The 65,288-nt window shown below is 37.4% G+C and overlaps 2 protein-coding genes across 2 annotated transcripts; one reads left to right on the forward strand and one right to left on the reverse strand.

The window, feature by feature from the left end:
- Positions 1 to 6,451: 6,451 nt before the first annotated feature.
- TMEM207 (transmembrane protein 207) lies at positions 6,452 to 25,375 on the forward strand. Its single transcript, XM_049629981.1, has 5 exons — positions 6,452 to 6,526; positions 8,419 to 8,456; positions 14,810 to 14,854; positions 15,660 to 15,802; positions 25,101 to 25,375. The coding sequence occupies exons 1-5, from the start codon at positions 6,452 to 6,454 to the stop codon at positions 25,235 to 25,237; spliced, it is 438 nt and encodes a 145-aa protein (XP_049485938.1). The 3' UTR covers positions 25,238 to 25,375.
- A 13,326-nt stretch (positions 25,376 to 38,701) lies between these two features.
- On the reverse strand, positions 38,702 to 60,748 carry CLDN16 (claudin 16). Its single transcript, XM_049628413.1, is given in 7 exon segments — positions 38,702 to 38,850; positions 39,600 to 39,791; positions 43,194 to 43,358; positions 46,852 to 46,954; positions 60,419 to 60,553; positions 60,555 to 60,602; positions 60,605 to 60,748. Coding segments are annotated over 7 exon segments (921 nt in total). The 3' UTR covers positions 38,702 to 38,716.
- Positions 60,749 to 65,288: the final 4,540 nt, after the last annotated feature.

Genomic DNA, 65,288 nt, shown 5'->3' on the forward strand with positions numbered 1-65,288 from the left:
CTTTACAAGTGAAGACAGAGCTCCTCTGTCTGAATATTTATCCTAGCCTTAAATAAATGGAACCTATTCACCCCTGCTCAGAAAGTCATGGTTCTGGAAGTATTCCTTGTGATCTCCTTTTTTGCTGCAAATAAAGTTTCCTTTGTGTGACAATTTCACCTGGTGTAGTCTCTACCTGTAACTCATCAAGAAGCCACCTCATGTTAGTTGGGTTACATTTGCTTATGACTTTTTCACTCCAGAGGGAGAGAAACAATAACCTGACAAGTAGGCATTTAGAAAAATTCTTTGGAAAACATAAATTACAGAAAGAGTAGACAGGGAGAGTTGGCTAGGGAGGAGTTTATTGTAATAGCAAATAGAGTGGTCGGGGAAGGCCTTAGTGAAAATGTGGCATTTTAGCCAAGAGATTAAAGAGGTGAAGAAGTAAGCCAAATTGGGAAATGAGGGCGCTGCCTTGAAGACTAAGCGAAGAACAAATGCAAAGGCCCTGAGGCAGAGGAATACCTGGAAAGTTCAAGGAAACGCAAGAAGTTCAATGTGCTGGGAACAGAGTGAGTCAAGAGAAGATCAGTAGAATATAAGGTCAAAAAGAGCAGACCTTATAAGGTTTTGTAAACTATTGCAAGTATTTCTGTTTCACTTTGAGGGAAATAAGAAGCCACTCAAGAATTTTGTGCAGAGGAGTGACAGGATCTAACTTATAGTTAAGATCATGACTATGGTTGTTGTATCCAGGTAGACAGTACGCAGGCAAGTGTAAAAACAGAAGGACATGATAGGAAGCCACTGAGATCATTTAGGTGCCAAGTGATAGTGATTGGGGTGAAAAATTGCTAATGAAAAGTGATACAGGGGCTCCTGGGTGGCTCAGTCAGTTAGGCATTCGACTTCGCCTTGGGTCATGATCTCGTGGTCCGGGAGTTCAAGTCCTGCGTCAGGCTCTTTGCAGAGCCTGGAGCCTGCTTCTGATTTTGTGTCTCCCTCTCTTTCTGCCCCCCTCCCACACTCTGTCTCTCTCTCTCTTCCTCAAAAATAAATAAACATTAAAAAAAAAGAACAGTGGTAGAGTTCTGTACATACGTAAAACCTTGGTTTGCCAGCATAATTCACTCTGGAAGCATGTTTGTAATCCAAAGCACATGTATATCAAAGCAAATTTCAAGAACCATTGGCTCAGTTGTGATAATGTGACATTCAGCATCATGTACTACTCATGTTGCAAGACATTGCTCGTTTATCAAGTTAAAATTTATTAGAAACGTTTGCTCATCTTGCAGAACACTCACAGAACAAGTTACTCATCATCCAAAGTTTTACTGTATCTTGAAATCAGAGACCACAGGATTTGCTGATTGATTGGAGATGGAATATGAAAGAGAGACCTAAAAAACGTTTTCAAGTCTTTTTTGCCTGAACAACCAAAAAGAAACAGTTGTAATGTACTGAGATAGGAAAAATCAGTGGGAATAAGAGGAGAGGAGAGGTGGGGGAAATCAGAAGCTAGATTTAGGGCAAGTTTATTTGCAGAAGGTCTGGTGGACATCTAAATGGTAACATGGAGTTAGCAGGTGGTTATGCAAGTTCAGGGAACAGATTTGGACCAGAGAAATGAATCTTGGAGTCCTTAGTTTGTGGAGGAAAATCTATGAAGTTGAATGAGATTCCTGAAAGTGTGCTTGTATACAGAGAAGAAAGCTCTTCTCATGGCATCTCAAACATGTCAAGTCTGGGTACAAGAGGGAAAATCCACAAAGGAGATGGAGAGAAGCAGTCAGTAAAATGGAAGCAAATCAGGAAATGTATTGTTCTGGAAGTCAGGTGAAGAAAGTGTTTAAAGGAAGAAGTGATTATCTATGTCAAATGCTGCCAATTAGGTCAAGTAAGATGAAGACTGAAAATTGACCATTGGTTTAGCAATGTGATCAATGTTTTCTCTCACTGGGATGGAGCAGCAAATGATGAAATCGAACAACCAGACGTGCTGCCTCATTTGAAGTCCGCCTCACCTACCCCCTGGATCCCACAGTTTTCATGAACTGAACTGATTTTGGAATTTCTTTCTTTTATTATGCTCCAGAAATCACTGCCTTGTGTCTTTGCCTTGTCTGATTTCATGTTGGTATCTTAAGTAGATTTTTAAAAAGATCATGTGAAGGAGGTAAATTATTATTATTATCATTATTTTGTAAGAAATACAGTTTTGAGAGAAGATAAATGTTTTATTGTTATACTTCTGGTTAGTGGCAAAGTGGTGACTTCAGCACAGGAGCACAGACTCCTAGAACTTTCTCCTGCTACTTTAGTTTCCATAAAGGGAATGGTTGATGCCTCCTTCCTTTTTCTTTGGACCTTCCTTTATGAATTGCCCACTTCTTTTCATAACTTCTGTTTATTCTTATTTAATCCCTTGAATTTGCGCCCTTAGATTTTTTTTAACACCTGCATACCATGACCTTTAAGGAAAAATATCGATAGAACTTTAGAGATTCAGGGAATCTGGCCTTCTGCAAGGCTCCAAATCCAGATAATAGCTTCATATCCTCTCCTGTCCATCCTCTGCTGTAGGATTTACTCTCTTCTACTATCCAGCACAAGAGAAAGGCTAGGGTAAATGGCCAGCACTGTACCATTGAACATACAGCTGTCCATTCTCTCGTTACAAAAATACTGATGTAGAGTTCAACCTCCAACTACTCAGTAAATATTGTGAGTATAATCTCATCTATCATCACAGTTACATGTCCTCTTTCTCCTTCTTCCTGATTCTTTCCAAGAGTTTTGTTGTCTTCCACCCTTATATTCAAACATAAGAAGTCCATAGAATCTTTTTTTTAATTTTTTTTTAATGTTTACTTATTTATTTTGAGAGAGAGAGAGAGAGGCAGGGGCAGAGAGAGAGAGAGAGAGAGAGAGCTCTCAGCATGGAGCCCAACGTGGGGCTCAATCTCACAACCGTGAGATAATGACTTGAGTTGAAATCAAGAGTCAGATACCTAACCGACTGAGCTACCCAGGTGCCTTAGAAGTCCATAGAATCTTAATGACGTAAGAGATCATATTGTTAAGAGTAGCAGTCATCCATCTTCAACTTGACTTCCTAGGGATGGTAACTCATGACCATTCATGCATGTGAGCATGTATTTGGGAAAAAATACTGGATTAATCACAACTTTTAGATGTTAAAACATAAGTCACACAAACCTTACAGACAGTGGATTATATCAGTGTCAATTTCCTGGTTATGATATTGTACAAGGCAAGATGTTACCATTGGAAAAAAGGATATATGAGACCTCTGTGTTTCTTCTTAAAACTGAATGTGAATCTACGATTATCTCAAAATAAAAAGCTTAAAATTTATAGAGGTAAAAGGACATTCATGAGCAGTCTTCTTTTTCCAAGACCTTCAAACTGTCATAACGCTGGGAAGGGAATATCCAAGGGAAACTTCTGTCTTATGCAGAATCTACCATGCTGACCTTTGGAAGTGGTATAAAAAAGTCACAGAAGCCAACAGATAAATAGCAATCTGGAAATAGAGAGGTGGCGATGAATATGAATTTTTATTTTAGCACCAGATATAGTCATCATGTTTGCAGTATTATTGTTAGTATAGATTCCACCTCCTATCAGCTGCCATACTCCCAGACAGCCACCTGCTGCAAAATTGTGGTTTTTTGTTTTTTGTTTTTTTCACAAGAATTATTTAATCTATGTATCTGGCTGGTCATAGTTCCAGTTTCCAAAGCTAAACCAAATGTGCTGCCTTTGTTTCCACTCCATCTCTTTTCTAGTTTTCTGGCTTCCCTTTCCTTTCCCAGGATTTAAGACCATTGACTCCGCTGACGGAAGTCAGGCTTCTGACCGCCTAATAAATAAGTTCACCAGTGAAGAGCCTATTTTTCCTTCTGTTTAATTACAGGCTTCAGAGACACTCAAAATGGAGGGTGTCCTAGGGAAAAATAATACTGTAGGCTTGGTTTACTTATCTCCCGTTGGTACTGGCACCAAGCCCTTCCTCTGCTTTGAAATTCATGGTCGTGTCTGTGGCTGCATACTAAACAGACTGAGGCCACCATGCAGCCTGCTTAGCCTGTCCAGATGCAGCTCAACTAATGTATATACCTTAATGGCCCATTCATAACAGCAGGTTAGATAACTAACACTGCTGGTTTGTTTCTTGTGCAATCGAGGTATGTGATCATAAATGAATTCATGTATTACCATTTGAATTGGATGTCGTGAACTATCCTGTTCAACTACAACATGCTTGTTCTGAATCCTATGATTGGCTTCAAAATTGATCCTTAGAAATGTATGTATGTCTAAAATGATTAGATGACAATTAAAAAATAAAATCAAACGTACAAAAAGCTTTAAATGTGAAAATTAAATTTCCCTCCTACTCTTGTTTCCTCACCCTCATTTCCCTTATACAGAGAAACTCGCTGTTAAGTTTTAAGCAGAGATATTCATTCAATGCGTATAGGAGTCTATGAGTGTACGTTTTATATAGAGAGAAAACACTATAGCTATGTTTCCCTAATTATTGCATAAAAACTAGCATGATGTACACGGTGTTTCACAATTTGTTCCTTTTGCTTAATTATAACTCTTAGAGGCCTTTTCCATGTCAGCATCTGCAATCTGCCCTACCTTTCTATTATTTATTTATTTATTTATTTATTTATTTAAAGTAAGCTCTACACTCAGCATGGGTTGTCAACTCACAACCCTTAGACCAAGAGTTGCATGCTGTCCTGATGTCCATATCATACCTTTAAAAAAATTTTTTTTAATGTTTTTATTTATTTTTGAGAGAGAGAGAAAGAGAGAGAGAGAGATGGAACATGATTGGGGGAGGGGGAGAGAGAGAGAGGCAGACACAGAATCCAGATCAGGCTCCAGGCTCTAAGCTGTCAGCAGAGAGCCCGATGCAGGGCTCTAACTCATGGACCACAAGATCATGACCTGAGCCAAAGTCAGATGCCCAACCGACTGAGCCACCCGGATGTCCCATCTATCATACCTTTTTAAATATCTGCTTAGTACTTTGTTGAGTGGATATAATCCTTTCGTATTTAAATAGCCACGTTTTGATGGATATTTGCTATTTCTAATATTTTGTGACCAACAATGCTTTGGTGAACACTATTGCATGTAATTATTTATGCCACGTGTAGCAGTATGTCTAGGATTTATTCTTGGCAGAATTCTTGACCAACAGATGTATTCAGGTTTTAGGTAAATAGGTATTGCCTCTCCCAAAGACGCTGTACAGTTTTCCCAACCATGTAAGAGAGGACTTGTCTCCCCACAGCTACCTCTCTTTATTCTAGTATCAATTTTTTCAACGTGCCATTCTGATTATAATTGTAAGCTATATTTATCTAATTATGAATGTGGTTAAGCATCTTAAAAATAATTGGCTATATTCTTTCCACTAACCACTCAGTTCTTTATCATTTCCTGAATAATGCCTATTCCTCACTGGTTCGAAATAGCAGCTGACATCGTTGTTTATTTTAATAGTTTCTGAAATATATTCTATTTTTTAATGTTTATTTATTTATTTATTTATTTATTGAGAAAGAGAGAGAGAGAGCAGAGGAGGGGCAGAGAGGGAGAGAATCTTAAGCAGGTTCTATGCTGTCAGTACAGAGCCAGATGTGGGGCTCGATCTCACGAACCATGAGATCATGACTTTAGCCAAAATCAAGAGTCAGACATTTAATGGACTGAACCACCCATGTGCTCCTGTTAAATTTATCTTATTGTTTACAAACATCAGTACCAATTTTTGTAAATTTCTGTATTTTTCTAATAAATCTTAATATAAAGTAACTTTGTGCCTCTTTATTCTTTTTCAGTACTTCCTTAGATATTTTTGCAAAGTTTTATTTTATTTTTTTGTGATTGTGTCATTTCATTAAAATAAACTTTGAAATATACACTGTTTAAAAGTAGTGTGTGGTCATGATGAGAAAAGGAAGGCTTTATGCCCAAGATTGGGTTAGACCTGGGACTGAAAATGATATGCAGAAAAAGAGGAGCAAAAAGGATCAACAAAGGGAAGAAAACTAAATAAACATTCCAGGTACCAGATTCTGTATAAAACCCAGAAATGCCCTGGAATAAAACATGCTCTTGAATGACCTAAGTAATTTAAGCAGCCAGCTGGTTTTGCAGGTCAGCATGTACAACCCTGGCTTCTAAGGACTTGACAAACTACCAGGGTTCTGACCTTACATTGAAATTCCTTGAACTCTGTGTACCTGTGCGCACGCACCCAACATGCCTGCCCCAGCGTGCATGTTACCAGTCACAAGGAGCACCATTAGTGAGTGCTCTGGTAGGAAGCATAACTTAGAGGCTAACAAGTTCTAGGAAAAGAGGGAGATCAACACAGACGGCCAGACACCAGTTTTGAGCAGCTTGTTCTTCAAGTATGGTGAGATCCAGACCTTTTCGTTTTACATCAGTCATCTCAAAAATGGGAACCTCATGTTTGCCACTATTCCAGGTAACCATCTCTCTTTTCGGGAAAAGATTTTTGGAGGTACTCTAAGAATCTGATTGTGATAGTTTGTTCTTTGGGTACCTTAACTACTCTTACATTTAGAAGATTCCGTTTAAGAAAGTGTTACCAGCATCTTATGACTTATTATATTTACTGGTCAGAGACACAGAAAACAAAATGGTCCATGATAGTAGTCTTTTTTCTTCTGTATCTGTATCAGTTCTGTTGCTGTTGAAGTAATATGATGCAATTTAGTCTTTGCTTAACTTTACTAGGCTGTGAATTTTTTTAAATGAAAAATGTTATTGATATATCAAACTGCTGCGGCAGCATTCATTTTAAGACATGTTTACTGTTGCCTGCAACTGTACTTAAGGGTTGACCATTTTTTCAGTGCTGAGCAACGTAGACAGAACCATCTTAGAGTTTATTTTGGCTCCTCTGCTCTAGCATCTCATTCAGACTAATACCCGCATCTCTGTATCTGTGTTACTTGAACGCAATGTATCTGAAAGATTTAGTTCTGAAATACATTAAGACTTTGCTCACCATTTCATGAAAAGCCTGAAGCCTGACAGCTAATGCATTGGCAGCGAGGTGGTAATAATATAAGACTGTGGAGTCCTTGCTAGTTAGGGTGCAGCACCCAAGAAGTCTAGGAAGTGACTTGAAATTGAAATGCGGGCTTTATTTGTTTATCTGTTAAGCTGGATCCCAAATGATTTCATCTACTCATAAATAAACTTTCCTTATGAACAAAATTTGAATGTTCATTTTCCTCTCAGTTAGTATGCAAATCTATTTGCAGCATTTCTAGCAAAAGAGAGTGCAACTCATTTTCTGTGCTTATAAATTGTTCATTACCATGCTCTCTGATGGCCAATTCATGGCTCCATCTGCGACTCCACAGATCTCTTTGCCCAGATAAACGTGGTGGTGTAAATATAAGGTGCTGAAGAGGATGCATTCGGGATTAAAGGGAAAAAAGACGTGTCTCACAAAAATTCCCAAGCCTATCATTTTAAATTTTGCAACTTCGTATCTGTTCTGTTATTTGTGTGGCATAGTCCAGAAAAATAAATACTACACTGATCTCCTTAACCCAAGTTTTAGGACTACATATAAATGACTTGTAAAGATTTTCTTGAAAGAGTCTCAGTTCAAGGGAAAAACAAACCTACAAACAAAACCTCTAGGAAGGAGTACTTTCTTTCCTCTGTGATGTGAGTTATTGTAACCTGCAAGGTTCAACACAGAGAACTAAGATAATTATATTGAAATTCCTATGGTTTGGGTTGTTTAAAACAAAGCAATCAAGGTTATTACTTTTTCTCTCTTCTTTGATAAAGAGAGAAAAGTAAATCTCAACTGGAATGTCATGTAATTTTAAATCGGCCTTCCCCTTCGAGCTAGTTAAAGTCACTTCTTCATGCATATATTTAACACCCATTAATGCTAATGGAATGGACTTCTGTTTTCAGGTAGGGAACTTGATTTCTTTGTGTGAAAATACTACTCGCAAATAATGAACTTCCTTCCTCTGGCTAAAATGTGAAAAAAAGAAAAAATGCAAGGTGCAAAAAAGGTCTTTAGAGCAAGCCAAATCTGCCTGCAGAACGAACAAAAGGCATTTTCACATCCATCTGTACGGGTGTGTAGGATAGGAATCTGGCTCACAATGTATATCCCCTGTCACTGCTCAGCTAGAGGATCTATCCAGAGATTTTTATTTTTCAATTAAAATTCTGTGCACCAATAATAGACTCTGCAACAGAGCTTTTAATTAAAAAAACAAACGAAATGATATAAACCCACATTGTCTCTAAGCGCCGTTTGTATTAAAGGATTAGACTAATGAGAAGTTCGGGTTTCATTGTTCTAAACATGTGTTTCAGTTGGTGCTCTCGGACCCACCATGTGAAGAAAAGGAAATGTAAGTAAATAGCAAGAGGCTCCATGTTTTTATTTAGCATTTTCAAAATTCAAAGAATAAATAAGGCTCAAGTCATTTGAGAAGCCCCAAATGAGTTTCACATGATTATAATCATGCAAGCAAAGTAAGAGTAAATTGTTTTTAAATGCAAATGGCTCAATTTTTCTAAACGCAGAAAAAAGATGCACTTTCATTATGATTGGCTTTGTTAAATATATGGGGCCTCATTGATTTCTAGGTATTTTTGCTTACTCCATTCTCCACCACGGAGGTATTGAGGGTTCTTTAGATTCATGAAAGAATCACAACGTCATCTATGGTTGCATCCACACTTCTAAGTCACAGTGATAGTGGGCTGCAGTTTTCTGCATATTCATTTTCAAATAGAAGCAAACTCACAAAAATTCTAACCTGTATTATATGTATATTTCAAAGTGCTTTTGATGTATACTACGTGAATAATTGCCTCAATTTTCTCACTCTTTGTGCTATAGACTTAATGGTTCCCAGAATTCTATTCGGGAAATGAGGAGAAGGTGCCATTAATAACGCTGCTGCTGATTAATGACAACTGTAATGCACTGTGACTTCGTGCAAGTGTCAGAAAAGCATGTCTGCCAAGCACTGTCTTCTCCTGGGTGTAGCCCTCACTGCCAACTAACTGTTTTCAATTATCGTTGCCAGTTACCCTCAAGGCCACAGTCTCAAGGCCTGGGCATTGCCTCCAAATTAAGAGGCCATGTTATGTGAATGCCTTCCTCGGCCCTGGAACCATTCACTTGGTTTTGGTGGTTCATCTCATTATTGATAAGCTGCATGTTAAGTCTGTGCTGTTCTTCCAGCTTTTCCATTGCTCTCCTTTGTTCTTTCTTTGCACTGATTTTAGACTTGTTTTTTTCTGTCTTCTGGTGTTTGTGGCATAATGGAGGTTTTGATGACTGATGTATTTACTTAATTCTGGACCTCCTGGCTGCCTCATCTTGCCCAATCTCTTCTGTCTTTGACCCAGAATAAGAGAAAAAGAAATTCATAATTGGAAAGGCTCATAAATGTTGAACGTAATTCTCCAATCAACATGATAGGAAACTATACTGTTGAGGAAATTGATAAGCTGCCTTTAGAGTCACTGAGGCCACTGGTCTCCTTTTCACATAAAGAAATGGAGACTCAAAGGGAGACAGCAGCGAATTAACGCAGGGTTTCAATTAGTACTTAAGTACAATTTTTTGGCTACCCCACTTTGCATGTAAATGTCTGTTGTATTTGTCACTATTTAATACCATTTCTTTTGAATGGAAATAAGAAACTACTTCAAATAAAATGCAAGTTAGCAGAAGATAAAAAGAGAAGGCAAGAAAGTACCTGGTATCGCAGGTGGGATTAAGTAACTGTATACATTGAAGATGCTTTCCCAAATCTTTTGTCACCACAGGAAGGTGTTTGAGAGATGATTAGTTCTATTTAAATCTGTTTTCAAACGTATTTTCTCTGATCTAACCTCCTCAATTTATTTTTATAACAGCATTTCTTTAGTATGAACAACGCATTGCTAGGCTGTCTTTGTATAAAATTTAAATACTGTAAGTAAGTTAGTATATGAAAAAAACTTGATAGATCCTCCCCATTACATGCCTAATCCTTTACCCTCCCAGAAATAAGCAAGTACAGTGATGTGTGTGTATGTCCAGAAAAAAGGTAACTTATAAAAGATAAATATGATCATACATATATAGGATTCTGTAAATGAATTGCATTAACAGATTGCATTAATTGATTAATATGTCGCCATCTAACCTGGTTTGAGGAAGTGAAGTGTTTTTCTCAAGAGTAAGCAAGTAAAATGCAGAGCTTGGATTTGGACCCAGGACTGACTCCTGAGTCCAGAATTTTATATTACAACTATACACATGTATCATACACATACGTATACTGTATGTACTATTATACTACTGTATATGTGTTATAATTTTGCACTACAAAACTATATTGTATGTCTAATATTAAATGAAATGATACACTGGCAGAAATACCTGAGGGATATATGATTCGCTTATTCTTCTAGATACTACACAACCTCCCCTGGATTAATTAAGTCAAGTCACCCGTCTCTGGGTGATATGATATGGCACCTATCTCTTTCCCGGACTATTGTAGCTAAATCTCACTTTTGCATATGTTAAAGAATGGTTTAAAAAAGAAAGGATCCATGAAATTTGTTACTGCTTTTACTCTAAGGGCATATGAAAAACACTGCTCCTATTGCCCACAGTACCCTCTTCATAAAGCCCCATAGTTTGAATTCTCCCCTGGTGTCTACTCCAGGAATAGTTGTGCATCTGGTGAGTAATGCTGCATGATTTTGTTAATTTTAGAGGATACCATATAGCCAGTTCTCCCTCTCATCCTCTTCACTGCTAGAAAGGTTAAGCCAGATCTCGAGTTGGGTTCTAATTTTACATACTACATTCAGTTTAAAAAATGATCTCACTCTTGGCTTAGTCTTTCTGTGTGAGACCCTCCACACTCTCATTTCTATTTTTTTCTTTTTTGGGGGGGAATTTTTAATATTTTTGAAACATTTTGGAGCACAGGATACTGAATGCATTCAGGCAGGACTCCACATAGTAATGTGAGCCCAGAGCCGGCTTTTACTGTTCCCGGGGCGGTTGGGGGGGGTTGCTGCATGGTGGTAGGAGACACCGACTCCACTGCCAGACAGTCTGGATGTGAAGCCTGACTCTCCCACTTGTAGCTTTGTTATCTTGGGCAAGCCAGTTAATGTCTCCCCGACTGAATTTTCTGAATTGTAAAATGAGGATTACAATATTGTGACCTTACCTAATAACGTTGTAAATTGGAAAGCGAGTTAATTCCCCTGAAGTTATATAACTGGTTTAGAAGAATGCCTGGCACAGGAAGTTCTGGGCGATTCTAGCAAAGGAGCCAACAGAGTGACTCTGCAGTTTTCTTCCTGAATTTATCAAATTAATGAAATGGTAGTTAATCTTAGGTCCACAGAATCTCAGCACTGAGAAGAATAATAAAGATCAATAAGTCTAATCATCTCTGTAGAGGAAGAATCATCTTCACAACACCCAAGCAGAGAAGGACAATAGCCTTCCAGTAGGGTCAGAAATGATGTCCATCAGCAACCACTTCCAGAGAACTCTGATTATTGGGAACGTCTTTCTTAAGCATCAGAGTTGGTTCTCATTTCTCCTGATCGTTTTTTCATTTTTGGCATCTTCCCAATTTGACCAATCATATATAAATCTCCAAATAGTAACTTCATTTTTTAAAATTGCAACTTTTCCTACAATGACTATCTTGCATCTAAAATTCGAGCAATTAGAACATTATTACAGTTTAGATACTGTTTTTTTTTAAGAATTAAGAAAAATCTGTTTAAGGGGCACCTGGCTGGCTCAGTCAATAGAGTATAAGACCCTTGATCCCAGGGTCATGAGTTTAAGCCCCACGTTGGGCTTGGAACCTACTTAAAATGAAAAAAAAAAAAAAATGAAAAAAAATGAAAAATCTTTAAAAATTGACCTTGAGAAAAACATGGAAATAATGGGGGGGGGGGTAGGAGGGAAGCACACAGAGTCAGAAGACCTGTAATCTGGTTTGAATTCTTCAGCCTTGGGGCACCTGGGTGGCTCAGTTGGTTAAGGGTCTGACTTCCCTTCAGGTCATGATGTCACAGTTCATGGGTTTGAGCCCCATGTTAGGCTCTGTGCTGACAGCTCAGAGCCTGGAGCCTGCTTCAGATTCTGTGTCTCCCTCTCTCTTTGCTCTTACCGTGTTCATGCTCTATGTCTCTCTGTCAAAAATAAATATTTTTTAAAAATTAAAAATAAATAAATAAATAAATAAATCCATTCTTTGGCCAGCTAGTGACTTCCTCACTGACTTTCCTACTCTGGGTTTTCGTTGTAAAGTATGTAAAATTCTGAGAGTGAAAGAAATGATCCCAAAGGTGCCTGCAATTCTGAAATTATATAATCACTTAGCATTTGTCCAGCTAATTGCTTCTTGGCCATTGTATTTAGGGCATATCAGAAACTGCACCTGTGGGTGCACAGGATCAGAAAGAGAAAGTGAAATAAGTCAATTTGGATAATTGCTATCACTGGAAACAAATATTGAGTGGCTCAAAAATTACATCTGAGAAACAAATTGAGGTAGTTAATCTTTAGAATCGACATTCTGATAAGGATATGGTCTATTTTTACATGTACGGAGGGTAAGCACAGATTTATAATGGAGGAAGATGAAGAAATCTACACTTCTGATCATGCCCTCAGATTTTAAGATTCCAGATAGGAACCTTCTTCTCTTTTATTGGGCTAGGACACAAGAGAATTCCCCCACATCCATCTAAGGCAGGGTACTACATATTTAAGATTTATATATTTTTAAGATAATATTTAAAATTGTATGGCTATAAATATAATACATTGTATATTCAAACAGTATGGAAATATGGAAAAGATAAAGAGCCTCATGATACCATCTGCCAGAGAAGGAAGCATGATTAGTAATTTGGTGTATATGAGTGTACTACTATATAATAACTATTTAGTGAAATCATTGTAATTGCATAAAAGAAAATATACAAAGTAGAATTGAGCCTTCTATATCATTTTACTTCACAAAGCTTTTAATTATAAATATGAATCTACATTCTTTTTGATGACTGGATAACATTCTTTTATAAGGATGTGGCATTAATATTTTTAAATGCTTTGTTGATGATTGCTTGTCTTAGGATGCTTTATTAAAGTTATACTTCAGCTGCCATTTTTTCCCAGCCTTTTGAACCTGTGACTTTAGGTGAACACACACACACACACACACACACACACACACACAATCTAAAACACAAAAAATGAAAGAAAAAAAAACCAAACCTGTTCTCTGGGTGATTAAGTTTCCTATTAAATATTTGGGGTAAAATTTTTATGTTGACACTTCACAACTGTTAAAAAGTCACTTCTGACTAGTGTGATGATAAACATGACACACTGCCTCCTTGGAGATGTTGGGAGCAATAAATTAGCTGACAGTTATGAGTGCTTTCAAGCTGAAAAGTACTGGGTGTTATTTTAACAAAGACTGAAGTAGCCATGATTAAGTACAGCTCCAACTCACAAGCTTATCGAGCTGTGATGAACAGGTTTCCACTGTTTAATCCCAGAATACTTTGATAACGGTCCATGTACTGAAGTATGAGAAAATGCTGTCAGCAAACCTACATTCAGCGCACCATGCCTGGCATAGTGGAATATCACAGAGGTATCTACACCTGGGGAGTGAAACCCCCTAAAAATCACACTGCAGATTTTGTTTTCTTTTTTGTTTTTTTTCTTTTTTTTTAATGTGTATGTTCATTTGTTTTTGTTTTCTTTTGTTTTTTTTTTGTTTTTGTTTTGTTTTTGTTTTTTGAATTTTGTTTTCGTGTGATCTTTTAAAACTTATCCAAGAAGGGCCCCTGGGTGGCTCAATGGGTTGAGCATCTGACTCTTGATTTCAGCTCAGGTCATGATCCCAAGGTCGTGGGACCGAGCCCTGTGATGAACCCTACGTCAGGTTTTAATGCTGAGAGTAGTCTCTCTCTCTCTCTCTCTCTCTCCCCCTCTTCCCCTCTTGCACTCTCTCTACTCTCTCTCTCTTTGAAAACTAAAAATAAGTAAATAAACTTGTCCCAGAATGATTTAATCGTGCCTAGACACACAAATGATTTGTCCATCCTGACTGAAGAAATCAGCTTCTCATTCCTTGATAAACGGCACATGTACCCACATTCATTCATTTTCCCTTTTTCCCAATTTCTTCCTCCAAGCTGGTTTCCAGCCTGCTTCTTTTTACCAAAATATTAAAGGTTAACAGATTTTAAACCTTCCAGGTGACTGCATTTTAAAAAACTCTAGGTCTCTGGATAAACAGAATGGTGGGAAGATTATCTGCCTAATACCTAATACCTATGACATGTTAGCCCTGGGAAGTTAGTCACTACTTTCTCAATATGCAACCATATATGTAACTCGAGAATCAAACCTATTAAAGTGCAATTATCTATGTATGTTTCGGATAGTTTCACATTTACCTGTATTCTTAGTGTCCTGAATGAAGCGGGCACACTGTATACATTTGCTTAATTGTGCTGGGGTGGGGTGTGATGTGCCGTGAGTATGTGAGTGAGTGATACTCACATGTGCTGGGGCGGGGTGTGATGTGCAGTGAGTATTGTTCCAGGGAAACTGGTAGGGTCAGAACGGATAACATGGTCTGAAAGAATAGGCTTTGACCATCTAGAGGTCCAGCACTAACTATTGTCCTTCTATCACCAGGTGCATAAACTATAAAGATCAATACACAAATGGCTGGTATATCTGGTAAGGACATCCCAATTTGTGATACATTTTTGGTGTTATGTATACACTCTGTGTCCTAAATAATTGAGATGGCACATGAAGTCATACAGTTAAGGAAATGTTAGGGGTCATGTAATACATGTGGAAACATCATTTTCAGTTTATTGTCCCCTGTTTACTAATGTACTTCCTGTGGCAGGGAACTTAACTATTTTTAGGAATAATATCTTGTTCCCAAATTAGAGACACGTAACAGTAAAATAATTGTTCTTTCTCTTGAAATCTCCACCACATGACTCCTCTACTGATTCCAAAAGTCTTGAAAACCCTCAAAATAAAAGTGCTGCCTTTTATAAGCTAGTCCTTCAGAAATTATAAGACAGTTGTTATCAATCTCCTCATATATGACTTCCATATTTTCTAAGCAAGTTTATCAGTTCTCTCAATTAGAAGGTTAGCTCCTGTCTTGTCCACCTTTAAATCCCCAACCCCAACATTTAGAACTTGTTCAGTTGCTTAAATACTAGTTGAATGTATGGCTGGCTGGCTGAAAGAAAGGAATAATGAATGAATGAATGAAGGAACAAAGACCTGGTTCCTTAGAACACCCCTCCAATTTCCAGAGGAAGTGATCATTACCCCCTGGCAAGATCCACCACTCTGCGGCAGGGAATATTCCTGGTTCAGTGAGGATGGATGAGGTGTGGCAGGGGATTGCTCAAGGAATCCGGCCTCACAGAACCTTGCATCCTAGCTCCTGAAGCTCTTGCTCCTTCTCCAGGAAGTAGCAGCAGTCTTACATACTCCTCTGCTCTTCTGGCATCAGGTTCTTGTTGCTGATTTTCCTGGTGGCTCTTCTCTGTGGAGTAGTGTTCTCCTGCCTCCATTGCTGGCTGCGGAGACCTCGAATTGATTCCCCAAGACGCACTATGGCTGTTTTTGCTGTTGGAGACTTGGACCCCGTTTATGGTGAGCTGTCTGCACACTTCTAGACTTCCTGTTAGAAATCTAATGGTTTGTAGTGAATTGAAAAACTAACCTCTGGAAAGCAGATTGGTGAACTGAGAACAAAACATAGTTTATTAGAGACTCAAAGGAATTCAGTGGGGAGAAAGTCTACATGAGATAACTTCAGAAGAAAGGAGGACCCCCCCGCCAAATGTGACTTAGGGAAATGACTCGTAGTTTAGTACAAGGATAGACCTAAACATTTTCTCAGTCAATACACAAAAGTGAAGAGAGATACAGGGCTTGTCACTCCGAGTGGTAGGGTTTAAGGTACAGAATAGTCTCTCTGAGCCTTTGATATAAGTCTAGCCTGCCTTGTGTTCATAGTCTCATTTACTAAGTTCTCTATGCCTCACTTATCTGCAATGACATTGAACCACACTTTCCAGATTGTCTGCTACCAATGGACAGCCTGAAATACTTGGAATCGGGCAGGCGGATGTCAATATCCATGTCCTTTCTCTCCAGACACACAAGTAGCACCCTGATCCTGCCTGCTTCCAACCCCCACCCCCAAAACCATGCCCTTTCTGCTATTTTCTAGTTTACGTAAGAGTAAGGAATGGAGGGAATCCAAGTTTTCAGAGTTATTTGTAGCAGCAGCCTTAGCTATAAGTAATAGAACTATCACTTAACTGATCTGGGAGGTCACAGATCATAGTTTATTTATTTGTGTTAAGCATTGTTCTCAACCAGACCATCTGTTGTGAAACTTTCCCTTTAAGATGCTATTTTGTACACCATCCATAGTTGCCTTGGGAGGGTGTGGTGGAGATTAACAGCCACCCTCCAGGAACTTGGACCAGCATAAGATTTTTAATAGATGGAACAGGGCATGCCCTGAGAAAACTAACAGCTAAATAAAAAGTGGGGTAAAAAATTAGCTTAAATGTTTTAATATCAAAACTTGGTACTCTAAGATTTAGGGATTATATTTATTATTGACTTTTTAAAAAGTTATATTTAATGGAAGAAACACATGTCAATTTGAGAAATGGTTACTTGGGGAAGGATAATTAAAGTCTCCAATGAAAAAATAATCTTTCTCTTAAAATTGAACACATTCTATTAAGCATAGGAGGAAATCGGGTCACTGACATTCTAATAAATTTTATTAGTCAAAGTGGTCAACATGGCCACATTGGTCTATTTTTCTTTATTTAATTTGAGATATTTAACAAATAAATGCAATTATGATTCTTCCAACCTGACTCGAGTTTCTAAAGAGGAAAATCTTCTCTGGTCTTCTTAGCCTTTACTTACTCAGAAGAAGACTCTTTTCTAGACTGTCTTGAATCTTTAAAAATGTCTCCTCTTAATAAGTAAGCTACCCAGTTATACTGTTTTCACTTTTAACGCAGTTTATTTGCCACAGTTATATCCCCATTTATCTGATGTTTTATATTTCCTGTGTGGTGGTTTACACATATGCTTTTGAATTTGCCTGAACTTGCCTCAACAGACAGGTATGACTGGGAGCGAAGGTGTCAAGCGTGATCGATTACTGCAATAATCTGAATATAATCACATCAAATGCAGGGCATTAGAATCACATTCTCTGTATTACTATATGACCCTGAAGTCATTAAGGACAGGAAAAGAATATACTTGGGAAGAAATGGTTCTTTAAAAAAATACAGTCACAGTTTATTTCACATCTACCAAGTGCTAGGCACAAGATTGGGGCTTCTTGGATGTTATTTCTAACTGCTAAAAACCAACCTGGAAAAGTGGCTATTATTTCTCCCAAAGGATGTTATATACTTTTCTCACTGTGCTGGATAAATATACCACATAGGCCTTTGCTGCAAGTCAACTAATAGACTTCAAGTTGTCCATAATTGAGGGCAGGGAGCCAGCAGAAATCTGGGCAGGACACTCATGGCTTAGTCACCTCATCCCTTGTGCTAAGTACAGCCTGGTATCTCAAACCTCCAGACATTTCCACTGGGTGATTCCTCAACGGTAGGGACTACTCTCCAGAATCCACATCCCCTTTCCCATTCTCTTGGGTCCTCCTTAATCCCACTGGTAGCTCACTGAATCTTACTTTGCTCAAGAAACACATAAACTCTCCCTCAGCTGAAGTTATTACAAAACTCATTTTTGTCGCTTTCCATCTTAGGACCAGAGGCTCAGTTTCCCATTTCTATTTATTTATTTATTTTCCCCTTGCCTATTTGGGTGTTAGGTTATCCCACCTCCTACCCATCTATCCTATCTCAGGGATGCTCAGAGTAGCTGTACGGACAGTGAACAGCTATTCACACAGTCTTGGATGTGAATGTGGCTCCCAGAGTTGTGCTTCCTTGCATTCCTGTGTTTCCTCTCTAAAAAAAAAAAAAAAAAAAAAAAAAAAATAGAACAGGGGCACTTGAGTGGCTCAGTTGGTTAAGCATCTGATTTTCGATTTCAGCTCAGGTCATGATCCCTGACCTGCATGGGGTTCTCTCTCCCTCTGCCACATCTCTGCTTGTGCTCTCTTTCACTTTCTCTCTCTCTCTCTCTCTCTCTGAAAAAAAATTGCAACAGAATAATTTTTGAAGTGGTATTCTCTGTGATCTTTAGTGATATCTTTCTGACTAGCAATTTGTGTATTACACATCCCAGAGAGTCAATTTTTTAAGGCATTCTGAAACCCAGACCCAGACCCAGACTGGATTTCATTTCCCCACTGGATCCCCATTACACTTTCATTTCCCCTGACAAACGATTCTTTCGATCTACTGTTTCTGGAAAAAGAGGTTTCCTCCAAAAGAGAAATGAAGAACCACTACAGGATCTTTTTACGGCTACAGGGGAGGTCAGGACCCAAATCTCCACAGTACCCCATAGAGTATGTGCTCACAGCTTCAAGGTGATCCAGTCACTGCCAGATTCATACACCCACACGGTTGGGTATGGGGCTTCACCTGCGTTTTCCTCACAGTCTCAGGTCAGAGGACAGAGGAAAATGAGAACCCAGTTGAAAGATAATGGTGACGTGAGAATATGAAATAAGATTTCTGGACTCCCTGCCACCCTCTGAGCACAAAGGGGAAGATAGAAAATTCCCTCCTGCATACAAAATGTAGGAAATGGGTCATTTAAAACATTTTAATGGAGAGAACTGGATTTGCTCTATTAAACTTGGGTTTCTTCCTAGATCCTTATTTTATTTCTTCAAAAATTATCTCATTCTATTGCCACTATTTGTTGAATATATTAGTTGAAACAGCTCTGCTCTTCTGATCTGTGGATCCAAGATGTGACTCTCAGGGTCCCATAGAAGCTGCCCTCAACTGAAGAGCCAAGAAGAGAATTTTGACAGAATATGGAAAGGTAGAGTAGACTGAACTTGAGTGCTGTTAAAATGTGTACAATGGGAGATTTCTCTCACTAGCAATTCCAGGCAATATTATTATGGCTCAAGTTGTCAATGACCTTTTTTAATGTTTATTTATTTATTTATTTATTTATTTATGTGTGAGAGAGAGAGAGAGAGAGAGAGAGAGAAATAGCACAGGGGAGGGGCAGAGAGAGAGAAGACACAGAATCCGAAGCAGGCTCCAGGCTCTGAGCTATCAGCACAGAGCCTGATGCAGGACTCAAACCCACAAACCACAAGATCATGACCTGAGCTGAAGTCGGACACTTAATCGACTGAGCCACCCAGGCACCCCACCAAGTTGTCAATTATCTCAATTAGAAATATCCAAGAGAGAAAGGCAAATGTGTGGCCTGGGATCCTCGTAAACAGTGTGTAAACATGTTATGTTTGCATGTCCATGACATATCACAATGAAATTGTTTGCGCACCATAAAGGGAGAAAAAAATATCTCTGCTACCCCCTTGGAGGGTAAGGAGGAAGGGTGGTACTGCTAGGGAAAGAAAGAAAGAGAGGGACCAAAAGAAAGTCAGGAGGGTGAAGGGAAAGGGGAAAGATAAGAGCAAAAGGAGAAGGAATCTACAGTTTGAAGCTGGAGATATTTTGAGTACTGAAATTAATACCTTTTAATTTCATACAAGCCCTATAGTCATGCTTGTTTTTTGTTTGTTTGTTTTGTTTTGTTCTCTTGTGTCAGTCCCGCCTCCTTTTCCTGGACTCAGCCCCAGGGGTCTCCTAGACAGTTTGTCCTCCCATTATCACCCTCCCCTGCTACCCCTGACTCATCTCCTGGATCCTTCGTTTTCCCTTAGCATCCCTGCTATTCCCTAGAAAGGACCTGTTCAACGTCCTATACCTTCCTGAATGGGGTTTTCCATAAAGTGATCTCTGAGACCTCTCACCCCTTCTTTCAGTCATCAGACCCCAGCAGTTCTAGAATTAACTCAGCACCTGTGTTAGGGGCAGACATGATTTCTTGTTTCAATGTTGTCTTATGGCCTTACCTTGCCTTACCTATTTTAATGATGCTTTTAGGATCCTTCTTATCTGCAAAGTCCACAGAAAACAAGAGATTTGCAGGTTTTCCCTCCTTCAAATGTATAAGTTGAGAGAACCCACATTGGGCAACAGAAAGTGATTTTTTAAAGGAATGTATGCAAATTTTTAGTAAAGTGGGAAAAGAAAATCATTAAAATTCTCCATAACCATCTGTACCCCAAGATCAAGGACTGTGAGACAGGCTGAACAGAGAGAAAATACAAGTGACTTAAGAAAAAGTTTTGAGTTTGTCAGTTTAATGGTTTTGCTTATTAAATCTGTATTTAAAAAATGGCAAAGAAGTTTTAAATTTGTTTACAAACAGAAATTTTTCTGTTAATTTACTGAAAATAATGAAAATAAGTTTTCACTGAAAATAAGGTTTTGAAGCTGAATAAAACTCTTATTTATGAGAAAGCAAGACATTTAAGGATAATGAAAAGAAAAACGTTTGGGGTCTGGTAGGTGAGAGAAGGACTAAGGGCTTGAGGGAGAAAAAGCAATCTAGTGTTCATTAGAAAAGAAAATTTGAGAGCATAGAGGAGAGATCCCCACCATTATTGACAGCATAGCAGAGAGATCCTTGCCATTATTTAACTAAAATAATAAATTACGATAAAATCTATATTGACTGCTTTTCCATCCTGTGTGATTCAGAGCTGGGTCCTATCAGCTCTAACAGGGCAGAAAACAGATCCCATGCCATTCCTGAGAAGCCAGCAAGGTGAGCACCCACATTGACACCCTTCCTGAAGACACTCATCTTGGCTTAGCTCCTCTTGGGAGCTGATCTCCTCAATAATTCTGCCTTTCAGAGATCTAATCTTCCTGACCCCATTTCTTCTGCAATTTCAGAGATAATTTTCCCCTTTTCTTACTTCAGGGTAAATAGAAGTACTAACCTTTCAGCAATGATTAAATGGGAGGGTTCTGAATTGGGGAGGGGAAGGAGAACTGGACAGGGACAGAGAAGAAGCCAGCCCTTCCATGCCCCTCTTTCCTCCCCCAATTCTCCCGGATCCTATCTTATCTTCAGATGGTTTCTTTTTTTTTTCTTAATGTTTATTTATTTTGAAAGACAGAGGGAGAGAATAGGTGAAGGGCAGAGAGAGAGGGAGACAGAGGATCTAAAGGAGGCTCTGCACCAACTGCACAGATATGGGGCTCAAACTCATGAACCATAAGATCACGATCTGAGTCAAAGCTGGACACATAACTAACAGCCACCAGGGTGCCCCTAGGATGGTTTCTGAAGTGTTACTTCTGTATACTTTATGTTCTCCATGTAAATATTCTGTGACTTGTTTTAGGCAAGGAAAGAGGGAGTGTTTCATTCACATGCTTTCTTTTCAGGGCATGATAATAGTAACAGCTCACAATTTATTGAGCATTTACCATGTGCCATGCTCTGTACTACCATCTCTAGTCTCGTTTATTCTTCCCTACAAACTTACGAGGGGTCCACTATCATTCTGAACACTCTAAAGATGAGGGAAGCAAGGCACTTAGAAATCAAGTGACACAGTTAGCCGATAGTAGAACAGTGACTGAAATTCAGGCACTGTCCACCACTCTGATAGAAGAGGAAGGAATGAGATACAGAAATGAAAAGAGACGAAAGAGGTGGAAGGGGCAGGTTCAATAAGGCAAGTCAATGGGACTGCTCTTAACGATGTGGGAAATCTGAACTCTGCTATAAAAACTCAGCAGTGAGTATATTGGTTTTACAAAATTCAACAACAAACTCATACCTTCGCCAGAAGTTCCATAGAAAATGACAGGATATTTGCAGGCATTTTAACTGAGTTCTTCCAGCCTCTTAATTTGTCAGAATATAAAAATTATGTCTGCTCCCTGCTCCCTTCATACGATACAGATATCCCCCGCTATCTGAAAGCAAGACTTTCATAAGCCGAAAAGACTTACAGAAGCGATTACCATTAATTTATATGGAAAAATTTTTGAGTGTCTCCAGACCCCAAAAATAACCTGTCTTTTCTGATTCCTTAGAACACACCTTGCTACTGAATGCACAAAGTAAGTCAAGATAAAGCACAGAGAGATGCTCACAGACACACTTCAAAGCCATGGTGGCTTGATGTTGGGATGTGGAATGTAGCTCCAGGGAAGGAGCTGCGTGGGGCCACTCTCCTGCTCAGGTGCACACTGCCTCTACAGTGGCTCACTGCGAAACAAATACTGAACATCATTCGCTTTTCACCCTTTTTTGTAAAAACAAAAACCCTCTTTGAATTTCTTTCGGTTAGCAAAAGCAGTTACTAATGGACGTGTTTCATAAAACAGAAGTGGGGTAATGCAAACATTCGGAAAGTGGAGGGTACCGGTATTGCCTGTAAACCTGCTTTGAAAAAAAATTAAAAACTGATATATGTTTGATTTCACAAAAGCTTTCTGAGCACATGGGCTTAGTTATGTTTATCAAATGAATGCGCTGTGGTTTTCATAACAAGCTTAAGAGCAACGGCCAAATTTGTAGTAAGACGATAACATAAAACTTACCTACCACAGAGAGTAATTGTTAATATCCATTTGCCAGAAGCACAATATTGATAATAGCAGCAGTAGAGATAAATTTGAGCTAAAAATTGTCAAGTTAATCTGATCAACCACTCCAGGCAGAATGATAGCTAAATGACCATTGACTTGCTACTAGATATACCAGGAGCAGTTCACCTAGGAAATGGACAATGCTTAGTACCAGTACCCACAATGCAGGGAGGTGCTGGGGCAAATACGCTTTGCCAATGTTAACTGCTTTATCCAGTGCCTCAGACTTAGCTTACATCATCCTAAGTTTCCTAACTGCAAAAGCCTCTAACTCCACAAATTATTCTGTTTAATAATCTCTGTGCTATAATGTTGATAATGATAATGATTAAATATTTAACCATTAAAATAAGATAAATTAGAACAGAATATTGTAAATAAAAGAAAATGCATGCATATTCCTGGCATATGGTAGAGTTCTTGATATATCTACTACTACTACTAATGATAATTAGTTATTAATGGATAATTATTATGTATCAGGTTTTGTTTTAAGCACTCTAAATTCATTTAGCCTTGCTTTTACAGACATAGATACTGACATTATCCTTTTATTGCATAGGAGAAAACTGACATACAGAAATGTCATGTAATAGCCTAGGAGTAGATCATTCAATTAAATAAATAATTCCTCCAGAAAGTGCTGAACCAGGTTTCCATTCAACATTCTCTACCCTTCATAGATTATATTAATGTTTGAATTATTCTACTCTGCTCTCCCAGCCAGTGAATACAAATACAAATATATGAACATTCACGATTCCAAATAAACATTATTCATTCCAAGGTAAAGATTCTGAGCAACCTGGATTCCAGTGATACAGCTATTGCCTAACATGTAACTATTCCTTAAGTTGTTTTGATAATTGTGTCATTTTCTTTGGGATCTCCTTGGTGGTATCATATTTTAACCCTTCAAGAAGAGGTCAGCCAACTTTCTCTATTAAGGGCTAGATAGGAAACACATTTGGTTTTGCAGGCCAGTTGTCTCTGTGGGGACTACTCATCTCTGCCATTGTAATGCAAAAAGGGACAATATGTAAATGAATGACATGGCTGTGTTCCAATTAAATTCCATATACAAAAAAATGGTCAAAGAGCTAGATTTATTTCAAGGGCCTATTTTTTCTTTAATGGTGAATTTAGAGCTGTTACTGAAATTTATAGTTGTTATTGTTTTGAAAAGAAGGAATCAAATCATTTCAAGACAGCCGAAGACCCATATATATATATATATATATATGTATATATATATACATATATATATATATGTAAAAGGAGAGGGAGAGACGTCGTTATGAAATATTATTGTTGGTTCCTGTTGAAACTCAAAAATAGTAACAGTCTTTCAAGGGAATACTAATAGGAGATTTCCAAAAGAGGTACTGAAATAAGTTCGTCTCTCCAGGTGATCAGTTTGAGGAAGAAAATGCTTGTTTTTGATATTTAATGGCGTCTAGTGTGTATAATTTAAAAGTTGAAATTTTGGGGCGCCTGGGTGGCTCAGTCAGTTAAGCGTCCAGCTTCTGCTCAGGTCATGATTTCAGGATTCATGAATTTGAGTCCCCCTTCCCCCCACCGCCTCTTGTCAGGCTCTGTGTCCACAGCTAGAGCCTGGAGCCTGCTTTGGATTCCATGTCTCCCTCCCTCTTCCTCTCTGCTCCTCCCCCCACTCATGCTCTGTCCTCTCTAAAATAAACATAAAAAATTTAAAAATAATAATAAAGTCAAAATTTTGATTTTGAAGCATTTTTCAAAACTTTTGTAATGTTTTTTCTTTATTGTGTGTGTGTACTTTAAGTGCAAACTTTGCACAAGTTAACATTTTTACTATTTATTATGGAGAAATGTTTAATTATGTTAGTTGTAGTTTGCAGAGCATAAATCTAAAATAATGAAGTTCAGACATTATATTTAAATATTTGTATTGAAATTTGCATTTCCCATGAAGGAAACATTAGCTAAAATACCATTAGTATTTACAGGAATCTTATCTTCTAATCTACCAAAAAGGGCATCCCTCCTACTTTCAGCTGCTAAAATGTAAATGCTTCTTGATGGGTTAGTCAATGATGATATAATCTGTTCACGAGAGCAAATTTTCTTGCTATAGTGACTAACCTATCACTGTAGAGAGCAAGATAGTTGTAAATTTTTTCTCAAGGGTACAAATAATTTTCTGTTGCTCTAGTGATCCAAGAAATGCCAGATTTTATTAGGCAGTTCCTGTACTTCTGTTTTATGCTGACTAGAAAGATTACAAGTCCCCGTTTTTCTCTTTCCAGGGACAGAAGTGGCTGTGAATTCAACTGTTGGAATTCACCTTCAAACTCAAAACCCTGAACTATATCCTGCTCCATGTTTTGGCACATTAGGACCCCCACCTCCATATGAAGAAACTCTGAAATCAAGTCGATTTTAGCTCTGGATCATCAACTGGAAACATCAGAAATATTTTTAATTCTAAAAATCAAATTTAGGAACAATTCTTTTATTTAGTGGGAATTCCCAGAAATCAATTAATATAGCCTGAAAAAGGACAAATAGGCAGAAGAATGAATGTGGGGAAAGAATTTTGGTCAGGAAGATATTTCAGTAGTAAATTAGTGGACTCTTAGTGTGTCATTGCTGTGTTATATTTTGTGCTACACAATCAAGTCAATGTTTCTCCATCAGTACTCAAATAGACAGTGATTAATGCATGGAGTGGGTCTTCATTAAGTTTGGGATTTCACTCCAGGTACACATTACAGCTTTCCTGGCCTTATTATCTCTCTTTTAATCTGACCCCCCCAGTATGGAATTAATAAGAATTATCATAATTTCACAATGACCCGAGCATGGTGCCAGACCCAGACCAGAAAGAGAATATTTGAATTAAGGTAAAAGGTGACACTAGGGAACAAGGGACACTCAGAATTGAAGGGTGAAGGATGAATGAAGAGGAAGATTAAGAGCCCAGTTCAAACAGTTGCCTGTCTCAGCCTGAGGAGAGAGAAAGTGTAGATAGAAGCTGAAGAACTCTACCTAAGCTGTGGACCATATGTAATAGCACAGTGTGGAGAAAAAGAAAGCTCTCATTTTGTATGAGTAGATATGGACTCTGGAGCCCTCAGCCTTTCTCTGGTGTCTGAAGACTTGGCATTTCTTGGGGTACTATGATAAGAACCTTTGGCATAGATATCAATGTTCTCATTGAGAACCCTGAGTACAGAAGTAGCAATGGGACATTTTCAACTGGCATTTTTGCGGTGGCCATGAGCAAGGGGGGCAGAAAAAGAAATCCGTGGCACATGTCCAGCTGTCATCGGCTGACAAATTTGTCGAACAAAACAACCTGTATCTCCACTTATTCATCTAATGTACCTCTTAAATTTAACTTGACCAAATTTATCTCCTGATCTTTTCCCAAATGGGTTTATCCAAACCTCCTTCATCTCAATTGATGGTAACAGCAAATATCCAGTTGCTCAGACCAAAGAACTTGGAGTCATTTTTGAGTCTTCCCTTTGAGTCATTTCCTATATCCGTGTTGTCAGAAAATGGTTTGGCTCTTGGGCATCTGAGTGGCTCAGTCATTTAAGCGTCCGACTCTTGACCTCGGCTTATGTCATGATCTCATGGTTCATGAGTTGGAGCCCCATGTTAGAGCCTGCTTGGAATCCTCTCTCCTCTCTCTGCCCCATCGCACTCATGCTCACTCTCTCTGTCTCTCTGTTTCTCTCTCTCTCTCAAAATAAATAAATAAATTGATTAAAAAAATATTTAAAAAAATAACAAACAAAACAAGAAAATGGACTGGTTTGGCTTTAACTTCAAAATAAGCCTACACTCTATACAGTTTCTACTGCATCTCTGCTGTGAGCCAGTCACTACCAGTTCTTGCCTGGATGGTTGTAATAGCATCTCAATTTGTCCTTTTGCTTCTAGCCTGCCTTTCTGTATTCTGTTTCCAACACAGTAGCTGGAGTCATTTTTTCAAAACATAAAGAGGATCATGTCCCTTAACTAAACTCCAATGACATTCCATCTCACTGAGAGAGAATGCCGAAGTCCTTGACCCATGGCCCTGTAGGATCAATACCCTGTTCAGTCTCCTTTCCTATGAGTCATATCCTTCCTCATTTGCCCCAGGAACACTATTATCAGACCTATCAGGTGTTAACCTCCCTGCATCTTTCTGTTAGGGACTCTGGTACTCACTGTTTCTTTTGTCTGAAATACTCTTCCCCCAGATATCGATATTATTTCACCCTTTTACTTCCTCTAAGTCTTTGTCCCAATGTCACCTTTTCATGAAACCCACCCTGATTATTCTACTTTTTTTCATAATTTAAGGTTTTTCTTGAGTTTATTTATTTATTTTGAGAGAGAGAGAGAGAGCAGGGAGGGGGAAGAGGGAGAGAGAGAGAATCTGAAGCAGGATCCACTCTGTCAGCACAGAGCCCGATGTGGGGCTTGAACCCAGTAACCACAAACTCATGATCTGAGTCAAAGTCAAGAGTCAGATATTTAACCAACTTAGCCACCCAGGTGCCCCTGATTATTCTAAATTGCAACCTTTCCCAGACCTGATACTTTCAATTCTTTGTCTCAGATATACTTTTTCCAAAGAATTTTTCATCTACTCTACTACATATTTGAATTCTATTTAAAATCTGTATTCATCTTCCCTTGATAGAATGTAAATCTATGTGGGAGGGACTTTTGCATTATTCAATAATTTATATCCAAGGGTATAAAAGAGTCTGTTACTTAGCATGTATTCAAACACATTTTTTAAGCAATGTTACCTAGTTCTGGAAAGTCCCAAAAATAGGATGAGATTTGATGGGGACAAGGCTTTATGACAGTGAATGTGGGTAAGAGCCAGGGACAGCTGGCTTAGTGCTGCTAAAATAACCTCATTAGTATCTACTGTTGAAAGAAGACCAGAGAAACTTGTGTTAATGTACTTTAATAATCCCAGGTAGGCATGCAGGGTTTAAGATGCACACACTGCTTTCAGATTTTATTGTCATAATTTTGTGACCAAGCTATTCCTAACTTCAGGGTATCCATGGGAAATTGAACATATCCACTCCCTTCTGAAAGCCACTAAGATTACAGTAAAAAAGTAAAAATGTTTTTAATTCACAAGAACAAAGAGAGTGGCAAGAAGATGACAAAGAGGATGCACAACAAGATTTTAGTACCTGGAAGACGTCTTAGATGTGTATAGATGGAGAAATCATAATTCATTTGGGTTTCAAGTTTATCCACTTTGCTAAGTGTCTCCAGGGAAGAAACTGAGAAGAAGGAAGCAAATTCATGCTGTAACAATGTAGAAGGGCCCAAGAATAAGAGGTAAGAGAGGTGAAGGGAATTCTGGAAATTATCATAAACATGATCTACAGGAAGATAGTATTAAGCAACCCATAGAAGAGCCAGTTCCAGTCAGAACATGACAGCAAATGGTGTAGGATAAGAGGGATGATAAAGGAAAAGATATAAATGAAAATGTGGTGATAAATTGATGATTGGTAAATGGAAAGTGAAGGAACTGCAAAGACAAGGCAATTATAAATCTATGAAAAACAGAGGTTGGATTAACCCTTCAGCCCCCGAAATGGTTACGCTATGAATAATGAAAATAATTAATATTGAGTTTTACATTGAACATTAGTCATCTCGACAAGCTAGGCAGAGGGGGAAGTGTGATTGAGGAAAGGTGGCAGGATTTAATAAGAAAACTAACTCGTAGTCAGATGGTGGGAAGTCAGTGAATAATATCTAAAAGTAAAAGAAAACAATAATGGTAAAGTACATCATTTGGAAATTAGGTCATAAGTATCTGAAGCAAAACACTAAATGAGTTGAAAATTATTGCCTCAAGAAATAGGACTTGGAGAAGGGCTGGCTTTTATCATGAGTTTACAGTACTATTTGACTTTTAAAACTAAATATGTGTGTTACTTTAATTCTCTCTATATATGTAAATATAAATATAAAAATATATCACTGCCTTCATTTAACAGATTAGAAAATGTGGGTTCTGGAAGGGTAATTGACTTGCCCAAGACGTGTAGCTAATTAGCATGGGAGACTATATTACAGACTAGGCATTTTGATCTTTCAATTCCTATTCCAGGTTTTTTTCCACAATGATCCTCTAACTTCATAAGTGGCTACAAAAATAAACATCATAGAAAATGGGTTATAGTTAAGTTTATCTCAAATAAGTAATGCTAGGGAGTTTTTGTTCATATCCGATGAGCTTCATATGTTAAAATTCATCCCAGGTATAGAACAGGCAGTGGCTACATTGATGCCTAGAAAAGTATAAGCACATCTGGAAACAGGGCTGATGATTGAGCATCTGGAGTTTCCCAAAGACATTAGTGACAATATGGTTGAAGTGATCGGAATTTATTTTTGTGACTTGAATTTATGTGTCAGAACAAGCCTAACCAACACGTATGCTTGGCATGTGGTAGGCTGGTTAATTTAGGGGGGTAGGGAAGAAAGAATGGGGATAGGGTGTGGGCAGGCAAGTAAGGCTGGTAGAAAAAGGGTTTCTTTCCATAAAAACTTTTTTGGCAAAGGGGCGCCTGGGTGGCTCAGTCGGTTGGGCGTCCGACTTCAGCTCAGGTCATGACCTCACAGTCTGTGAGTTCGAGCCCCGCGTCGGTCTCCGCGCTGACAGCTCGGAGCCTGGAGCCTGCTTCCGATTCTGTGTCTCCCGCTCTCTCCGCCCCTCCCCTGCTCACACTCTGTCTCTCTCTCTCAAAAATAAATAAACATTAAAAAAAAATTAAAAAAAAAAAAAAAACTTTTTTGGCAAAGACCTCATCAGAGATCCCAGACTACATTTTTTACTTAATTCTAAAAAACCACATATTAAACAACTATTACATGTTAATTATTGTACGAGGTTCTGGATGTATTTTTTCTACCAAAGTTAGTATGATTTTTAATGATATTCGAGTTTCCACTACTTTGCTCTGATCTCCAGACAGAGACTTAAAAGTTCTAGCAGATGCTCTTTTATGGTCCACTGAAAACAACTGAAAGTAATAAAACTAATTTGGATTATATGATTATCATAACCTTTTAAAAAGAAATTTAAAATGATAAACCTGTGTTTTTTTCTGTCATCTCATTTCTGAAAATCTTTACTTGCATCTTAGTTCACCAATAAATTTTTAAAATTCTATTTATTTTATTTACTTATTTTTAAAATATAATTTATTGTCAAGTTGGCTAACATACAGTGTATACAGTGTGCTCTTGGTTTTGAGGGTCAATTCCCAGGATTCACCGCTTACATACAACACCCAGTGCTCATCCCAACAAGTGTCCTCCTCAGTGCCCATTTTAAAATTCTTTTAACCTGTTGTCTCAGATTTTAATTCTAATAGGACTAGAGTGTTTCCGTCTTTTGTTAAAGACCATTCATTTTTTTTTAAACAAAGCTTTTCTTACTGCTAAAGGGTGTAGCTTTTTCTTTGAACATCCAGCAGAGGGCATGAAAGCCTACCTATGATTCTAGCCCAGTGTTAGATTTGATTTAACGGCTAGATGAAATCATGAAGCTGGGTTACTATTGACATCAGATTTTTGACAGACCCAAGCCGAATGGAATAATCATGACATTCAAATTATTACCTCAGCTCATATTGCTCACAGTGAAGCTGAGCATCATATAAGACACCAGCCAGGTGTAGAAAATCTGAAATGTACCCTTACTTATGAGGATGGGACCTATGAGTTAGCGTTGCCCACAAAGGCGGGCTAACTTATGCACACGATGTTTACATGACATGCAGCGTCTACAGCACCGACCCTACAGTTCCAGCCTATTTCTTTTTTACCTGACCACAAGTTCCCCTTTCATTTCCGGTTTTGTAGTTCCAGACTTGTTTCATTTGTGTGAGGAACACAACTTTTATAAAAGACAACTTCAAAATTCAATATCTTTCACGGAAATGAAATAGAATTGGGATAGAGCTGAACAGCATTCATGTGAACAATGAAATGAAACTCCAGCACAATATTATATCTAAGGCAAAATGTGAAATACTTCAGGATGGTATAAGAGAAAATGAGACAATGAAATGTGCTGGCAATGAGACCCCACTTTTGATAATGATTTTTTTAAAGTCAGACCAACAACAACAAAAAGAAAATATACATTCCAAAGGGATCATTTGCTTTTAAATTCATTTTGCTTTGTGATTTTGTGCAAAATAACTCTATACAGGCTGGGGTTTTTTTTATTTTTATTTTTTATTTTTTTATTTTTTTGTTTTTTGCCTTTCCTATTTAATACTGGATCCTGGAAAAAAGTATAATTTGTGTTGTTATTTTACTAAATTTATTTCTAGGAAAATGAAGTAAAAGTGACATCCCTTTACAAAATGGAATCATTTAGTGATAAACAAAATGTAATTTAAATCTGTGGGGGTGCCTGGATGGTTGAGTTGGTGGAATGTTGGTCAGTTGGTCAGATGACTCTTGGTTTTCAGCTCAGGTCATGATCTCGTGGTTCATGAGATTGAGCCCCATGTTGGGTTCCATACTCATAAAGTGGAGCCTGCTTGGGATTCTCTCTCTCCTTCTCTCTCTGCCCCTCCCCTGTGCTCCCTCTCTCTCTCTCTCAAAACAAATAAACTTAAAAATGTAAATTTGTGCATTTAGAAAAGTTATTCTTTCCTTCTAAAATTATGTCAGTCTATACCTAACTCATGAAGCAAATAATGTATACCAATCAAGATGGCAGATTTTTACATTAATGAAATGAAAAATGGTACTGCTCAGAAGCACTAAAACTATCAATGAATGCAGGTTGAAATTAACAATAAATACAGGTTTCTTATTTTTATTATTATGGATGTTGGGGAAAGACTTCTTTTTTGGAAACACCTGTTTATGGGATCCAATAAGCAAAACTAAGAGAAATTTTTTTTCTCTAGCAGTTAATATAATTATGTCTGTCTTTATATTTAATAGTTTTTCTTTTTTCCATTGCATATGAAAACTGAAGTGTCAATTCAGATTATTCTCTTTTATGTATCTAAATTTGGGTAAATTTATAAATTTAAAGAGTCTTAGTTACCACTAATTAATTGCCTTCTAGATTTAGCTATTATTTTTGCTTGAAGAACATTGAGAGACACAAAATAAGAAAGCCTATGGACATATTTTATATAATTAGTGAATGACTGCAACTTAACCTGATATTGTGTGGAATATTTGTCACCTGAGATATGGCAAAAAAAAAAAAAAAAAAATCAACGCTATATGAGGAGAGTTGGTATGAAGGGATGGGATACCAATCTCTTAAAGATGTTAAAACAGGGGTGCCTGGGTGGCTCAGTCGGTTAAGTGGCCGACTTCGGCTCAGGTCATGATCTCGCGGTCCGTGAGTTCGAGCCCTGCGTCGGGCTCTATGCTGACTGCTTGGAGCCTGGAGCCTGTTTCAGATTCTGTGTCTCCCTCTATCTGACCCTCCCCCGTTCATGCTCTGTCTCTCTCTGTCTCAAAAATAAATAAACGTTAAAAAAAAAGATGTTAAAACATTCCTGGGGAATGTTTTGATAAGCTGTTAAATATAAGAGAAAGCAAAAGAGTGAGGAACCACAGGGCTTTTGCTTTGCTGTTTGAGGTATACATGTTTCTTTCATTACAGAGCTGAACTGTGTAAGGCTTTAAAAGAGAGTTTGTTTAAAATTACATTTTCTGTAGCACCTGGGTGACTCAGTTAAGCTTCTGACTTCAGCTCAAGTCATGATCTCATGGTTCCCCCGTTCGAATCCCAAGTCAGGCTCTGTGCCGACAGCTCAGAGCCTGGAGCCTGCTTCAGATTCTGTGTCTCCCTCTCTCTCTGCCCTTCCCCTGCTCATTCTTTCTCTCTCTCTCTCAAAAATAAATACAATATTTTAAAAAATATATCTTCTTTTACTGTAATTTTATTAGCATAAGTCAAGAATTCCATTGAGAAAGCAACAAGATTTGACATACACTCAGAACAGCCATTAATGGGACACTAACTTCACATGATGAGGTCTCCATTATGTTTCTAGCTCCCAATTTTTATTCTCCAATAATGCATATTTTTCTCAGTTTCCCTCATCTTTGTTTTGAAAAGGTTTGCTAAGTGCTTCAGTTTCTGCTATATTAACCAAATTAGCTTATTTTGTTTTTATTTACTAACCTGACTCAAAGCCTTTCCCATCTCTATTAAATAGATATCCCCTGATATCCTTTTCCAATCAATACTTTCCACTCAATAGCTTTAGAAAAGAAAGGCATAGTGTAATGTGTGTTTTAATTTAGTAAAGGAGAAACTATGGTTTGCAACCAGAGTATATCTCAATTCCTTCCCCAACTTCTCTGGGCTTAGCTTGGCTTACAATATCATAATTTAAAAAACAGCAGAGAAGTTTAATGATTTCAACAACCCTCCCCAGTTTTCCACTGACATCCAGTCCCTCCTCCAGCAAATTCAGGAAAACAATTCAAGACCGAAGTCTATTGGCTTCATGTCCCTTTATCTGTATGAAAGCTACATCACAAAATCATCCCCTTTCCTTCTTTCAAACTTTCAATTTCCTTTTCAACTCTGGTTTTTCTCTCCCCCCGCCCCCCAAGTACTATCAAGAAATGTTAAAGCTGTCAGTTTTGTGGAAGGAGTCAAGTTTTTGCAAAGGAAATGTCATAGTACTTTACATTTCGCAAAAGTCTCCTAAACCTGGATTCAAATATAGACTATAGAAATTAAAATCATAGTATATGATTTGTCATATCAACAGCAAAGTGTGGACAATTTTGGATTTGGAATTTTGGATCCATTTAAAACATATATTGCAGATAATAGCCACAAATCAGATATTGGAAAAACTGATATTAAGGAGTCATTAATTGTTAATGTTGTTGACCGATCATTAATGGTATTGTGCTTATATTATCAAAAAGGTCTTTATTATATAATGAAGTATTTATGAGTGGGATAATATGATTTCTGGGATGTGTTTTAAGTAACCATATATATAAATAAATAAACATCATTTTCTTATTTTTTTGGCTCTGGAAACATATATAGTGAATTTGAGCTGTTAAAAAATAGAAAACTGCAGGCTCCAAATGGTGTCACTTGAACTGAGTTCCCAAACTGGGGCTTAATACCCAATCTAACTGCAGTTCAGCCTCTCCAGAAATGTGACCTTAACAGGTCAGTCAGGAATTGTTTTCTCCATCAAAACCAATAAGTCTGTCACCTGGGTCCTCTTCATCCCCCAAAGAAAGATGAGGTCATCAGCATGTTAAGACACTTTGCAAATAGCATCCTCTGGAACAATCTTTTCCTTTTGCTAATAATTTTCTTGCCCCCACCCCCCATCTATAAAAACCTTGCAGTTTTGTACAGCTCCTCAGAGCACCTCTCTGCTTGCTGCTGGATTGGGGTGCTGCTTGATTCATGAAGTGTTCAAGACAACCGATTAGATCTTCACATTTACTTGGTTGAATTTTGTTATTTAACACAGCGTATGTCCATTTTTAATTTGCTAACTCTAATCCTAGCTTGTGCTTTTACTTTGTATGAGCAATGAACTTGGTATGAGCAAAGACATTTAATAAGCTATTGTATCTTTTGCTTACAGTATATTCTATTTTAAGAATAAAATAGAATTAAACCATTGTATACCAAAATCCAGTCCTTCACATATGGACTATCTCATTTTTGATTACCTGAAAAGTGTTTTTTACTTATTTTTATATTTCAACTCAGTTTCAAACTTAAATGGATTTTAAATGGAAACTTTAAATTGTATTGTAAGTGGAAAATGTGCTTTTTCAAATCCGTATACAAATAAATAGATGGCTATAAAACATAAATATTTAATGTACCACCTAAAAACATGTCAAATAGCATCGTTAGTTTAACACACTTTGAGAAGCTCATCAACATAAGCTTTGAAATTTGGGAAGCACCATAATATGGGACCAAAAACATGAAAACCTATAATTGCTATCCGCAGAAATGCTCAAACAATTAGTGATTATTTAAAAAGTTGATCAACTGTATGGAGAACACACGGAAGGTTACTGGAGGGGTTGTGGGGGGGGTGGGCTAAATGGGTAAGGGGCATTAAGGTATCTACTCCTGAAATCTTTGTTGCGCTATAATGCTAAATAACTTGGATGCAAATTAAAAAAATTTAAAAAAAAGTTGGTCAATGGTGCTCAATTTATTTAAATAAATGCAGATCAAAGCAACAATATAATATCCTTTTTTACCCATGATACTGATAGCAATATTAAAGATTGTTAACATCTTGTGTTGATGGCACTGTAGGGAAATAAGCCCTTTTATATGTTACCGGTGAAAGTGTAAATCAGTACATTTTTTGGGGGGTGCAATTTGACTATAGACATCAAAAGTGTTAATATATTCACATAGATTCAGCATTTCTACTCTTAGACATAGAGAGTAATGCTATAGTTATAATCCTGCATGAAGACAAAGGTGTTTTTAAAAAATATCCATTGCCACATAGCTTATAATTGCAAAAATGAAGGTATTTAAAGGGACAGATGAGATAAATAACAGTTTATATAAACAATGAACTATGCAGCCATTAAAAAGAATGAAGTGTTATGGAAAAATGCCAACAAATATATTTAATTATTGATTTTATTTTAAAAATGAAACTACTGAGTAGCAGCATGGTGAATACATTTTCCAAGGATCTATATATGCCATAAATTTTAAATTTTTTTGTTTTAAAGGATACAAGAAATATGTAAGAGGTACAACTCTTGGGAGAGAGACTGTAAGGGAAGTCCATGGATGCTGGTAAGAGAGATGTTAATATTCACAGTTCTGTGTTGTTAATTTTTGAAAAATCTTAAGCATATATAATTTTCTCTGTTTCAATAGATTCTCTAAGTGCTGGAATAATTAGTGTTTTTGTTTGTTTGTTTGTTTTCTTCCTTATCTTTTATTGAGATAATAAGATTATCTCAATAAAAATTTTAAGTGACAAATCACCAGCGTTTTTGAATGGAAACATAGGGTAACCAATATCGCATTGTGCATTATGTTGTTTTCAATTAATTACTGCACATCAGGGGCCAACATTATTTACTTGGGAATAATTATTTCTGAGCTCAAGAGCTGCAGAGCCTGCTCCAATAATTCTTTTACTACCTAATTCTCAGTTAATTCCTCTATTTTATTTATTTAAAAAAATTGAATGTTTATTTTTGAGAGAGAGAGAGAGAGACAAAGACAGAGCATGAGCAGGGGAGGAGCAGGGAGAGAGGGAGACACAGAATCTGAAGCAGGCTCCAGGCTCTGAGCTGTCAGCACAGAGCTGGACACAGGGCTTGAACCCACGAACCGTGACATCATGACCTAAGCTGAAGTTGGACACTTAACTGACTGAGTCACCCAGGTGCCCCTGTTCTCCAACTTTCTGTAATGCACACATACAACGTGTATAATAACAAAAGGCTAATTTCCATTAAAAGTGTGATATTAGAAAATAGGATTTAATGGAGAGATAGGTAAATAAAATTGTCCAATTTTATAAATTTTATTTTTTCTTGTTCCAAGTAACAAGATATGACTGAATTTTAGTATCAGATACTATTTGTACATTTGGGGCTTATCTTAATTTTTCTTTCTGGGCATGTTGAGTTGCTACCATGTCAATTATTACTTCTTCACTATTTACTATTTGTGTTGTTGTCACTGTATTCTTTGTTATGCTTTATTTTGGGAAGATTCATTAAATTACAGTGAATTAGTAATAAACATTCCCAAAGGAATAAAAAAAAATGAATATTTCTCCGAGGATATACGAGACATTTTTATTGAGAAAAATTTTAAAACACTCATGAATGTCAATATTCTGAATCCTCTGAAATATTTTCTCATACAAATGAAGTCTTTGAGGAAGGAAAAATTTATCTCTCTAAAATCTAATGAGTTATTTAATTAATTTTACCCTGACTTTCCCAAGAAGAATTTCAAGAGACTTGTTAGAATATGTAAAACATGACAGACAATGTATCATAAAATAAGGATGGGAATAAAAATTTTAAAAACGAAGGTTGAGAAAGAACAACACAAAATTAATTTTAAACTGCATAGAATGACACCAATATAACAGGTAAACATGATCTACAAATAATTTTTTAAGTGTCAATTACATGGTTAATAATATCCATGAAATAAAAGTGAATCCGTTATTCTTAACCCTAAAATTAGATTAGAATTTCTCCTGAGAATACTAGTAAAGAGATACCATGTGAAGTCATGAACACCACTCTCAATGTAAATATATGTTCTAGGCTTTCATCATCTTATTTTCACATTGGTTTTAGCTTTTATTAACTTAAAATACTTCTTTTGGGGGTCTTCAGAAATTTGCAGCTAAATTTCCATTTTCCAGAGAACTACTATCTAGTTCAGTGGATAGCCTGTTAAAGTACTGCAAAAGCATTAAGTTATTCATGTGACTTACAAGAAATCAGAAAACCTGAGATTAAATTATATAACTTTAAAAACAAACCCTACCATTTAAAAAAAATGGGGGCGCCTGGGTGGCTCAGTCGGTTGAGCGGCTGACTTCCGCTCAGGTCATGATCTCGCGGTCCGTGAGTTCGAGCCCCACATCGGGCTCTGTGCTGACAGCTCAGAGCCTGGAGCCTGTTTCAGATTCTGTGTCTCCCTCTCTCTCTGACCCTCCCCCGTTCATGCTCTGTCTCTCTCTGTCTCAAAAATAAATAAACGTTAAAAAAAATTAAAAAATAAAAAAAAATTAAAAAAATAAAAAAAATGTATGACCACAGTGTGAATATGAACAAGATGCTATTAGCAATCATTCACTAATTTCTTTACGTGTATTATTAAATACATAATTCCATTTTTTTTCTCAACAAATAGACATTTTGTGAGAAAAACTGATCTTTATTTCAGTGGAGAGTTGTGAGAATTTATTTCTTCCAATCAACAAATATTTGTTAAATTTTATCATTTGTCAGATATTTTCCTGGGTGCTAAGGATCCAGTTGGTGGGAGAACACCTGAATCAGTGAATTTTAACATGGTGCATTTCTGAAACATTTTTGGATGTCCAGTACATAAATGACTGAACTCTCTGGTTTAGCTGTTGCAGCTGTGGTCTAATAATTTGGCAATATATAAGCAAACTTACAGTAGCAATAAAATAATACACAGATCTCTTATGTTGTTTACGAGGAAGACAGTGACCACTGCTCTGGTATTAATCTGACATTTGCTTTTGACATTCTAAGTATGGAGGGGACACTTCTTATCTTTCAGTTCCACCAGCAGCTGGTAGATGAAGCTGTTAATTTCTTTTTTCTATTTTAACAGAGTCAGAGTAACAGTAGGGTTTGATATACTAGTTTAAATGTGGAAAATCATCTTCAAAGTTATCAAATAACTCAGTTGAGAACACAAAGAATGAACCAAAAGCCAGAGAAGGAGCTAAGAGGCTGTCAATACCTTCAAAGATTAGAATCTCTGGCCTCTTTTAAAGGTTGCTTTCTGGTCTTAAAGTATCATTTTACTTGAATATCACCATGTCACAATCTCTAATAGCAATATGAAATCACAAACATTTGTATATCCTAGCAACCTTATCTGCAAATACAGGGCAAGTGTATGTGAGCATGTGCAAGAGGAGGGTAGAAAGGAGGGAGAATATGGGAATAACAGAAAAAGAGCAGTGATAGCAGAATCAAACTTCCTGATTAAGCTGAGCAATTAACTTAGTTGAACATGAGGACTAAGTAAGTGCTCCTAGATCAACCTGCTATTGTATTAACCTAAACATATTGATTGATCATTTCAGGAACATATATACACAGACTGATGTGTGGCACTTTACACTCTCGTGTCCACGGCATACATTTTGGCGGTCTCTGTCCGAGGGGCTACGTATGACTTGGCCATGGAAATAGCTGCATTTGAGTAGGCTTTCCTCATGGAATATGGATAGTTCCTTTCAGGTCCAACATCTGTTGGAAAGAGATAAATGTAGTTGTATAGAAATAATTATGATTCAGTGAACTTTGGGGAAAAATGTCATTTTACACATTCTTTTCATAAAGAGACAAAAATATAAATACTTTAAGAAGGAATCATCTAAGAAGAACCCTAGAATAAAATCTAAGATTTTCATCTGGAAAGTTATTTTTAGATTAAAAGCTTAGGTACTTTCCTTCTTTTTCTCTCCTCCTTCTCTTCTGTCCTTCCTTCCTTCCTTCCTTCCTTCCTTCCTTCTTTCCTTCCTTTCTCTTTTCTTCCTTCCTTCCCTCCTTCCTTCTTTCCTGATGAGGAGATGGATTTTCTTGCTTTTTAACAATATTTTTAGAAACCCAATAGTAATACATTATATTTTTTAACAACAAATATTTGACTTGGCTCTCAGTCTACCTCTCTGTTTAACTCTAGATATAAATTTAGTAGATTAGATGAAGTTAGATATATAAGATTATGAACACATTGAAATCATCATTATATATTTAGATATTGGATACAGTTATAGATGTGTTTTTTTTCCACCCAATATACCACTTATGAGGTATGAGGCTTGAATATTGCAAATCAGTTTTCCTTGAACAACAGAAACTTCTCAAGTGTCATTTTTTATAAGAGGTAGGGATCAAGTAAGCAACATTATTTTGCACTGGTGAGAACTGTTTCTACCAGATTGGGAAGACTGATAATGGAGGCAAGTAAGTGTGCTATTTTATTTTGTTCTTACCTTTGAAGAGGTATAAGCAGCATGTCAGGACAGCACCAGCCAAAAAGCAACCCAGAGACCCAGCCATTCCAAGCCAGCAAGACCAACCAAATTTATATTGGATGCCAAGAAATATATTGTGCAAAACCAGAGAAGAACGTTCTACATAAACATCAACAGCATACCACACTGAACCAATGATTCCTGGGGCACCTGAAAGAAAGAAAAGTTGCTAAAATAATACAGGCTTTCCAAATGTAAGTTCATGGACTGCTACCCAAAATGAATGGCATCATTTAGACAGGGATAATAATCATTTGGAGGGGCAATAATAATTGCTTTCTATTTTGTGTTTCTTCCAAATTATGTATCAGTTTATACATAAAGAGAAATACAAAAATTTTAAAATGCAGTGTTCATCTGTTTGTGTAAACTTAAAATGATCATTGTGGTTTTCTTTAATTTTCCTCTCTCACATGTTATTTTGAATGCTGTGTAAAAGGAAATATGAAAAACAACAGAAAAAAAGAAAGAACACAAAATCGAAGACAAATAATACACAGCATACGTTCACTCTATTGATTTTTTAATTAAAAGTATATATCTTTAAGAATATTCTATTCTTCTCTGCCCCACCCCCTGGACCCACAATTAAAGCTGTGTCAGCTACATAATCAGCACCCATATGGAAACTATGTTTTTTGAAGTCAATAATTTTAGTCTGTTGGACTTAAAAACAAATAACTGGAGTAAAAATTGTCTTTATTTTAAAATAAATTCTTACCTACTACCCGCACACCATGAGAGAACAAACTAAGAAATTTTATTCCTTTTAAACAAAATTTAACCCCCCAAATTAGTCTATCTGACAATTTGACTGGCTTGGAATGATGCCAGTAGAGTCCGCTTGCTTTAAAGGTATAAATTGCACATCAGTGCTAAGGTGCAGGAAAAAAAAAGGTGAGGAGCTATAGGACAAAATGCTATGTGAAAATGGTGTTTCACATTCTTTTCTAGGGGGTCTGTGATATGTATTTAAGTCACCATTTCATTGCATTATTTTCCCAGTTGTTTAATGCAAGAAGTTTAAGGACAGATAATGAACACATAACCTTTAGATAACAGGGTATAAATTACCACCTATTTTCTACAATACTTCTAATCTATGGGTTTAAGATGGAAATTCCTTTTTTAAAACTTAGAAAGAGATTATGTAAAATTATATATACATATAACACACATAGATACATATATATATGAAATATGCATATATTTCATTTTATACCATATGAAAATAGCATGTCATATATATTTATATATATGTATGGTGTTAGTATTTCATGTATTATATATATATTTATTATATGTAATATAATATAATTATATAATATATATCTAATTTCTTCTCTTTTTAGGTTTATTTATTTTGAGAGACAGAGTGAGTGGGGGGGCAGGGATTGGAGAGAGGGAGAAAGAGAGAGAAGTCCAAGCAGGCTCCACACCACCAGCACGGAGCCCAATGTGGGGCTCAAACTTATGAACCATGAGATTATAACCTGAACCAAAATCAAGAGGCAGAGGCTTAACTGACTGAGCCACCCAGGTACCCTTGGCATAGTAATTTCAAATGATGGTTTCAAGCCTTTGGCAATATCTGGAAATTTAATTTCATCATTTCTTCATCCATTCCTATAGGGAATTTTTCATCAACTCATATTTTAAAATTTGGCTGATTTTTATTTTTTTAAATCAAAAGTGGCATATATAGTGGTATCTCAGAAAGTATTCTGGAACAAAACTGTATGCATTAAATGGTGTTTAAATTTGTTAAATAAAACACATGGTTACATACAAAAGCTCTATGTTATCACTAGGCCAACCTAGACATGAGAATAAATGTCTTAAAAAGGAAAACTTACTAAGTTCTTATGGTTTTTTAATACAACCTAAGGATCATCAGGCCTTGACTCAATGCTTGTGTGAAAAAATTCAGGGAGGCCCCAGTTTTGACTGTGTGATGGGTTAGGCTCTCTGCTATGGGCTCACTCTGTCCACACTGGATCTTTACAACAGCAATTCAGAATAGATTTTATTGCTGGGACGTGGCCTTCTTTTGCAGATCAAGTAAAGAAGACCAGTTAAGAAACTGGCCTAAGGTCAAAAATCACACATATATATCTCCAAGTATTAAAAAAATTTAAAAAAAATTTTTAATGTTTATTTTTGAGACAGAAAGACAGACATGTGTGGGGGAGGGTCAAAGAGAGAAAGAGAGCGGGAAAGACATAATCTGAAGCAGGCTCCAGGCTCTGAGCTGTCAGCACAGAGCCCGATGTGGGGCTCAAACTCGGGAACAGCAAGATCATGACCTGAGCTGAAGTTGGATGCTTAACCGACTGAGCCACCCAGGTGCCCCTAAAAAAAATTTTTCTTAAGTAAACTCTACCCCCAACGTGGAACTCGAGTTCCCAACTCTGAGATCAAGATTGCATGCTCTACTGACTGAGCCAGCCAGACACCTCTGCAAGTATTTTTATTTCCAAAATCCCTATCCATTCATTTTATACTTCCTGGTGAAGTTATCACTTATATTTGCTTTGCTAAATTTTCACTACTACCATTAAAAAAAAAGATAGTTTCCTCTCTGGGGGTGTGCCCATTGGTTTTCAATCTTCCTGCACTTTGATCTCTTGGACAGTGTATTTTCTCCCAACTTGCATTAAGGTCTTAAGAAGACATCATATTGTGACAGAGAAAGACTAAAGTGAATTTAATGACAGAATTTAATGATGCTTTTTCATCAATAAACACCATGTAAAGTGCTTCTTGACTTGTTTATAAGTCATGCTTGATTTATTATCCTTCAGAATTCCATTTATTCATCTGCCTCTTAAGTGGAGATATAATCTGCTTATTGTTACATTTACATTCAGATGGGTTGGCACATAAGAAAACCTGACATAGGACTTGGCACAACTTAGTTGCTAAAGAATTGCTAAAGAATTGCCTACTCTTACAGTGGGTACAGGTAAGGAGATGGGACCTTGGGACTTTAGGATTTAACTTCAAGAATAATAAAAAATAAATTATTTGAAAAATTTAAACCATTATATAACTTTTTAAATGGTTAAAAATAGTTTGAGGACTTCAATAAACTTTCATCTAACATCGTAACAAAAAATTAATTATCTGATTTCACAGCTGAAGAAAGAAGGGCTGATGTGCTCCTTATTCCTTCAATCTAGAAAAGCAAGTCACATATGATGTTAAAATGAACAGCTTCACGGGGCACCTGTATAGCTACCTGTATAGCTTAGTCGGTTCAGTGACTGACTCTTGATTTTGGCTCAGGTCATGATCTCAGGGTCATGAGATAGAGCCCCACATTGGTCTCTGCGCTGATACTGTGGAGCCTGCTTGGGATTCTCTCTCTGCCCCTCTCTCTGCCCCTCCCCTGTTCATGTGCACATGTGCATGTGTGCTCTTCCTCTCTCTCTGGAACAAAACTTAATAATAAATAAACTTAAAAAAAATGAACTGCTTCACAACAGCATCCTCCTTCATCTCAAGACTGTAGATGAGCACCTCTACCCCCATCCCTAGTGCAGAGAGTACCTGCTATTAGTAATATGGTTCCAGCAACAAAGCAGATGCGGACTTTGATGTATGGCTCATCAGGGAGGAATTTCACACAGTGGAGACCAAGAAGCAGGGTGATAAATCCAAATCCAGCTAAAATATCTGCAGTAATCATCAACGCTCGAGTTACCACCAGCTTCACTGGAAGATCAGGGCATGTGGTTAAATCATGGTCAAAAAAAGGAAACACGTTAATGTCGAGGTATGCCAAAAAACAGATAATTACATACATGAACAAATGCCTATTGAATTAGAATTTAAATTTGCATTAACTTGGATTTTTTTTTTCATAAAATGCAAAAATATCATGAGATTATCGGTATTATTATTTGTTTAAGCACTGATTATTACTTAGACTTGTCGGCCCCTAGCAAAATGCTTGGCCTATCGTGTACACTAAATACCTTTTTCCTTGTTTGTTTCTTGTTCTGGAATGAGACTTGTTCACAAGTATTATAGCTGAATACTCAATTGAAAGTAGAGTATCTATTCTGCAGAAGTTGCCCAATGAATATTTAAGAAATAAACGATCACTACAGTTGTTTGAAGTTCCATTGAAAAATATACTTAAAATAACTGGTTAAAATTTAGTACAGGGGAGCAGGATAAAATGATTCAAGATGTCTTTTGCCCGTTCAAGCTAATGGGAGCCATCTCTTCTAAAGCCATCTCTTTAGAAGGAGGAGGAGCTACAGAGCTTCTGTTATTTAGTCGAAGACTACTTCTAAAGGCCAGATCATATTCTTTTTCATCGCCTCCAGGGGTGACCCTTCTTGGCCAACATTCCATCTTTTAATTTTTTTTTTTTCAATGTTTTTAATTTATTTTTGGGACAGAGAGAGACAGAGCATGAACGGGGGAGGGGCAGAGAGAGAGGGAGACACAGAATCGGAAACAGGCTCCAGGCTCCGAGCCATCAGCCCAGAGCCTGACGCGGGGCTCGAACTCACGGACCGCGAGATCGTGACCTGGCTGAAGTCGGACGCTTAACCGACTGCGCCACCCAGGCGCCCCCAACATTCCATCTTAACCCTTTAATCTTGCACTGTCAACTGAGCAAATTTCAACTATGGCCAATGAGAATATGTGGTAGAAGGTCCAGGGAAGAGGGTATTAGGTAAGTAGAAGTGGAATAGTAGCAATCATCTTCTGCAGTGGAAGCATCCTCAAATGTGAAAACCTCTTGAACTGTGAGTCTCGGTTATGCTAACTTAAAAATGGGAAATTTTGTCAGAAATGGAGGGTTAATTACCTGATGTCAAAACTACTACTATTTTAGCTCGCTAATGGAAAGAAGGAATACAATTTATTCTTTTTGAGGGTATTGTAATTATGTTTTATTTTCATAGTGATGGGGGCTTCCTTGTATTTTAAATAATTCTTCTGCAGTGGTGAGATAAATTTAGGGCTGATTTAGTAACAGATTGCTTGTAAAATGTGGCCAATTTATTTAAAATAAAAAAATACCTTTATAATCCATCTAAGAGAGGAAATCAATGCATAAAATCAGCTTTTACCTAATTAATAGGTGAATATTTAAGATCTTAATATATGGCATTATTTCAAAAAATTTAGATTTATATTTCTAATTTAGGCCAAATCTAAGGCTTATTTTTCTCAAATTTCAAGAAAGAGAAAAATATGTGCCTAACTAGGCTATATATATAGAAGTGGGTCTCCTACTCAGCACCCCAAGCCAAGCAGTCCCACACTTTGGAGTGCCTTCCTTAAATATTAAGTCCCTTTTGGACCTGGGACCAACAGGGCCGGGATTGCCTTTGGATGGGACACCTTGAAATTGTGACCCTGGTTTTCCCCTCTCCAAGCCTTGATCCCACATATAGCATGATTTCTGATGCTCTGTAGAACTCCAGGACTCATGTCTATGGTGTTATCCAGCCAGCCTTATGGCCTGTCCAGTTCTAAGAGGGCAGTTCTGCAGGCAGACTGCTAATGCTAATGAACCAGGAATTTTTTTCCCAGGTATTGTCTGAGAACTGGCTGCTAGAATAATGTTAAATATTCTGACTGGAGAAAAGGGAACTCAAATTAACTATATCAACAAGAGCCCTGAAAAAAAATTTTGTCTCGGTCTGTATATCCTAGGTCCATAGGACAGTGGGAAAAGTTATCTAATTGTGATTCTATAAAAGATATCAAAGACTAAAAATAAAATTTTATAGGTAATATCCTAACTTAGAGGGCATAGTTGTTATTTTCTTAGAATACATGTAGTCTCTAAGCATATGATGGAATTTCTTAAACAAAAGTAATTACTTTTTAAGATATTATTTGAAATTAATAGGTAAGAACATATTTTAAAATGTGAGCTAGTGCAGGCAAAAGATTAAAAAAAATAAATATTTAAAAATACAATCAGCAGTTTCCTCTGTGCAGTAAGCTTATGAGTGATTTTCTGTTATTCTTGTATAAATGTACATAACAACATTTACAAGTTTGAAATGTTTTATCTTTATTTTTTTTTTCTCTGCTCCACCATAGCACCACATTTCTGGAATAGCCTAGTGTCCACATGAACTTACATTTTTATTGACCAAATCATGCTTTTTCGTGGATAGAAGTAGGTTACCACAAGGAGGGAAAAAGAGAAAGAATTAAGAAGTTTCAAAAAAAAATGAAATATAGGCTTTATGAATTAGGTTAAAAAAAAAAAAACTCAAATCCTAAATAGCAGAAGAAGATATTTTAGAGCACTGCTCCTTTTAAGTGCTTATCCCTGGACTGAAATAGCTGTCCAGGGGAAAAGTCACATTCCAAGCATTTGCTTTTCATTTATCTTCAGAAAAAAAGTTGCCAGGCTCTACCATACCCCGTCTGCTTTGAAGGAGACCAAAACCAATTAGCTTTAACAACAGCACCAGTATTTCTTGGCATGATTCAATGTTCTAAATAAATAAATATCTGCTGTGGAGAAAAACTGAGAGAATCAATGATAACATTTTTTCATCGATGAAATCTCTTTATTCATAGAAATATGGACCTTGTTAACACCTAATTAAAATTTAAAGCTAAAGGTTAGGAAAAAGAAGGAGCTGGCTTTACTATTTCTGTTAATTGTGTGTCATATGTATTGATTCTTTTCATTCCCTGATCCTATAATCTGTGTGTCTCTCTTTGCTTATCTCCATGTCTGTTTTTCTCTTTGTCTCTGCCCCCTCTGTTTCCACCTTCTCTCTTTCTCAGCAACTCTCTCAATGAATTAATGTCAACTTCCTATTTGACTTACATCACAGCTAAAAGACATCTCTGAAATGGTTTTCATCTAATGTGTCAATTCTAATCCTCCAGTAACCACAACCTGAAGAATTCATCTCAATTTAAAAAGTGTTTACTTTAAGTCTACTGTGTGTAAGACACTCTGCCAGGTATTTGGGGGGAGGGGGCAGAGATGAAGAAGTTAATATTTTTACCTTAAAAGAATGTATACAACATGGAAAAAGATAAAATATGCCCAATGTGTTTCAATTCACGTTTCTGAACTTTTTATGGAAACATTTAAAATGAGACAGAACTTTACCATAGTTCTGGAGACACACACACACACACACACACACACACTGAAAACCTGTTTGGGATCCCTCCCTGGCAAGGGGGTTGTCTAAGGCATACATACAGGGGTGTTCGGCAAGGATAGAATCATACTCGTCACAGGTGCGAATCCCATCAAAAACGTTCGTGACACACTCCCACCAGAGGCCTCGGCATTTGGTGCTCACCTAGATGTTGGGAGAAGACACTGTGTGAAACAACTCATGCAGGCACACTCTAGTTCCCCTGGATCAAAGGAAGACCTCGGCTGTTGTGCGTTTGATAGTAAAGTACATTGGTTGCAAGCGTGATCAGAATTTCATTTACAACAAACACAATGTGTTTTATAGTATTTTCCCTTAAGCACTAACAACTAAAGGCTTTCTCCACCAGGAAATGAATTCACTTCCTGATGGGGTGGGGAGGGGGGGCAGTGGTACCTAACTAGATAAAGTCTTCATTACATATAGGCAAATGTCTATGGCTGGTTCGATCGTGGAGTCATGGTTTCACATGGAGACAATTTATGTCACTTTTCCTCTGCTGACATTTTTCATCAAAAATAAATAAATAAATAAATAAATAAATAAATAAATAAAACAATAAATGCTAACTCTTGACGTCCTGAGTCTATTAAGAATGTACATTAATTTTTCACCCCGATAAACACTGAGTCCCATGAAGAAAGGCATTATTGTATATGAAGTTCACAATTTTACAATAATTGCCAAAGAATGCCATACCTCAGAACAGCAACAAATAAAATATAAAGACCCACAGCTTCTTCCTCTTTGCTCCACTGACACATTACAAATGTTCCAGCTATGATATGAATGTGAACGAACTGAGCATTAATGTCATAGAACCTGACAGCTGGAAACCACTTTTACTTAGAATCATAGTGCAGATGATTCTAAGTGTCCACCTAGAGCTAAAAGATATCAGTGCCCAGAGCCATTCCATGTTTTATCTGTAAGCTGCACGTCACAAAAGATTTCCTAAAATTGTAAACATGCCAATGGGAAATAGTTTCAAGTATTCTTGACACAGCTCATGCATATGGAACAGAGCTAATATGATTGTTTGTCCTGATTCAATTACAGATTCACATTACCTTGGGATTCTGGGAATAGTTTAGTAAAATTTAACCAAGAATTATCTTGGAAAATAAAAACTTATTTTTTTTTCCTTAAAGAAAGACTAAATAACAATGTGGGAAGAGAAATGCCAAAGCGGGGAGATTAAAATTGGTGTGAAGAAGAAAGGAAGGGACGTAAAACCCTTTGATCTGCAAAAGGAAACCGTATCAGGGAATGTTTGTGCTTTGAAGCTTTGCTTGGTGCTCTACCTTGCAGCTGTATTGTGTGTCAAATAAAACTTTACTGCTTGTTCTTCCACTACAAATGTCAATGTTGTACTTCTATTGTCCTTTTATAGGTAAAATACACATAATCAGTAATAATAAATCTATATTGAGTCCATACTGTGAAGCAGTTACTATTTAAGTATATTATTATCCCATTTATTCCTTAACTGCTCCTGTGAGACATCAATTACTATCAGCTATTTTACAAATAAGGAGAATGAGGAATATAAAAGGTAAGTGATAACCCCAAGCAAGCATAGTTCACAAATACGGCAATCTGTGTGCTTGTTCTTAAGCACCGCAGTATACTTAAAACCCATTTTAAGAAATTCCAAATCCGTTTCAGGCTAGAGTACTCCAGCACTGAAAATGAGAAGATAGCTTGGGGTGAAGGGTTATAAACCCTAACTTTAATCTTGTCCTATGGCTATTATTCTACAAACCTTCACTTTGGCTTGCTCTTCCTAAGGTTAAAACTGAAGGGATGCTTTGGGGATATTATCTGCCTTAGGAACTGCAATAACCAAAAATTTAACACAGATCTACCTTGTGAAAGTTAACATACCAATTTTTTAATGATGGATGTGAGCATCTCAAGTTAGATATGCATGCAATTAAAGCTGCCACTAAAAAAGTATAGACTTTAAATCTAAGTTGATACTTTTTAAATGTGTTGTATCTTTGGGCAAGATCTTACCTTTTTTTGAGCCTCAATCTTCTTATCTGCGTAAAGGAGATAGTGCTAGGATAGTTATAAGAATTAAAAAATTACAAACACACAATATAAATGATTTGCTCATAAGTGATCTTAGTAAAGTACTTAAACATCGTAACAACCTGAGTAGTGACAGTGTTCAACATTGCTAACTAACCACAATCAAAGTGAAGAAGGGTAGGTATGATGGGTTGAATTATGCCCCCTCCCTCACTTCTCCCACCAAAGATCTGTCCAAGTCCTAATCCCCAGAACCTATGGATGTATGGATGTTATCTTTTTTGGAAAAAGGGACTTTGCATATGGCCAACTAATCTTTGACAAAGCAGGAAAGAATATCCAATGGAAAAAAGACAGTCTCTTTAACAAATGGTGCTGGGAGAACTGGATAGCAACATGCAGAAGAATGAAACTAGACCACTTTCTTACACTATTCACAAAAACAAACTCAAAATGGATAAAGGACCTGAATGTGAGGCAGGAAACCATCAAAAAACCCTAGAGGAGAAGCAGGAAAAAACCTCTCTGACCTCAGCCGCAGCAATTTCTTACCTGACATATCCCCAAAGGCAAGGGAATTAAAAGCAAAAATGAACTATTGGGACCTCATGAAGATAAAAAGCTTCTGCACTGCAAAGGAAACAATCAACAAAACCAACGGAGTGGGAAATGCCAACTAAAAGGCAACCAAAGGAATGGGAAATGATATTTGCAAATGACATATCAGATAAGGGCTAGTATCCAAAATCTGTAAACAACTCACCAAACTCCATACCCAAAAAACAAATAATCCAATGAAGAAATGGGCAGAAAACATGAATAGACACTTCTCTAAAGAAGACATCCAGATGACCAACAGGCACATGAAAAGATGCTCAACGTCGCTCCTCATCAGGGAAATACAAATCAAAACCACACTCAAATACCACCTCATGCCAGTCAGAGTGGCTCAAATGAACAAATCAGGGGACTATAGATGCTGGCGAGGATGTGGAGAAACAGGAACCCTCTTGCACTGTTGGTGAGAATGCAAACTGGTGCAGATGCTCTGGAAAACAGTGTAGAGGTTCCTTAAAAAATTAAAAATAGATCTACCCTATGACCCAGCAATAGCACTGCTAGGAATTTACCCAAGGGATACAGGAGTACTGATGCATAGGGGCACTTATACCCCAATGTTTATAGCAGCACTCTCAACAATAGCCAAATTATGGAAAGAGCGTAAATGTCCATCAACTGATGAATGCATAAAGAAATTGTGGTTTATATACACAATGGAGTACTATGTGGCAATGAGAAAGAATGAAATATGGCCCTTTGTAGCAACATGGATGGAACTGGAGAGGGTGATGCTAAGTGAAATAAGCCATACAGAGAAAGACAGATACCATATGTTGTCACTCCTATGTGGATCCTGAGAAACTTGATAGAAGGCCATGGGGGAGGGGAAGGAAAAAAAAAAAAAAGAGGCTAGAGAGGGAGGGAGCCAAAACATAACAGATTCTTAAAAACTGAGAACAAACTGAGGGTTGATGGGGGTTGGGAGGGAGGGGAGGGTGGGTGATGGGTATTGAGGAGGGCACCTATTGGGATGAGCACTGGGTGTTTTATGGAAACCAATTTGACAATAAATTTCATATTTTAAAAAAAAGGAAAAAGGGACTTTGCATATGTAGTGAAGTTACGGATCTTGAGGTAATGAGATCATCTTGGATTACCAGGGTGGGCCCCAAATTTAATGACAAGTGCTTTAATGAGAGACACATAGAGAAGAAGGTACTATGACCAGAGAGGCAGAGATTGAAGTGATGTGGCTGTAAATCAAGGAATGGAGTAGTGACCAGAAGCCAGAAGAGGAGAGGAACAGATTCTCCCCTAGAGCCTTCAGAGGGGGCACAACCTTGTCAACACCTTGATTTCAAACTTGTAACCTCCAGAACTGCAAGAGAATAAATTTCTCTTGTGTTAAGCCACCAAATTGTGGTAATTTGTTATGGCAGCCCTAGGAGACAAATACAGTAGAGATGATTGGTACAGAACTGTTATACTGAAATAGAAAACAGGACTTCTCATAGCTTATTCCTGTTCAGTCCCTCAATTAACAAGAACATACTGGATCCAGTTTATACCAACTAGAGCTAGGTTATACGGATTTGAAGTCACTGTTCCATAATTAGACAGTGACTGTCCATAATTCCTGCTGTCTAACATAGCCCCATTAAAACAAACAAACAAACATTCCTACTGTGGTATTTCTTTTTATATATGAGGTTATTTAGAAAGGAACCTGAGATATATATGTAGGAAACTCATTTTACACTAAAAAAGACTCTCTTGGCAAAATAATCCAGCAGTGGTGTCATTTTCAAGGCTATTGATCATTTACCTGCAATGACCATATTTAGAAAAGCAATGAGCTCATTAGAGGAAACAGGAATCTAATTTCATTAGGTATTAATGCTCAGGGGCACACTATTAGATTGCTTGGTATTCACACTCGGTTAAGGTACGTGAGAATAGTGGCTGTAATTAACTAAACTTCTGTGTTAATATAGCACTTACTGGAGACACCCTTAAAGGTGCCTTTGTGCACAAAGACAAGGTTAAAATTTTTTATGGTATTTATCATATTTAGGGAAGCCCTCCTTGGTTCTAATATATAATCTTCACTTACTTATTCCTGTGTTATACAGAGGCTTATTAAGAACTCTCTCAAAGGCAAGTAAATCTAAATTCTTAAAAGTTTTAAGACAAGGTTCTGTTTAAAAAGGAGACTGATGCTTCAAATATTATGATTAACCTTTCTTAAAGGGCAAAAATGCAAAATGTTAACTAATAATTCTTATCTTGCAAGGTCATTCAAAATAGAAGATTGCAATTTTAAGCTTACTATTTTAACATGCAATTTATACATTAATAAATACAGATAATGATACTAGAGGGATTTCTATATTATTTCAATGAATATCTGTCCTGACGTGAGGAGATTATCTCCTAAATGGGGAGAACTCAGTTTATCCAAGATGTAACAATAAAAGCACAAGTCATAAACATGAGGCTGGCATAAATCTCTTAATATTATTTCATTACAATAGTAAAACAGAGATCTTATAGAACAGTCCATATTTCTGCTTTCCTTTGGCAACTTAGTCATGCTGGCCACCTGGACTCCTCAGTCCCATATAACAATGATTAGCGCCAAGGGACTGGCTGCTTCCTTTAGATGGGGCTTGTACTCACAGTTTTCCTCCTCCTCCCTCCTCCCCCAATCTGCCTCTCTCAAGGATGTTGGTTACCTGGTTCCTAACAGCATTTAACTTTCTCACTCCTTGTGTATAATAATGAGAATGACTCCCTTTGCCTTCAATTTGTCAAATTTCTACCTATCCTTCAAATGGCACTTCAAAGATACTCCTTCTTCCAAGAAGTTCTCCCAGTTTCTCCAGCTAGGGTTAATTTATTCCTAGATCATACCATAATCTGTCCATATTTTCTATAGTATTTACAATATTGCATTACTATTCTTCTGTGCATTTGCAGACATCTGTCTCCCAAGTCTGTCTGTTGTCCTCTTTCAAACTATATTCATTGAAGATCTGCCATGTGCCAGTCAACAGACTAACAAAATGCTGGGGATAAAGCAAAGCCCAAGAAAGGTATGGCACCTCGCTTCAAGGAGCTTACAGACCCTCCTGCTTGGAACATAATGGATGCTCAAAAGATGTTTATTAAGAAAAAAAAATTGGTCACTTTTTCTTTCTTTTTTTTTTGAATCTTTATTTCCTTTGAGAGAGAGACAGAGACAGAGACAGAGTGCGAGCAGGGGAGGGGCAGAGAGAATCCGAAGCAGGTTCCAGGCTCTGAGCTGTCAGCACACAGCCTGACGCGGGCTCCAAATCACGAAAGCAAGCTCATGACCTGAGCCAAAGTCAGAAGCCCAACCGACTGAGCCACCCAGGCGCCCTGGTCACTTTTTAAAATTCACATTAACTATCTGTCTTTAGATAATGGTTACTGATACACTCTATGCACAACTGGTGCTTAATATATGCTTCTGACTTGACTGAATGGATAAAACAGCTGAATCTGGGAGTCAAAGAATTATGATTTAGACTATAGAGTTAACACTGATTTATTTTCAGGCTGGACCCTATCTACTCGACCAGCTCTGGGAAGTAAGTGTTTACCACAGGACACGGGATGAGCAGGATACCACTCAGAAAATTCTTTAGGACACCATACTGACCACGTCTCTTCCCTGTTGAATTTATAGTATCCTAAATTAGTTCCTTAATCCTGGGATTTCCTATTCCCATCTCTTTAGCAACTTCCCATTAAGGCTTCTCTACCCTTGTCTTTGCCATTTTTTTTTCCTTGTCACTCTGGAAATATTTACAGACAGCAACATATAATTTTGCCTGCCTTGTCTTGTTTCCTGTAGTACTGGATGTGTTTGTCTTGCCTCCATGTATTTTATATATCTTTTGGGAATTAGAGAAACTTAAAAATACTTTAATTAATCGGCATTTATTTTTCTTCCAGCTGTGTGGGGAAAAATATATTTATATACTCAATAGTTTCAATAAATATGTATTGTTGGCTGGCCACTATAAAATAAGATTTTTCTTTGTCAATGCTCATTAAGTTATAAGTGCATATGCACTGAGATGTGTGTGTAAATATAATACATAGAGAGAGAAGTATGCAAAACCCAAAAGAAAAGTAGAATAAGCCATGAAGATGTACTATTTTAAAAACCACCTTGCACACACCTATTATAGGAATTTATGCTTTTCACACCACTTTACCATTCTTGTGTTAATGTTCTTTAATACGGAAGATACAACTTAGCTGTTACCAGTATTTACTTAAATATACTCATTAAGATGCAAAACCTTAATAATTCCATAGTAAATAACATACTTTACTACTAATACTTGAGACAATTTCAATTTTAACATGAAATGCATTTGAGTTTTTTTATACCAGGATTCTGAACTTTTCATTTTAATATTTTATATTATTGGGACACTTGGGTAGCTTAGTCACTTGAGTGTATGACTCCCGATTTTGGCTTAGGTCATGATTCCAGGGTCCTGGGATCAAGTTCTATGTAGGGATAAATGCTGAGCATGGATCCTGCTTAAGATTCTCTCTCCCTTTCTATCTCTCCCTCTGCCCCTCTTCCCCACTCATGCTCTCTCTCTCTCAAATATATATATATATATATATATATATATATATATATATAAAACTATCCCAAGGTCTAAAAGAACTCAAAACAGTCATTTATAAAGGTAAAGAAGCAAGATTAAAGTAAGCATAATAGATGTTACCTTTCCTTTCCTCTCCATTTATGTGCCACGAGTTATTTGCTGAAATACATTTGGTTTAGTTCTGCCTGTTTATTTGTGGGAGGCTGGCTAAAAGTAAAAATGGCAAGAACGAGATAATACTTACTTAGTAGGTAAAATGGTCTTCATGGTTATATTACCTAATTTACATATTTGAACTAAACATTTCTATTTTTTTAAGTTTATTTATTTATTTTGAGAGAGAGACAGAGTGCACGAGTGAGAGAGGGGCAGAGAGAGAGGGAGAGAGAATCCTAAGTAGGCTCTGCTCTGTCAGCTCAGAGCCTGATGTGGGGCTCAGATTCACGAATCATGAGATCATGAACCCAGCTGAAAACAAGAGCCAGACACTTACCCGACTGAAGCATCCAGGCACCCCTAAATATATCAGTTTTAACATTTATTGTTTAATTTATTTAAATCACACGTTTAATCATCTTAGAATGCTTATGAAAGCATGGCATCCTAACTTTGCAATGACTACTGCATCGGTTGTGACAGGTCAGTGTTTGCTGAGTGAATGGTAATAAAATATTAGTTTACTTTTTCCTCTCTTCTTTTCTTCATTTCTGTCTTTATTTAAAGCACCAGGCAGAAAAAGCTATATTCTCTGGACCAGAATACACTCTTCACCAACCTTATTGTACATCCCAGGGAATTAGATTTTTATTCCTGCCTTTTTAAAAAAAGGGACGAAATCCATATCTTCAACAATTTTAAATTGTACTAAGATTAAAAAGCCTTGCCTAGAAAATGGTGGTGGTCTCCCCACAGAGATACTTTTCATTTATGGCTCAATGTGTGATTTCCAAAGATCACATCGCATTATATTCATTCTTTTCATAAACATGCCAAGTATCTTAATAGATGCACCCTGTCAGTTCATGTGAATCATGAGTTTCCATGATGTGGAAATTGGTGTGAAGAGGAGGAGATCATGAGATGAACAAGAGAATATTTGTAGCCGCCAATGTCTGCTGAATGAGTTTGCAATGAGTCGGGAAAGTAAAACCAGTATATATATATATATATATATATATATATATATAAAATCAGAGTACATGCAGGTATGATAATTTTAATATTTATTTTATATCCAAAACAACTGCGGCATCATTAATGTAATTAGAAATCCCAGGGAAGAACCTGATCATGGGGATAAAATAAATCCAAATGTGAGAAACCTTCATTTGAAGTAATAAAATTTTAATCATAATAGTGCTTGGTGTATAGCAAATTCTCAGTAAATAATTAACGCAAGATTAACTGAAAACGGATTAATCTTGTGAAAACATTCTTTCCCTCTGATAATTGAAAGAACTTTGCCAAGAAACTACTTTTTTTTTATTTAAGTGTGGTATATGAAGAATTTCATATCTTCTAATATAGTTAACAAACTAATAACAATAATTCAGTTTATTTTTCTTTTTAAAATGCATTTAATAGGTAACTTATGCTACTTTGTCTCTATTGTTTGCTCTTATTCCCTGGTTAGATAAAAAGGAAACAGTCATAAGTATAAAAATGGGCAAACCACAGCTCAGAGAAGTGAACAAAATTTCTCCAAGAGAATCAATAGCTAACACAGAGATAGAACTTAAATCTCATATCTCTCCCTTCAGTGAACATTATACAAAATGTCATCTTCTCCTCCAGAACAAAAACAAAACAATAAACTGCAAATAGACAATAATATATCTCTCGTTTATTGACTGATTTGTATTTGCCCAGGACTGTGGTAAATGCTTTAGGACAAGCTCACAAGCTTAATCCTCACAAGGCACTTATTACATTATTATCCTCCCTTTACAGAAGAAAAAATGTGCTTTACAGCAATTTAAACGTCTGCTATTTAAAAGCATACAGGTATTGCCTGGGAGTGTGGGATTTAATCTAGGGTCCTCTCACATCAAGTCCAACCTGTGAACTTTCCCACTAGAAAGCATTTCACTCCTGGCCCCCTTGAGGTGCTGTATAAAAATCTCAGTGAGGAAAAAATAGTGGGATGGTCCAGGGACATTGCTGCTTAATGACTTCTGTACAGAGACTCATTTTCCTCCATTTGAGCTCTTGGTGAGTGACTCCACCATTCCTCCAATTGCTTAAAAACAGTAAAGTGGATTTCAACCTTGGCTTGTCCCTTGAATCAGCTCCTTTCTCCACATGCACTTATTAATCCTATCCATTCAAGTTCTTTAGAGCTTCCCATATCTTCACGTCTCTCTATGCTTGCTGCCTCACTAGTTCAAGCCATCAATGTTTCCCTCCTGTTCTACGGCAAAGACCTCCCAATTAGTCTCCTACATTTCCTTCTATTCATTCTAACCTTTCCCCATAAGTAGCCACAACAATTGATATTTGTAAAACACATGTGCATATTTGTTTACAGTGAAACACCTTTCACTACAGTGTAAGATCTATATTTTACTTGAACACAAAGCCTTTGATGACCAAGCTCCTATAGTCTCCTACCTACATTGGAAATTCTTACCATGCTGACATAGTCCAAAGACACATATATTACTCTCATACCTGGATCACTGCCCATACTATTTCCTGTGCTTGCAATACTCTCTACTTCTTCCTTACTCACCTGTCCTTAGTTCCTATGCTAGGTGTTTCTTCTGGGGTGACTTTACTCATTCTCTAAGATTGGGTGAGCCAGTCACTCAGAGTTATTTGTTATCATGGTGCTTGTCACACCGTATGGCAACTTTCAGTTTACTTGCCCATAACTCCCAGTAATGTTGGGACAACCCAAGGTAGATCCAGGTCACATATTCCTTCCAAACCTGTTCGCACGGCAACCCCAGGGGACAGAGGTATCAGACAGTATTTGTGGAATGAAAGAAGATAGAAAGAAAATAATAAAGGGAGAGAGAGAGAGGGAAGGAAACAGAGATGAGGGGGAAATTATGGGAAGGAAAAAGAATAAGTAAGGAGAGGAAGAGCATAAGGGGTAGAAGAGGGAAGAAAGGAGACAGGGAAAAAAGGAGAATGGAAGTATCGAGAAAAAGAGGGTGGAGGGAAGGACAAGAAGAAATAAGTAATGAGGAATGGAGTAATATGGAAGGAAGAACATAGGAAGTAACAGAGAAACAAAGAAGGTTTGCATTAGATTCCAGATGGAAGTTTCTGGGGAGACTGTAGACACCATGGGTCCTTCAGTGAGTGGCCATGACTTTGGGATCACAGACAGTCATAGTCAAGGAGTCCTTGTGTTAAACAACATGAAGACTGAGGAAGGATCTTAAAACTATGGAGTTTACTTCATCTTCTAATTGAAGAAACTGAGCTAATTGAAGACAGAGCTGGGGCTTGCTCAATGGAAGACAGGTAAGATGCGAACACAGGCTGGAATAATCTCGAAGCCCTAGATCTTTCCACCGCATCAGTCCTCCCAGAGACACAGGAATCAGTAATGAAGGAGCAGGGCCCCTGGTCCCTGGTTTGGAGCTGTGCACTGTGCCATCCGTGTGCCATTTCTTTTCTCCTAACATTTTTACTTAATGCAAAGAACTTTCTTCAACGGAGGCATGAGTAAGGCAAAATAATGTTTTATACTATTTTGAGTATGCTGTAGTAAGACAAAAGAGTATTTGAGCTCTTTCTGCCTTGTGCTCCCGGTTATTCATCTTAATCCTCTAACAAGCCTTGAGTTTTTACTCATTCTGTACTTTTGCCGTGTATCCTCTCGTCTAGAAGGCCCCTGCTGCCATTTCTACCTTTTGAAGTCCTTTTGGAGGCTTTGCTCAAATGCCTTTTCCTCCCTGAGGCCAGCTTCAATGTCCTCAACAGGAAATAATCATTCTATCTTCTTTGCTTCAATGGTATATTGTTCATTTCTTTCTCAAATATGAACTGGCCTATGCCTTTCATTATAGTTCCATGTGTATCTTTTTTCTCTACTAAATGTCCACTCCTAGAAGGCATGACCCATTCCCGCTTTATCTTTGCCTCCCCTAGGAAGATTAGCCCAGTACTTTTTATATGTCATACATTCCATGTTTGTTACGTTGAATTGAACTGTTGAATCCATTTTCCAGTTTCCATCTCCATCGCTCTAGAAGATTAACAAAGCCAACAAAGCTAAAAATTCATAATACTCCTTTTTGCTTAAATACTGCACAGGTGGGTTTTTTAAAAGCGCTTTTACTGTGTTGACTTTTGTCCAATAGTTGTTTAAAGTGAGCTGCTCATGTGGACCAAAAATGATACATACATAAGGAAGGAAGCAAGGAGCAAGAGTAACAGACTTGAGTCAGTGGGTATCAGAACACTGAAATCTGTGGATAATTGTATGTCTTCATATATTGGCCAACTGAAGGAGGAATTATTACAAGAGGTCCCTGTCGCATTGAAAATACTGACAAATAGAGATTGTTGGAGAGCAGAAGCCTCATTTGTTACAGTATTTCTTTTAATGTGGAAGCGTCTTGGAGAATGTTTGCATAGTATGTTTCAAATATGGGAAATAAGAAAGAAGCTAAGAAATACTAACTCTTGTCCAAGGTTAGCAAGGATTTACTCGAGGTGAATAACCTGGACTGCTCATACCATTCATTTTAACTAGAAGTGTTCTTGCACAGAGCAGATGGCAAATTGGTTGGATGTACTGAGATACAAGCAAGAAAATGCTTTAAATGCCGGGACTCTCAATCTCCCTCAGCAAGGTCTGACCCTTCCTAAACTTCCATTCTTGCCAAGTGAAGTTAGTATTTCTGTCGGCTTAAGCAGAAAGATTTTCAAATTGTTTCAGAAAATATTTTAACAGTGCTTTTAGATGAGATTTTGCATATTTTTCAAAAATAATTTTGTGTGTGCTAGAGTCCAATATATTTCTAAATTAATCTCCTACTACTGGCAGTCTGGATTCTGGGGAGCTAATGGCAGCAGACATTTTTATCTGCACTTTTCTCTTAGCACTGCTCAAAAGGCATTCTTTTTTTCATTCACCACTTACATGCGAGGCCAGATAAAATACATCACTGGACTCACATATAGCACACATCCTTTGCAGTATTTCAATTCTATCACAATTTTCAGGCACATAATTTTCTAGCTCTAAAGAAGTATTTATAACTCTGTTGGTTTTGAAATGCCATGTAGAAGTCAGAGGAAAATTAAAAGCTAAATATAAATAAATAAATAAATAAATAAATAAATAAAGCAAGCCAAAATAATACACAGCAGAATAGAAAGGTCATTACTTTCTGTTTCTAACTGTAACATGAGAGTCTAATAAATAAAATTAGGAGAAAAAAAATATATAAACTAGCTCTTGGGTATCTTTCCTAAACTTCATAGAGGTGATATTATAGCATTTGTTAGAACAAATTGTTCCCCTCAGGATATAAGTAAGAGAGTAGAATGGGTTGCTGCATAGTCATTGAGTTCCTGATATATTGTTTCTTTTCTTACTACTTTTTCTGAAACCTCACTAATGAATAGTAGCTGATTTTGAAGATTTGATTTTTAATCAGTTCTACCTTCCTCACATTCCTATAGCCGCAGGAAATTACTGTAAATTTCAAAATGGTTTCTTTCTGAGCTTCTCCAGTAAGAAAAATAAAATCTGCAAATGTGAACCACTCACTCATTTGTGTTAACAGTTGGCTTCCAAGAGCAACTTATTTTTGAGAGTTTCTTAAATCCATATCTGTCCCCCATACTTTGGGACCCACTGGAAAGATTTGTTCTTCCTCTCGCTCCTACTTGGAAGCACCTTAAAATAACAATTCCTCTTATGTAGGAAATGGGTAGGTTTTTATACACCTTGAGCTTGATTACTCAGTTTCTTAGATTATCACTCTAAGAGAGGCCAGTCATAATGCTGTCATCCAAATTAGAAAATGATTATGAGAAAGGCTGTCACTGGAATGTTATTATAATTTAGTATAAGCAGCAGTGGAAGAGGTGAGTTTCTAGAAGACTCAGTGGCAGGGATTATGTAGTTACACTTATGGGAATTTATCCTTAAGAAAAAAGAGGGATTATCCAGTTACCTCATCTATATAATGGGATAATAACAATGCCTACCTCATAGATCAGCTGTGAGGATTAAATGAGCTAACATAAGACTCAGTAAGTAGTAAGTAAGGAGTAAGTCCATCCATGTTGGCTATTATTTCTATCCCCAGTAAGCATCCTGAGACAGCGGGGCTGAGAGAAAATTTGGACAGGCTTGGGTCAGGAAAAGAAGGTGCTGACTTCTTACCTCCAGGGAATCGTCAGCATTCACCATCCAACAGTCTGTCCAGGTGGCCACAACCAAGAACCCAGTAGAGAAAAAGGCAAAGAAGCAGGCGGCGTACTGAAGAAGATCCCTCATTTTAGCAAGCAGCCTGTCTGGAAGGGACACATGGGCAGCTGCGAGCCCTGGGCCCACTCAGGTGGCTGGAACGTTGTCAGTCTTCTGAGCTTCTGGTACCTGGGGATGTGAAAATACCGGTCTTTTACTTTTCCTCACACCCCACCGCAGACGTCTTAAGTTGTGGTAAGAGTAACGCGAACAGGCTGTAACCCACAGAGGGGTCCTGGAGGTCATTATCCAAAGCAACCAGCCTCCAATCAGAAGCCAGGTCAGTGAAAGGGCTGAGTGTGTTTTGGGTGGGGGAGAAAAGGCACTGTGGTAACATTTTCGGGCCAGACTGTGGGCTAATGTGAGGTGATGGTCACCCGAGGCACGTGCCAGCGCCAAGATGGAGAGAAGAAGGGTCACACCCCATGCTGACGCCTGTAAACCGATCTTTCTCAGGCCCTCCAGGGAAAGTGAGCTATTCTCCTCCCCCTCAGTAAGGAGGCTACACGGTTGACTGAGTGCTTTTTTATTATGAGGACTATTTTAATATTCGTTGACTACCTTGGACAGACAGGCCACTGGTGAAACTATGCTAAACAAGTGTTTGCTCAAGGGAGTTTGCATTCCACAGTGTTGGGCAGAACAGCTCCTTGAAGTGTTTCCAGCACCCTCGCCCCAGGTGGAGTCACAGTTCCTAACCTTCTGGCACCACAGAGTGAGAAGGCGTGTGCAGTTTCATCGTCAGTTCTGTGTGTAAATCCTTGCTCTGAAGCTTATAGGCGGAGGGCACTTGGGCTGTGGGTTCTGGAAAACTGGAGGTACTAATGCCATCTTCATGAGACATTTGTGAGAATTGTCTGATATTGTGTCTGTATATCATTTAGGACAGTGTCCCAACAAAAGTAGTTAAGTGGCAAATATTAACATGACCAAGAAGTCCTTATATGATTACTTTTCTCCCATATATTCCTGACTGAATGCATGTCAAAAAAAAGCAAACGAACGAACAAAAACACCTGTTTATGTTAGGGAAAAACATTTTAAAAAAGTTTTTGATATAGCATATACAACTGGAGCTTTACTTTTATCTGAATGGATAGTTTTATTGGGTAAAAATATTCCATAACCAGTAGTCTTTTTAAAATACCTAGAAGAGCATACACACACCCATTTTATCATAATCAGATAGACTTCTCTAAACTAAAACACAACACTTAAGTGTAATAATAAAAACTATATTACGTGGTTCTTAATCCAAGAGAGAGAATACAAAAGGGGTGAGATAGAAAAAGAAGAGGGTGGTGAGGAACAGGAAAAGAATTACAAATAGGTCATTACTTTGGGAAGACTCAGCTACTAAGATAGTTATTTTAGGAATGGCTCAAGGAAGGATTACCTTTTTTCCAACTTAAAAATGATTGGGTTATACTATTTAGGGTAAAAGGCTAAAATCAGTATTGATACAATATCCTTCAAGGATATATTAAAATAATAACTAATAACTTTTTATAACTGAAACTTGTTATTTTCTCATTTTAATTCATTTGTGTTCAAATATATAAAAATGTAAATTTAAAGTTAAGAGTAAATGCATAAGTTTATGTAAAACCCTATGTGGAAGATAAACTTAACTGTCACCATAAACGAGGATACATATGTTAGAGGTAGTTACTGTTAGTTTGTAAGTTGCACTCGAGATGCTTTCAATTTTACTAATTTTACTGACTTATTTTACTTAACAATTGGGAAAAATAATGCTTATTGTTTGAAGTGTTCATTCAAGAATGGAATTATCTATGGTGTAAGGCAGCCACAATGCATACATACTATTTTGCTGAGTCACAATTGAATCTTTCCCTGTGCCCTAAAATCTAAAACGTTCATGCTCTATTGGTCTGGGAGAGGAAACCCATTCCAAAAGCACACAACCCGTTACAGGAAAAATCCCGGACTTAGCAGCTAGCTTTCCACCTAGGGACCTTTCACAATGAACTATTCCCGCTAACAGTGCACCCAGGGCAATGGTTCTAAAACTTCAGTGCACACTGGAATTTCCAAAGCCACTTGTTACAAATGCAGAAGTGGGAGCTCCACCCTCAAAGATTTGAATTCAGGAAATTGGGAGTGGAGGCCACGTGTTCAGATTTTACAAATGTCTTGTTTAAAATTCTGATTCTGAAACAGATGACCACACTTTGAGAGACTGAGAAGAAAAGAAAATCAGAATTAAAACCAGCATACTATTTTTCATAGTCATATATTATAGACCGCAAAGCCATGGGAGGGGAGATGTGAGAATTGCATCTTTGGTACAAACACTTCCCTATTGATAACCAATAGCAGGTCCCAGATCCAGATATAAGAGCTTAACAGAGAAGATCAAGAAAGAGAGAAAACGCTGAGCACATGCATGCATTCTACATGCAAACACAAACATGTACACGTGTATCTTGGGAAATCAGAGATTCTTCTATAAGAAAAGTATAGACTATAAATTACTTTCATTCCTCAAGTGGTACTAAACATTGCATATCCTTGAAGGTGAAGGTACTATTCCTATAACTATAGAACTGTTCCTGAATCAAAAGTTTAGTACTTGTAGAGAACAACACAAGGCAATCAGATTTAAATGTTCATTTCTGTGGGTGAGTCCATAATATGAAAGGGGACCCAGGAAAGGAGAGCCATACCAACTAACAGAGGAGGAAGGACTTCATGATGGAATGTGTGTGCATTTCTAAGGAAGATTGAAATGTGTAGGCAGCTGTGAAGATGGAGAGTGTAGAAGGAGAACAAATCACTCACAAGTCCATACAGACAATCACTTTTCCTTTCTGCCCGTGCTGTCGACTCTGGTAACTAGCTTTATCAACTCATTCACAGTTTAGTTCTGTTCCATGCCCACATTTATGGGCAGCCTACTCTGACTCCAGTTTTATGCGAGGTTCTGGGGACACAGAAAAAATAGAAGATGGAAGACGTGGTCCCTGTATTGGAGAAGTTATAGTCAATGACCCAGAGCCAGGCTCATGGTGTGAAATGAAGAACTCCACTTAGGTAACTCTGAATACAACCTTAAGTTATAGTTCCACTCCCCAGAATAATGTCCAGGCATATTAGTTGGAAAAAAGCAGAGTTTCCCAATGTAATAGAAACACAAAGGACAATTGTCACCATGCATGTGGCTCAGCAGTGTTTACAAAATATTTTCAAATGCATTATCTCACGTAAGTGTCATAAAGACAGCTTTGTTTTGTTCACCAATGCACCCCAAGTGCTTAAAATTCCGCCTGGCATGCGGTAGGTCTTACCAAATATATGCTGAATTTAATTGAATCCTCACAGCTCCCACATTTTATAGAAAAGGAAGTAAGGTTACACTTGCTCTTTCTGAGCCATCCTGGCTCCCCCAGGATCAATCCCAGGCTGGCAGAAGTGGCACTACCATCTTTGCAGCTCCAGAGCTCTCTGTTCTGCACAGTTGCTAAGAAATTTTGGTCCATTCATATTCACTGTGTTCCCCTGGGCACATACTGGGCCTGGATGAAGCTTTAAAGCCACCTGGTGATGAAGTGAGTGGCTCCCTCAGCCTGGCAGCTGAGCTCTTGGTCTGTGGAAGGAGCTCATTGAACAACTGGGAAGACTGCAGTTACCCCTTTGGCCTGTAGGTGGAAGCAGCTCAGCACTTTCGTTTGAGAAAAACAGTAAGGTGTTTTTTGTGTGTGTGTTAACTGTTGTTTCTCTTAGTGTCACACACTGTCCCTTCTATCTATATTCTTTATAAGAATACACGTCCTTAGAAGGAATAGCTGATTTATACTACAACTCATGAATGCTCTTCTCACTCATTTTTAATTGCCCAGTGCTCATTGGAAAAACTTACATGACAAAATCAGTTGCTGTTGTCAGAGGCCATACTGACTATAACTAATAGCAAAATAAATCTGTGGTTAAAAGCTTGGACCTCAGAGTCAGGCAAACCTGAGTTCAGGCTAAGCCACTTAACACATGTGCTCTCCTGGGCCGGTCACTTAATTGCTTGCTCAATAAAATGAGAATTATGAAATCTGTCTAAGATGGCTATGAAAGGTAAGTAACATTTTCAAAAGCCTTAATACAGTGCCTGGAAAATAATAAACAATGAATTACGATTTCAGAGTAGATGAGTTGGAACCCCTTTCCCTAGACTTACAGTGAGATTTGAGAACTCTCTCCTTTCTCCATGATGACAAGGAAGTGAGACTCAACACATACTACCAGTTGTCTCCAAAAAATCTTCTAATATTTATCTTCTTTGTTGCAGTTCACAGTATATGGCGATGGGGGCGGGATCCTGGGTGGTGCAGGACTGAGATAGCTGGCCACTAAGAGTTGCAAAACAGGTTCTAAGACACCTCTTTTGCAATTTCTGCCTGGGGTCTCTCATCCCATTGTGGAATGTGATATTTTTTGTCTAGTGACTTCAGTTGAAACTGGGACTAAATGCCTCCAAATGAAAAACGTATTACAGAGAATTATGTGATGTTAGACTGGAACTCTAGTGTTCATCCTGGCTAGACCATGCTTAGATTGGTTGTGCTTAGTTCTGAGTACCACCGGTTAATGTAAATGGAACCCATCTAGAGGAGAAGCTTCCAGGTAGTGAAGTTAATGAGATCATATTATATTATATATATATATAATATATATAATATATATCTTTATATATTATATAAATATATAATTTATATAATTATATAAAATATAAAACATTTATATATATAAATATATATATTTATTATATATT

Source organism: Panthera uncia, chromosome C2 (assembly GCF_023721935.1).
Source record: "Panthera uncia isolate 11264 chromosome C2, Puncia_PCG_1.0, whole genome shotgun sequence".
Classification (NCBI taxonomy): domain Eukaryota; kingdom Metazoa; phylum Chordata; class Mammalia; order Carnivora; family Felidae; genus Panthera; species Panthera uncia.

Coding starts and splice junctions, on each gene's coding strand:
- TMEM207 (XM_049629981.1), top strand. CDS start 6,452: ATGGTGAGATCCAGACCTTTTCGTTTTACATCAGTCATCTCAAAAATG. Junction 6,527..8,418: donor CATGTTTGCCACTATTCCAG/GTAACCATCTCT, acceptor CATGTGTTTCAG/TTGGTGCTCTCGGACCCACC. Junction 8,457..14,809: donor CCATGTGAAGAAAAGGAAAT/GTAAGTAAATAG, acceptor TTCTATCACCAG/GTGCATAAACTATAAAGATC.